The following is a 72,089-nucleotide window of genomic DNA, read 5'->3' as shown; positions in this document are numbered from 1 at the left end:
TTCCAACAGGTTTAGTCTGCTCATGTATATGAGTCCTCATAGGCCACCTGCATGCACTTTTATTCAGAGGCTTATTTATGCACTTGTTTTATATGTATGCATTGGTACATGCTAGAAAAAAATTGCACGGAAGAAAATTAAATAATAAATATAATCAGGATTTTGACAAGAAGAACACAAAATATCATAGACATTCTCATTAAGGTATTACAATTCTGAATGCAAGGTTTCTTTTTTTTCCCCTAGACAACGTACTTATGCAAGATAAGGTATCACTTCCATAACTTAACTTCACTGTGGGTCTTAAAATGTGACACTAACAGGGAGAAGTTCTGAGAGGACTGAATACTGTTATACATATTTCAAAATGGTTAATTCTGAAACCTAAAGACTACTTTTTCTCTGAAAAATCTTTGAGAATGCACTCTTGACCTCCTTGTTCCTCAGGCTGTAGACCACAGGGTTCAGCATGGGGATGACCATGGTGTAGAACACAGAGGCGATCTTGTCCTTGTCCATGGAGTGACTGGAGCTGGGCTGTAAGTACATGAAGATACTGGTCCCATAGAAAATGGAGACTGCGGTGAAGTGGGAGGCACAGGTGGACAGAGCCTTCCTATGTCCTGCACCTGAGCGCATCTTTAGGATGGTGATAAAAATGAACATGTAGGATATTAAGATAACTAGGAGAGCAAAAAAGATATTGAAGCTGGCAATGTAAATAAGAACCAGGTCATTCACATATCTGTTAGAACAAGAAAGAATCATAAGTGCTGGCATATCACAGAAAAAATGGTGGACCACATTGGACTTACAGAAAGAGAGAATGAACGTGTTCCCAGTGTAGATGGAAGCACTCAAAAATCCACAGACATAGCAGCCTAGGATCAGACTTGCACACACAAGTGTTGTCATGGTGGTGGTGTAGTGCAGGGGCTTACACACGGCTGCATAGCGGTCATAGGCCATTGAGGCCAGGAGGCAGTTTTCCACAGTAGCGAAGCCTGTTACAAAGAACATCTGAGCAGCACAAGCATTGTAGGAGAAGACCTTGTCTCCAGGAAAGAGCCCAGCCATGACCATGGGTGTGACAGCTGAAGAGTAGCACAAGTCCACCAGAGACAGGTTACCCAGGAAAAAGTACATGGGAGTGTGGAGACGGGAGTCCAAGACAATCAACAGGATCATCCCCAGGTTCCCAGCCAGAGTGATGGTGTAGATGAGGAAGAAGGTCACAAAGAGGGGAAGCTGCAGACCTGGATCAGTGGTCAGTCCCAGCAGGATGAACTGAGTCACTTCTGTCCTGTTCTCCATCAATGTTACCTAAGAATTTCTAAATGTTCTGTAATCATGAGAAGAAAGGAACAGAGCGATAAAGAAACTGAATTGAATACGAAAGTATTGAGTGCAAAATGTATTGTTCTATTGTAGCAGCAACTTGTACCCTAACATTCTCCAGAAATAGCATGGGCTTAAAAACCAAACTCAGTGTTTTTTCATCATATAGAGAAAATAATATTTTGAATCTGGGGACTCATAGGTAATTAAACTCCCTATTTGGAAATTTTATCCATTTGTTAACTGATATGTAAACAATTTAATAACTTTATAAAAAATTGATTTTTCTGGATGAATTTATGGGCCAATCCATTTCTCCTAAGCTCAATAAAAGCTGATTCTTTTGTATTTCCAACCTGACGGTTTAGGTGTGCATTTCCTGTCTCCTGCCAACAACATTATGAGTCTGTTTGGTTGTTATACTCATGCAAATTTATTAGGTAAATTATTCACATCCACACAATATTATTTATCAGTCTCTGTTCTAGACCCATGCTAGCATTAAACCCATGTTCAGAGGTTCCTAAAGCTAAAGGTTGAAAGTGAATTTCAATTAGTGTTTGGGGTTTCATATTGAACTGTGGGAGTAATTGATTAGGTGGTAATGGAATTTTGTTCTGTATATGAAGGTATATCATCAGATAATCTGACACAGGATTTAGAAAGAGATGTAAACCTTCCATTTACTAGCTAAGACTCATTGGTCCTAGACTAATTCCTCTGAACTTCAAATTTCCATTTGCAAAATGAAGACAGTAATGAGACCCACTTTGAGCACTATTGTGATAGCTAACAACGTAATACATAAAGAAAAATAAAAAGCACATCTTTTTAAAAAAATATTTATTTTTTAGTTTTAGTTGGACACGATACCTTTATTTATTTATTTTTACGTGGTGCTGAGGATCGAGCCCCGGGCCTTGCATGTACTAGGTGAGCACTCTACCATTGAGCCACAATCCCAGCCCTAAAAAGCACATCTTGATGAGCGCTAGCTATCATTTTATTATTAGGAGGGGATAATGGTTCACATTTGGTTTGGGGGGTTTTTGTGGAAAATTTTTTTGGATTTTTTTTATCAAGGTAGATGCTGACATGCACACCTTTACTTGTGGGTGACTTGGAAGTCTCAAAGCCTCTCTTACCAATTTCCCTTTTCTCTCCCACTTGGACCATGGAGATTTTTTTGTGTGTGTTCTCCAATGTTTCTAGGTCTCTCCTTAACCAAGCATAAAATTACTGCTCTTCCATCTCCATGTTGGCTGATCTTATTAACATTTTCTTCCTTGATTTGGGAAACAGAATCCGTTGTGATTAAAACTTTTTTCTGTCATTACTTATCAAACCATGATCAAATCACATGAATCAATAAAGACTCTGTGATAGACATTTTGATATTAGTACCATAGACTCATCTCATCTTTTAGAAATATTTTGAAGATATTTCTTTTCTTTCTGTTGTCAAATAACTCACATGTATGGGTATTCCACTGCTTCTGCATGACTTAATTTCTCACTGACATTTATTCCTTTAGAGCTTACCATTTTTCTAGAAGTTAAAGAAGAGTTCATCCAAAGTGGTGATTTTTAAATGACAAAATCAGCCATGGAGTATTACTGCTATCATAAGAGGTCCCATTCAAGTTCCAAGTTATGTAAAGCAGAGAAAAAAAGGAGGAAAGATAATTAACATGGATCCAGTTCCAAATATACCACGAATTCTTTCTGTACTGTGGATAGAATCACTTACCTCCTTGTTCTATGAAAAATAAACATGATAATATTATTTCTCTCACACATAATGTATAGGTCTTGTTTGTAAATGAATGATAGATTCAGGATATTTCATGAAGATTTTATCATTTAAAAATCGATCAGTATGCCATTTATATTTGGGTGTTTTCTCTGACCACGGTTCAAAGCTCACAGAAAGTCCTCAGGTCAGAAGAAGGTCTGTATGTATTAACAATGATTATCTCCCAGGTGAAAGAACAACATTCAGGGGAGCAAGGTGTACAGTGTACACCTCCTAAAACAATGTTATTTTGAGTCATTTTGAGATTTCAGAAGCTATTGCATGAAGATCTGGAGAGGATTATACAGACTTGGAGATCTCTAGAGGTTTTCCTCATGAGACTATCTTCAGATCTACATCTTATTTTCCTAAGAAAGAAGTAATTAAATTGCCCATGGAGATTAAGCTGGTATTATATTTTTTTTAAAGAGAGAATGAGAGAGAGAGAGAGAGAGAATTTTTTAATATTTATTTTTTAGTTTTCAGCAGACACAACATCTTTGTTTGTATGTGGTGCTGAGGATCGAACCCGGGCCGCATGCATGCCAGGCGAGCACGCTACCGCTTGAGCCACATCCCCAGCCCTGGTATTATATTTTTAATTTAAATTTATTTTATTTTATTATTAGTTGTTCAAAACATTACAAAGCTCTTGACATATCATATTTCATACATTTGATTCACGCGGATTATGAACTCCCATTTTTACCCCGTATACAAATTGCAGATTCACATCGGTTACACATCCACTTTTTTACATATTGCCATCCTAGTGTGTGTTGTATTCTGCTGCCTTTTCCTATCCTCTACTATCCCCCTTATTTTAACTAATAAATGGAAAGCTAAAAATCATACAAAATGATTAGTTTCCATGTCATTTCTCCATACATGTATACATGTCTAATGTTCAAATCAGGTTAAACAAGTATGCTTCCTCAAATTCCCATATTTACTCATGGTGAAACCCCTAAAAATCCTTTCTTCTGGATTTTTAGAGTATACAGTGAATAACTGTTAGCTATTGTCACCCTGCTGTGCAATGGCACACAAAACTCTTGCCCCTATTTAACAGTACATTAATACCAAATGATCAACTTTACCCATTCTTCCTCCAGCACCCCCACCCACTCTAGCCTCTGGTAACCACTATTCAGTTCTTACCTTCTAAGAGATCAACTTTTCAAGATTCCACATATGATCAAGGTCATTCAGTAATTGTGATTTTAGACTGACTTATTTCACCTCACATAATGATCTCCAGTTCAGTCAGTGTTAGGCTTTTCCCCTCCCTGGCTTCCATTACATAATGATGCAGATTCTCCAGTTCTAATGAAGGAATGCAACAGCATTACTCTCCTGCCACCCCATCATGTGAAATTATAGCAAGAAGGTGCCTTACGAGGAATAGGACATCCCAGACACCAAATCCCTGGCAGCTTGATCTAGTACTTCTGTCCTTGAGGACTGTTGAGTAATAAGTTTCTATTCCTTAAAAAAAAATACTGGACAAAGACACCACATTTGTGATACTTTTGAATATTTTTGTCAAACTAAGGAATAAAATAAAAGTACAGATTACTCCTAATATTGCTGGAGAAAATTGGGTGGGGGAACATGAACTCAGAGGGTTGAATTCTGATGTTCAACCCTAAAGAAATGACCTAAAATCTTCTTGTTTTTGTCCTGAAAGAGATCCTTTTCTTCTGTAGCTACATATTGAAACTACTAAGACAGCCCAGTCTTGTAAGTGGATGATTAAGATACAAATTGAACTCCTAGCATAGTAGTGTGTGCAGGGTACATTAGGTCATTGCTTGTGAAGGTATACGATCCTAGAAGTTGGAATGTAGACATGAGGACAGCCCCGATGAACCTGGAGACATTGATCCCTTAAACTCTGATGTCTTTTTTAATATATATTTCATTAATTATTTGTCTATTTATATATAACATTATGATTTATTTTAACATATTATAAAAGTATGAAATATACTTTGCTCTAATTCAGTTCCCAGTACTTCCCCATTCTTCCCTTCCTCTCTCCCCTGTTCCCTTACCTCCACTCTACTAAACTTTCTGCTATTTACTAATTGTTGTTGTTTTTTTTTTAAATTTGTGTCTTGTGGATATACAGGATGTTGAGATTCACTGTGTGTGTGTGTGTGTGTGTGTGTATATATACACACACATGTTTAACCCTACAGAAATGACCTAAAAAAAATACACACACACACACACACACACACACACACACACACAAGAAAGTTAGGTCCAACCCATTCCACTGTTCTTCCTTATCCTGTCCCTTGTTCCCCCGCTCAATCCTCCCCATCTAGTCTACTGATCTTTCTTCTATCTTGATGGAATGCCACCTCTCTCTCTCTTTCTCTCTCCACCTCTCCCCACCCTCATCTCTCTTTCCTGTTTTAGACTAACTTTTGGTTGTCAGAAAACATTCAACCTTTGACTTCTGGTGTCTCATTTATTTCACTTACCATGATAGACTCCAGTTCTATCAATTTACCAGCAAATGCCATATTTGCTTTCTTTCAAATGGCTGAGTAGTACTCTATTGTATAAATGTGTGTGTGTGCGTGTATATGTATATATATATATATATATATATACACATATATAATCACATTTTCTTTATCAATTTATTAAATTACGATGTCCTTTTGCAAGTAGAATTAGACTTACTACTCAGAGTAAAGCCAGCCTCAGCATGCTGTCTTAGCTGATTGATTAAGTTTACACGGCTCAATGAAAGTTCAGTGGAACTCTATATCACCCAAGGAAAGTTTAATGGCCTACCCTTATGCAGTAGCTGTGCAAGACAAGGATGGTTCTTTTCAGGACCTACCCCATTGCTCTTTGCTTCTGATTACTAACTAAACTCAAGTCCCAAAAGGCCTCTAAACAGTTTGTGATCTCTGAAGAGATGTGCTAATCTCCAAAGGAATTATTTACGTTTCTAATTTATACAGAAAGAAATCTTAAGCATATATGTGGGAATAGATATTGAGAATGTGGAATTATGGAAGGAAGAGAAAGCTGATTCAATCAAAATAAGTTTTATATTGTTATATCATGTGCACTTACAAATGTGTAACAAAGAATCCCACCTTTATGTAGAATTATAATGCACCAATAAAAATATGGAAAAAAGAAAAACACAATTAAAATATTTAATAAAAAATAAGTACAAGAGGCCCACAATCCAGAGATTTCATATTAAATATTGTGTTTGGGAAGTTAGAAATGGGTCTAACAGTTAACTTAGTTGTCTAAAACATAGAACAAAGGTGATCATTAATATTTGAAGTAGAATTACTCAAAGACTTTTATTTAATGTAGAAGAAATTATAAACCTTGAATAACTTGGATTTACTATTTTACTGCATACTCACTGTAAGATGGTGAGAAAAAAAAAACATAGCTTTTACCATGGCTATGAAAATAAAGGATTTTTTGAGAGGAGTCCAAGCATCTTTGAAAAGCTGTGTGATCACACTTCTCTAAAGACTACATCTTAAAATGAGAGCTCAGGCCACTGATTTGGGAAAATTTAAAATAATGAGAGTCACTGGATCCCAACAAGGCAGGGGTCAACCACCAGCATTCAATTGCCAGATGTAATGTGGGTGTGGTTATTTTGGGGAATAGCAGATTCAAACAGCAGTTAGAATACTGACGTACATGATTGTATCATATTGACAAGACCATTCTGGTGTTCCTAGGTGTTAAGCAGAAAGTAAGCTTAATAAATTCTTCGAGGATATGCATAGAGAAAAATTCGAAGTCAGGTGAACAAAATCTAACGGAATCACAGAACTACAGCCTCAAGCTGTCAGGCAATTCCCAGACTTGAGCATGTTTATAGACCAAGGCTTTCAGTTGTCAAGGCCAGAAATACACCTTCAATGTCCTGCCTGAAGACTACATCATCTCCTCAGAACTTTGTGGTCATCTAGTCCTCAAGAATCTTGAGTACTTTTCCCTTCCATAATATACAACACTGACCCTTTGTATTGATGACATGAAGGTGACTGGTCTAGAAGGACCAAGAAGCAACAGATTCTCTAATATCATTTCTATTCAAGTGAGCACTCAAGGGATCGGATAATGACCATCCACACTGATGGTGGTCGATCTTCTTTACTTAGTCTACTGCCTCAACTTGTATTCTCTTTCAGAAATAACCCCACAAACACAGAGAGAAAAGGCCTTACTGGCTCTCTGTGTATCCTTTAATCTATTCAAAAGAATGCATAAAATTCACCACCAATACAGTCACATTTAATAATAATAAATATCTTTAATAAGGGTTTGACAAGTAGAGTGCAGGAAATCATAAACATTCTCATTCAGATATTATGATTCTGGATATAATGTTCCTTTTTTTCCAGGCAATACACTTTTTAAGAGGTAAATTACTTGAGTAACTTAGATTTAGTGTGGGTCTTAAAATAGGACACAGCATGTAGAGAAGATCTGAGATGAATGGTTTCAAGTCTTGTGTATCCCACAAATTTTAATCAAAATCATAAAGATTATTTTGCCTCCAAAAAGGATGTGGGGGACAAGTTACACTCAGACATTGTTCACAGGACTGAAAATTAGTGTAACCACTCTATAAGTATGGAAATTCCTCAAGAAACTAAGAATGGAAACACCATATGACCCAGCTATCCCAATCCTTGGCATATATTCAAAAGATTTAAAATCAGAATATTATAGAGATGTGGCACATCAATGTTTACAGAAGCACAATTTACAATAGCATTGGAACACATCTAGGTGCTCCTGCACAGATGAATGGATAAAGAAAATGTGGTATATACATACAATGGAGAACTACTCAGCAATAAAAAAAAGAATGAAATTATGGCATTTTCCAGTAAATGAATGGAAATGAAAACCATCATGCTAAGTGAAAAAACCCAGACTCCAAAAGTCAGATAGAACTCTGTCTCTGATATGTGAAAGCTAGTCCAAAGTAAGGGGGAGGGGCCAAAAGGAAGTAGAGATTCCATTAATATAGAAGAAAGATCAGTGGGATTAAGGAAGGGGTTCAAGGAGAAGAGAAGCAGGATAGGATGAGAGAAGAACAGAGAATGAATCTAACCAAACTTTCCTATGTTCGTATATGAATATATCACAGAGAATCTCACTTTTAAGTATATCCACAGGCACTAATAAAAAAAAACACATAAGTAAATAGCAGAAAGATCAGTAAAGTAAAAGAAAGGACAGAGGGAAGAGAAGAAGAGAGAAAAGAAAGGGGAAATACTGAGAATTGAATTAAAGCAAATTATATTTCATATTTTTATAATTATGTCAAAATGAATTTTAATGCTACATGTAGCTAAAAAGAACGAAATAAAATAAATTAATTTCAAAAGATTATTTTGCCTTCAAAAAAATCTTTGAGAATGCACTCTTGACCTCCTTGTTCCTCAGACTATAGACCACAGGGTTCAGCATGGGGATGACCATGGTGTAGAACACAGAGGCGATCTTGTCCGTGTCCATGGAGTGACTGGAGCTGGGCTGTAAGTACATGAAGATGGTTGTCCCATAGAAAATGGAGACTGCTGTGAAGTGGGAGGCACAGGTGGACAGAGCCTTCCTATGTCCTGCACCTGAGTGCATCTTTAGGATGGTGATAAAAATCAATATGTAGGAGATTAAGATAACTGAGAGCGCAACAAGGATAACAAAGCTGGCAACATAAATGAGAACCAGCTCTTTCACATGTCTGTCAGAACAAGAGAGAGCCATGACTGCTGGAATATCACAGAAAAAATGGTGGACCACATTGGACTTACAGAAGGTGAGACTAAAAGTGTCTCCAGTGTAGAAGGAGGCACTCAAGAATCCACAGACATAGCAGCCTGTGACTACACATGCACACACACGTGTTGTCATGGTGGTGGTGTAGTGCAGGGGCTTACACACGGCTGCATAGCGATCATAGGCCATGGAGGATAAGAGGTAATTTTCCACAGTAGCAAAGCCCGTGAAAAAGAACAGCTGAGCAGCACAAGCATTGTAGGAGATGACCTCAATTCCTAGAAGGAGTTCAGCCATGACCCTGGGAGTGACAGCTGAAGAGTAGCAGATGTCTGCCAGAGACAGGTTGCCCAGGAAAAAGTACATGGGAGTGTGGAGACGGGAGTCCAGGAGAATCAGCAGGATCATCCCCAGGTTCCCAGTCAGAGTGATGGTGTAGATGAGGAGGAAGGTCACAAAGAGGGGAAGTTGCAGACCTGGGTCTTTGGTCAGTCCCAGCAGGATGAACTGGGTCACTTCTGTCCTGTTCTCCATCAATGTTGTCTGAGCATTACTAGATCTTCTACAGCCATGAAAAAAAATTGGAACAAAATGATAAAGAAATTGAAACTAGAAAGTATAATAAACACTTCTTTGTTCCAGTAATTTGTACTTTGAGATTTAAAGGGGGCTTCTTAAAAAACAATTTTAGTGTTCATTATAAACAGGGTAAGTTCTTGAATCTGAGAAATTTTAATTTATCATATACCTATATTAAGTTTTTATATGTTTGTTGACTGAGACTTAGACATTTTAACAACTTGATCAAAATGATATCTGGATGAGTCTATTGGCCCATTCTCCTCTCCATAACTGCCACTTCCATGTTTCTCACCTTCAAGAACTGCACCGGACACTTCAGATGGGCATTTATGGGATTCTTTCAAAAGTTTAGTTGGTTGTTACACTCATGTAAATTATCAGCACAAGAAGTTGAGTAATTTGTTAATATTCACCCAAGAATGTCTATTCCGGACCTGTGGCAACCTTTAACCATAATGAGTCTAAGTCTAATGGTTTAAAATTAATTTAAATCAAGTTGAATTTAACTCAACTTTATAATTAATTACTCCATGTCTCCTCTGGTTCAATCTCAGTGATTGGTGTTTCACAGTAAACTGAGTGACTGACTGATTAGGTGGTTATTTCATCTTGTTCACTAAATATCTGCCTCTCTCTAGAGGAAAAAATAAGCAAGCAAAAAAGCAACCACAGATTGAAATGACCCATTCAACTTCAAAAGGATCCTAAAGGAATTAACAAGCTGTGACTTACATTTTAACCTTTCCCCCACAATCTCGTGCTGTACATAAACAGCAAATCTATATGTTGACAGTGATAAGATTAAAAGCATAAACTTTAGCTTAGGGTGAAGAAGGGTTTAATTCACATCACTCAATGGCACACCTCTATGCACATGGGATTTGCAGGGAATAATTAACTGGAGGTGAGAGTCTTCTCAAACTGCAGAGGCAATTCTGAGAAAAGGTACATCATCAGATTTAGTAGATACAGAGATTAGATTTGGAGGGAGGAAATGCATTTTTGTGCTATTATTTACTTCCTAGCAGTCATTGGTCCAAACCTAACTCCCCTGAACATCATTATTTTTATCTGCAAAATGAAGATGGTAATGAGATCTACTTTCAGATATTATTGTGAGAAATGAGTAAGATAATTCACAAATAAATGAATAGCTATAATGTTATTATTGTAATGGGATAACCATCTTTATGTTGGTTTGATCAAGGTGAATGTTGAAACGCAGGCCTTCAGACGTCGGTGAGTAGGAAGTCCCTCAGCTTCTCCGTCCAGTTTGGCTTTTCTCCTTCGCTGGGTCTACTGATTCTCTGTGCTGTTTCTCAGCCTATCCTTACTCCAAGCCTAAGATTACTGCTTTGAAATTCCACCCAAGCCATTTCTTTCCAACATTGCTTCCTTGAAATCCGTATTTTAGTTTGGATAAAAGAATTTATTTTTCTTAAACTCATTATTTTTCCCATTACTGTGATGCCATAACCAAATCCCAGAGACAAGTGCTCAGAGTTCCCAAGTCATAGTCTGTCTTTAACTCAGATATGTTCTCAAGGGCACTCCCATGTTGTAAAGTATTTTACTCAAATTTATGTTTGTGTAGTAACAATATTTAAAATGCTTTTATTGGAACTGTAGTTCTGGAAGGAGAGCCATCCAACACTCACACTACTTCCTACCATCTTCCTCTTAAGTCTCCCTCAACGTCACTTTACAAGTCAGCCACTGACCACGACGTTGCCACCTTTAACACACATGACACCATTTATCACATGTTCTGTTTTACAACCAGTGAAAAGGATTTTGTATACCTATGTGCTTAAAAGTAGACATCCTCATCCTCAGGGAATGGAGGATTTGAGAAATTCTGTGTTACTCTAAAATTGCACAGCTAGTAACAGAAAGACTCCACATTCAAGATTTAAGGAAACCTCCAACCTAATTAAATTTTTTATCCATGTCACTGTCAGCATGTGTACATGTGACAGCAATACTAAGCATGCGATTATGGAGGAAAGATTTAAATGCAGCTCAGAGTTTAGTAGTTCATTTAAGACCCCTTTGTGTCTTAAAGCATGATAATTTCACTGTTCCAGGATTTTTATTTCTTGTTCATGTACCTCCAGTGAGAAACAAAAATGTAGTTAACAAGATGAAATTGTTACCTAATCACGTCTTAAATTTTTTTCGTATTTTTGGAGATAGAGCTATGATTTGTTATGAGAATATCTAAATGCTCTCTCTTGGAAGTTTTCTCATTTATAACTCCCAACTCACCTCCATTTCTTTGAAATATGTTAAAACCATCTATTTCTCTTTTTAAATAACTCATAGTAGGTATAGTCACCTTGCTTTTTTTTATGATTACACTTCTCACTAAAATGTTTATGGAATATAGAATCTTACCATTTTGTTGGGGAAGAAAGAACAGACAATCCAGAATAGTGTGTTTGAAATCATGAAGTCAGCCAGGAAATATTGCATAAGACTATTGGAGTCTCTCAGGTAGAGATAACAACGTTCCAATTTCTCTAACCCAGGGGAAAAAAATGGAGGAAAGAACATTAACACAGATCAATTCCAATCTACCATGAATTCTTTGTTTCTTTAGAAGAGTCGATTACCTCTTCCTTATTTACATAATAAGCATGATAATATTACATCTTTCACAGAATTGTGCCTGTAAATAATGAATAAAAGAGGTCCTCAGAATCTCATGTAGTGGATATCAATAAAAAGTCTGTCAATGTGATTATTATCTTTGAGGGTTTGCCTGACCATGCTTAAAGGTTCATGCAAATGTTCAGGTCAAAAAAAGGCCTCTATGTACTAATAATGGTTGTCATTTATATAGATAAATAAGGTCCGATTAAGCACTGAATGGAGTGTATGTCTTCCAAAATAGGTCATTTGGAGTCATACTGGGATTTCAGAGGCTAACACATGAAGATCTGGAGAGAGTTATATAGAGTTGAGACCTCTGGAGACTGTCCCCATGAGACTATCCACAGCTCCTGATCCAACTTTCCTATGGAAGAAGCAATTAAACTGTCTATAGGGATCAAGCTAGTTAGCCTTAAGTTGTACAGATTTGGGGTATTATTTTCATTTATTATCAATGCATAACTCACATATGGTAATACCCTCATTTTTTAGTGTATAATTACAATAGTTTTGTCAAGTGCATGGTCATCTAACAACCACAGTCACCTACAACAATTTATGTTTAATAACTTATCCAGCCTTCTGCCTCTGACTACAAATGAATCATTTTATTCAAATAGTTTTCCATCATTAGAATGTCATAAAAAGAATATAAAAGAGTACTATGATTAACCATCACGACATGTTGGAGAACATAGATACAATACAAATTCTTATAAATACACACATTGTCAAAACCAACTCCAGATTCATAGAAAATCTGAATATATCTGTAACATGTGAAGAGATTGAACTAATACTAAATAACTTCCCCAAAGAGGAAAGCGAAGGAACAGATAGCTTCACTTGTGAATTCTCCCAAACCTACAACAGCCATGTAAGATTGACAGAGAAGAAACCAGACAAAGGTCAGTATTAGTTTCCTATGGCTGCTGTAACAAATTACTGCAAATACTGAGGCTTACCACAACAAGGTTTTATTCAATCTCAGATCTAGAAATTGAAATTCCATAACCACTTGTGGAGAGCTGAAACCACAACCCCTTCCTGGGCTCCAGGGCACTTTCAGTTTCTTATCTCTTCCTTCTTCTGGTGGCTGCTGGCATGCCATTGCTGCTTGTTTCTGAGGTCACAGTGTCAGCTCCTCTTTTTCTGTGTTTAAATCTTCTGACTCTATAAGAATACATGGATAACCTTTAGGGTACACATTGCTAATCCTGATAATTTCTCATTCTTTTTTTAAATTTTAAAATCCTTATTTAATCGCATCTGCATAGTCTTCTGAGCCACATAGAGTAATACTTAAAGGTTTCCAAATTCAGACTTGTATCTTTTAATGAGCCTTTATTGAGCTTGTCACAGGGTTATGTGGCAACAGTCTACACTGTCTTAGAAGTTTTTCGTTAAATCTAAAATTAAATAACAATTTAAAATAACATTTAGAAATGGTTCCAACGGGAGAAATATCTCTATGTAGATGAGAATGTTTGTGTTATACTACACTGTTCCAAAATTGTAATATAACACAAGACTATCTTAGCATATTCAAGAACAATATTACAAATCTTAAGATGTTGAGGACTTCTATTTTATAGTTGCAATAAAGTAGACATGGAATCACATTGCTCTGCTTAGTTTTCCATAATATTAAATGTTTTAATTAGTTTTTTAAATTATTTTTTAATTAATTTTTAAAATAGTTTTCCATAATATTAAATTTTGACTCTGTGGGTCAAAACTTAAAGAAAAAAAAAGATAGTACAGTGTAGAAGAATATTGAATACATGTTATCTCTATTACTGACATATATTCTTATATTTATATTCTACATGGATGGTTAGAATCATTTTAGTTAATTATATAATTCAAATATAAGAAGACATTTTTAAAAATATAATCAGATTTGAAAACTTTTAAATAATCTATTTAGTGCATTTTGTGGCTTGTTAAATAATATTTCATTGATAAGTTCCTTGTCATTTAATGAGATATCAGTTTTAAGTAAAAATTATGAGATAGTTTCAGATGATCTACTTGATAATGGGATCCAGAACATCACTATGAACAGAATCAAGGAGTACAAGAACTGAATTTGGATACAGTCAAAAAATATGTCACCAGAGAGTAGAAAGTCACCTGAGACTATTGAAATGCTCTCAAATTATATACTGAGAGGTTTATATTATGGATGGTGCACTATGATTATCACTGGTTCCAAAATTCAACATATTAATACAAATGGAATCAAAGCTTGCTTGTTTTATTCACTCAAATTTAACAAATGCTTCTTGATAATCTACAATACAATCAACACACAGGCTGCTGAGAATCATGTTCTGAAGCTCACTGCTCCCATGGAATTTAAATTCTAGTTGGAAGGTTGGCAATAAAAAAAGTGAAAATAAATGTAAAATGAAAATAAAAATCAAACTGGTAAGAACCATGAAGGATAAAGCAGAGGGAGAGAGAACAGCTTATTTGCTGAGTGGAGGGTGATGATGTTAGCACAGGTGATCGGGGTCAGCTCCATGACAGGGCAACGTTTCAGCAAGGATGAGAATGGGGAGAGAAGAGCAAGTTCAGAGGCTCCGAGCAGGAGCCCGCATGGAGCTGAGGACAAAGAGCAAAGAGCTCAGTGCAAACAAAGTGGGGCCAAAAACAGGAGTGACAAGAGAAAATGTGACTCTGGAAAGTTAAGAAAACAAGATCGGCACTGGCCATTTCAAGTACTTACAGAGAAAAACCACTGTGGCTTTATTGGTTTCTTAGTGTGAAATTCAGTCGTGATACACAAGATAATTTAAAAATACAGTATTATTTTTTCTCAATTTTTCTTGTATGCTAAAGAGTTCATTATAATATGAACATGTTTGTTCTATACGATGACATGGTCAAACCAGAACTATTAATTCATTTAAGATGTTATATGTTTCTCTAGATAAAATATTGCAACAAAAAGAAAATGCTTCCACTCTAAGGTATGCAATGTTCTCATAGAATATTCAACTAAAGAAATTATTATTCAACTAAAGAAATAAATATTAGACATATGTTTATATTATAAAAGCTGAATTAAACATTTTGATGATGATGATGATGATGATTATATCGTTGCTGCATTCCATTTAATTCTGACAAATTCACTATACCTGTGTGTGTGTCTCAAGAGGCACATGCATGCACTCCTATACATGCGCCCATTTGTGCCACTGTTTTACATGCATCTTTGCATGGGTATGTGGTATAAAATAATACACCTAGAATGAGTATATATGAAAACTGTTAATAAAGTTTTTAGCAGGGCCAGAGACATCTTTACCATTCTTCTATAGTTAATAGATCTCTGAACACAGTGTTCTCTTTTTTCTAGACAACAGACAGCAGATATAAGGGTATCACTACAGGAAGTTAACTTCAATGTGGACCTTAAAATGTGATTCAGTGCACGGAAAAGATCTGAGGGGGGTAAACCCAGGTATTGTGCATTCTACTGTTAAAATCACCACCCTAAAGACAATTTTGCTTCCCAAAGAAACTTTTTGAATGCACCCTTCACTTCTTGTTCCACAGGCTATAAACCACAGTGTTCAGAATAGAGATGACCATAGCATAGTACCCAGATGCTATTTTGTCTGAGTTCACAGAATGACTGGAGCTGGGCTGAAGGTACTCGGGGATGAAGACTGAAGTGAGGTGAGATGTACAAGTGCACAAAGACTTCTTCTATTCTGAAGTTGAGTGCCTTGTAAGGATGATGATAAAAATGAATATATGGTGTACCAAGATAAACAGGTGAATAAAAAACAGATTGAAGGCCGTGACACAAACAAAAACCAGCTCACTAACATGTCTACCAGAACGAAAGAGAACCATGACCGCTGGAATATCACAGAAGTGATACAGCACATGGACATTCTGAATGAGAGGCTGAATGTGTCCCCATTGTGGATGGAAGCCACAGAGAAGCCACCACCTATGGCAGACAAGCACACAGACCTTTTGTCATGATTGCGGTGTAATGTAGGGGTTTGCCCACGCAGGTCATTGAAGCCAAAAGGTAAATTTTCACAGTGGCAAAGGCTATACAAAAAGAAGATCTGAGCATCATAAGCATTGTAAAAAAAAATGACCTTTTCTTCTGCAAGGAGCCCTCCATCACTGTGGGAGTGACAGCTGATTTTAAAAAGGCCACCAGAGACATGCTACTGAGCAAAAACTACAGGGAAGGAGAAGATGAGAGTCCAAAAGACTAATGCATTACTTTCCAAATTCCCAGACAATGAAGTAGATCAGGGTGAATGTTTTAAAGAAGGAACATGCGGTCATTCATTAGTCTCAGCAGAATGAGTTGTGTTACTTCTGTCCTGGTCTATATCAATATTATTTGAGAATTATGACAAGCCCTGTAATCATGATGATTGTTAAACAACAACAACAACAAAAGATTGAAGTAAAAATAGATGTAAAATATAGTATGCATTATTTCACTACAGCAATAATTTGTTCTACAAGGTTCGCTAGATAAGGATGGACGGAAAGCAAATTTTAGTATGTGATGCATATTTAGAATTATGAATTATTGAATCTGAGAAATCTGCAAAAATATTCTTCTAATTTTTCAACTTTATAAATTTTAAAGCTGAAATTTAGAAAATTAAATGGTCCAAAATGATATGTCTGCTATACCTTCTAATCCCCTTTCTCTGAGTCTAGTATAAAGTCTTAACCTTCAATTTTGTTCACCTGCCAGGAAATTGTCAGGACAGTTTACATACATATTCATTAACTCTTCACAATAATATTACAAAGTTAATTACTTCTTTCGTTCATTCGAGACACAAGCTGTTGAATAATTTATTCATGTGTACACAAGTAGTAATTGCAAGCCAAGCTTTAGGCCCAAGCCATAATTTAAACCCAGGCAGAGTGAGTTTTAAATACGATGAATGGTCTTAATTCAATTTAAATAAAATTAAATTTAACTCAATATGTGATTAATAATTTTCTCCACTGATCCAAACTTAGTGTTTAGGATTCCCCAGTGAAGTATCGGAAAAGATATATGAATAGTGAATGCAGTAGGAAGGAACCTCAGGGGCATGTTCCTCCAGCAGAAGCCATCTGAAGAGAAGGGTAAGCAACTGTACTACCAAACCTGGCTTTTTTTTTTTCGGGGCTAGGGTTGTAGTTCAGTGGTAGAGCATTTGCCTAGCATGTGTGAGGCCCTGGGTTCAATCCTCAGCACCGCATAAAAAATAAATAAAATAATAAACCTGGCTTTTTGGAAGAGGTGCATATCAATCCCACCCACACTTACCATGAAGGAATTCATTCTATATGAAATACCCCGAACCTGGTTGTTTTATCTGCAAAATGAAGAGAGCAATTGCAAGCAAAAATAACTGTCACGGTTTCAGTACCATTATGAGAACACAAATAAACAGGGATGGAAGCAAGCTTTCCTTTACTCTGCAGTGCAGTCTATCGATCAGGCACTGGAGGGGCTCATTTTGGGGGTGAAAGATGGCTGCCAGTTACACAGGGGCTCTGGGTTTTACAATGAGAGTGAATTATTCATTGAAGACTAAAGCAGCTGTGTCGATTTGGGCAATCACGAAAAAAGTTGTAAAAAGTCTGAAACTTATTGTTACTGGGAAGGGAGGAAAGCTCAGAACTCTGTGTTCACTGCTTATCTTCCTCCTCTGGGACTCATTGTTACCCAGAGCCTCACTATTTGCTCTTCTCCTTCCAGGACTCTTCTGCAATGGGAAAGGGTAAAAGTCTAGGGCCCAGCATTTCAGTGTCTGCCTCCTCCCTACATGACACATTGTGGTTGGGAAGGGATGAATATTTGCTTTGGGCAGAAATGCTGGAGGTGAACCCTGGAGGGGATAAAAATTGGCTTTTTCCCTCGGGACCCATTGTTGGTGGGGGGAGGATTTACTGGCAGAGGATTAATGATTGCCTTCCTCTTCCTCCAGGTCAGACAGTTTTAGAGGGTGTCATTTCCCTATCCTGGGGGTTGTCATTTCCCTTATCCATCAGTAATGAACCCTACCTTAAAATATTATTGTGAGAGTGAAATAAGTTAATGCATAAAAACAGTGAATAAAACACGGGTTTCATCATGCTTATGTTGGGGAAAATTTCAAAAGCAGTGTTTGGCCTGATGAATGCTAAATATTAACTTGTTATTAGTATGGATAATGACCTTTTTTTTTTTTTTTTTTTTTTTGGTTTGAGGAAAATGGACAGTGACAAGGAGGGTCGACTTAGGCTGTCTGTGGTTTCCAGCCTTTGTCTACCTTTGCTCAGCCGCTGCAAAGGGCCCATCCAGCCATCCCACGTGAGCCATTCCTTTTTGTAATATATTTCTTGAAATCCACATCTTAGTTTGGATGAAAGAGTCCCATGTTTTACACCCAATTTTTCTCTCATTCTCATAAATCAATCAGAAATTGAAAGTTGCAAGTCCTGAGATTTTGTGGGCAAACTCTGTGCTGTATTTTATTTGAAGATTTTTGTATAGGAACAGTATTTTAAATCTTTCCATTTGAGTTTGAAGACTTTTTAAATATTTTTTAGTTGCTGATAGATCTTTATTTTTTTAATATATGGTGCTGAGAATTGAACCCAGTGTCTCACACATACCAGGCACGTGCACTACCACTGAGCCCCAGCCCCAGCCCTGAGTTTGAAGACTTTTTGAAGGGCTCTGTCTTCTGCTAACTACTATTCACTACCAATCCTCCTCCCAAACATAGGCAACTTCTCTTTCCAATCCAACTCCATGAAAATGTATTTGTAAGTATTAATACACATAACGTCTTTTTCCTGCACTATCCAACCAGTGATAGCAGCTTCATGTATAAATGTTATGGGTGTATGTGTACTTGTGTGTAAGAATAAGGTAGGTTGTATTATAATTCATATTTTACCATTGATTCATGAGGATTTGAAAAGTTATACAAATTGCTGAATATGAGGAGCAGTCAAAATCCAAGGACTAAAGTCAGTTTCTGTCTAATCAAAAGTCTGGGATTTTAGTTTCATTACTATCCGCTTCTGAAGATGCACTAGTAATAATAAGCTTGAAAACAAGCAGGGGAGGTTAAAAGGGCAGATGGACTTTGTTCATTCATTTAAGAGCCTATTGTAGTTTCAAGATCGATTATTTCATTCCTTTGTTTTCTAACCTCTGGTGACAGGAGAGTACACAGAAAAGGAGAAATGATTGTCTGCTCATCCTCATGTCATCCGCCTTTGTGGTCATTGGCTTTCTTTCTCTTTGAAATGCAGCAGAACTGTGAAACTCTCTCCTGATGAAAGTTTTGACATTTATACCCCTGAACCAATTCAGTATGTTTTTAAAAGACTCACAATATTTATTTCTATTTTCAAATAATTCCTAGTGAGTTCAGCTATTCCCAAAGCTTTTGCATAAGTTATAATTTTCACTGTATACAGGGCAGTAATCAAAAGACTCTAAGGCATCTAAGGCAGGAACAAATGTAACTAAGAACATTAACATGAGTCCAGTCCTGAATCAACCATTTCTTTGTGTGTCCTTAAAGAAATCACCATCTGTTCCTTAATTGTAAAAGAAACACAATAAAATTACTATATATATATATATATATATATATATATATATATATATATTAAGAAATTTTTAAAAAGGGACCCCAGTGGAGACCAGACAGGCCCAGAACAGCCCCAGCCATCCCTGCAGAGCCCAGCAGGCCTGAGACAGTCTTGCTGCTTGCTGACCTCCACAGAAACCAGGCAGGTCTGGGACAGCCCCAGTCACCTGGGAAAAGATCAGGCCCAGGCCCAGGCCCAGGCATAGGACTGTCCACCTCACTGAAGACCACACCCATACACCACAGTGGTGCATCTCCAAACAGGTTGCCCAAAGTCATCATTTGGTTTGCCCATTCAGCACCATCCCTAAAAGTGGTTGCTGCCATCTTGGGACACTTCCAACACCATCTCAGGTTACCTCAACGGTTGCCACCACCATCTTTAGTTGTAGCAACTACTATCTTGAGATACTGGCCAGCAGCTGGAAGCCCAACACCAAGGTATTTACAGTTTTGACGATACACTGCCACCAACTATGGACATGGCTGCTTCCAACTGGGATAACATCCAGGACCCAAAGACCATCACCACGTCTTGTGTGTACCAGAGGTATCCCTGCTAAGTGTGCTAATAGCCACTGTCTTGTTGCAGGAGCAGGAGAGCCTTGCACTGGGTAGCCTCTGTCTCTCTTTTCTCTTGTTATCAGCCAACTTCTTTTGACTGATATTTCACTCTTCCTATGATCTGATACCTCTATATTCTCACCTCCTACCTCATGAGCATCACATCCTAAAACCTCTCCTCACACCATTTCTTGTTTTTTCCACCATTAGAATCTGTTGGCCCTTTTACAAACCTACTGTTTATATTGCAGATAATGATTGAACACATCATTCCTGTTTATTGTAATAAAACTGTAATAGTCTAAATAGGAATCATTTGATTTAAGGCTATATGTCATTTGCAATGAGTGCTGTTCATATTGATCTCCCCCTTAAAGGTGAGACATCAGTAACATGCAGGGACATTGTAAGATTATACAGTAGAAACTTTAATACCTCAGATATGTACTGCTAGGAGGGAAGACAATTGGAAAGCATGAAAAGACAAGGAAAGAAAGTGCCCCAAATAAACCAAGATGATACAATAATAGAATTCATTGACAGCACAGTAGATAAAATGTCAGAGAAGGAATTCAAATGTATATAATTAAGATGGTCTGCAAATCAAACAATGACATAAGAGAGCAAATACAGGCAATAATTGATCACTCCAACAAAGAGATAAGAGAGCAAATACAGGTAGCAAAAGATTACTTCAAGAACAAGATAGAGATTCTGAAAAAACAGACAGAAATCCTTGAAATGAAGGAAACAATAAATTAAATAAAAAACTCAAAAGAAAGCATCACCAACAGACTAGAAATTGCAAGACAGAACCTCAGACAATGAAGACAAAATATGCACTCTTGAAAATAAAGTTGAATACACAGTGAAGATGGTAAGAAACCATGAATAGAACATCCGAGAATTTTAGGATAACATCAAAAGACCAAATCTAAGATTTATCAGAATAGAGGAAATCACAGAGATACAAACCAAAGGAATACACAAACTATTCAATGAAATAATATCATAAAATATCCCAAACATGAAGAATGAATTGGAAAATCAAATACAAGAGGCTTATAGGCCCAATTGTACAAAAGTACAACAGATTTACATCGAAGCACATTATAATGAAAATGCCTACCATACAGAATAAGAATAGAATTTTAAAAGATGTAAGAGAAAAGTTTCAGTTTACATATAAGGAGAAATCAATTTGGGTCTCAGAAGAGTTCTCAACCCAGACTGTCAACGTAGAAGATCCTGGAACAACATATACCAAGCTCTGAAAGAAAATTGATGACAACCAAGAATCTTATATCTAGCAAAATCAAACTTCAGATTTGATGACAAAATAAAAACCTTTCATGATTAAAAAACAAAAAGTTAAAAGAATTTATAGTGAGAAAGCCTATACTACATAACATTCTTGGCAAAATATTTCATGAGGAGAAAATGAAAAAAATAATAAAAATCATGAAAGGGAGGAACTACACTAAAGGAAAAAACAATCAAAGGAGAAACAAAGTCAAGTAAAAAAAAACCAAAATGACTTGGAATACTAACCATATTTCAATAATAACCCTGAATGTTAATGGCCTAAACTCATCAATTAAAAGACATAGACTAGAAAATTGGATTTTTTTAAAAAAGATGCAACACTATGCTGCCTTCAAGAGACTCATCTTATTGAAAAGACATCCACAGACTGAAAGTGAAAGGATGGAGAAAAAACATACCACCCAACTGGACTGCATAAACAAGCAGGGGTTTTTATCCTCATATTAGACAGAGTGGACTGTCAGAAGGGATAAAGAAGGACATTTTATATGGCTTAAGGGAATCCTTCCAAACTCCTTCCATGAGGCTACTATCATTCTGATAACAAAACCAGACAAGGACACATCAAGGAAAGAAGACTTCAGACCGGTATCCCGGATGAATATAGATGCAAGAATTTTCAATAAAATTCTGGCAAATCACATACAAAGTATATTAAAAGGATAGTGCACCAATTGGGGTTCATCCCAGGGATGCAAGATTGGTTCAACATACAGAATTCAATAAATGTAATCCATCTCATCAATAGACTTAAAGATAAAAATCATATGATCCTCTCAATAGATGTAGAAAAAAGCATTTTATAAAATACAGCACCCTTTCATGTTTAGAACACTAGAAAAACTAGGAATCATGGGAACATACCTCAACATTATAAAAGCTATCTATGCTAAGCCCAAGGCCAACTTTTTTCAAAAGTCCTTATACATTGGGACCAAGGAAGTTTGGGTTGTTGAAGACATTATAGTCACTGCATAGAAGCTAAGTACTTTACACAGAGACGATAGGAAACACGGCTTAAAGACACGGCAAGACCCCACCCATTGCAGGCTCAAGAATATGAAAGTGAAAATTCCTTTGAGAAAAAAATTTGGGGGTGGGAGTGGGGCTGCTTTCACAAGGGCCCTATGAAGTTGCTTCATTGTACTCAGCCACCCAGGTATTCAGAGGCCACTACAGCCATGGTCCCAGGAGGCCCAGCTACTGCTCAAGATGACAGCAGACCATGGCATCCTCCGTGTGGTGCTGGTTCTGCAGGAATTGAGGATGCGGGATTCTTGGAGGCTTCCACTGAGATTTCGAAGGGAGGCCTTGGAGGCCAGGAAGAGTGTACCAGGGTCAGAATTCCTGCAGGCAGCCCCTGAGCGGGCAGTGCATGAGGATGTGAGAAGGAAGCTGAAGGCTGAAGCTGCAGTGGAGACTCATCTCTCTCCTGAGATTAGGAGACGTCAGTAACATGGGACATCTGCTGAGGAAAGTTAGAGGAATGGAGCAGAGACTGGCCGAGAGAGAGACCATGTGAACTGCAAGACTGAAAGGCCATGAGGCAGGGGTACACCAGCACTTTGGAAAGAACATCAAAATGCCATGTGCCCCAGATGCTGGGTGTGGAGCTATAGGACTTGCCCAGCTGGATTTTGGTCTTGCTTTGGTCCAATCCGTATCCATTCCCTCTATGCCACTACTTCCCCCTTTTGGAATGGAAATGTTTACTCTGTGTCATTATATATTAGATATATTTGATCCTCACAAGGGAAAGTATACAGAAACTTGTCTTGAGTCTCAGACAAGATTTTGGACTTGGAATTTGGAGCAATACCGGAACTATCAAGACAATGGGGACTCTTGGAAATGGACGAACTGTATTTTGCATTGTGAAATGGGTATGAGGTTTGGGAACCGAGGGATAGAATGTAATGGTTAAGATATGAAGTGTCCCCCCAAAAGTTCATGTAAGAAACAATGCAAGAATATTCAGAGGTGAAATCCCCAGATTATGAGGGCTCTAACTACTGATATGGATTAACTTGGTGGTAACTGTAGGCAGGTAGGGTGTGGCTGAAGGAAGTCGGCCACTGAAGATGTGCCTTTGCTGTTTATAATTTGTCCCTGTTAAGAGGAGCTCTCTTTCTCTGCTTCCTGACCCCACCAGGAGTTGAGAAGCTTTACTCCATTGGGCCCTTCCTCCATAACATTCAGCCTCATCTTGAGCCCAGAGAAATAGGGTCAACCATGTATGAACTGAGATCTCTGAAACTGTGAGCCCCAAATAAACTCTTCCTCCTTGGGAAAAAATGTTTAAAAGGTGTCCACATCAATAGATGCTTCTATATCTCTCAGTAAAGTGCGAAAATACAGTCATTTAGAAGGTCAACTCTTTTTGCTTCTATTCAAAATTAAGATTTTGAACAGTCGCCAACTTAAGAAATAATGAAAATCAGACATAAATTTATATTCTGTTTCAGAATGGAAGAAAACATTTTTAAACTGTGAATCTGAAATGGAATTAATAACTGTGTTAGCCAGATTTCTGTAGTTGTGACAAAATACCTGTGAAGATCAGCTTCTAAGGAAGAAAGACTCTGTTAGCTCATGGTTTCAGAGGATTCAGTCCATAGTCACTTGGCCCTGTTGTCAGTGAGCCTGTCATAAGGAAAAACTTCGTGGTGGAGAATGTATGTCAGATAAAGTCTGTTCATCTCATGGTGACCAGGAAGCAGAGAGAGAGAAAGATCAGGGAAGAGAGAGAAAGACAGAGAGAGAAGGGGTGGGTGGTGCAGGGTACCAATATCCCTTTGAAGAGCATCCTCCAATGATGTAACTTCCTGCTATAAGGCCTTGTGTCCTAAAGGTTCAATCATCTCCCAACAGTACTGTTGGCTGGGGACAAAGTCTTCAACATATGATCCTTTGGGGGACTTTAAATATCCAAACCATAATGATAACCAAAATATGTAAGGAACTCCTACTACTCCTTAGCATAAAAACAAATAACCAAATTTAAAAATGGACAAAATATTTGAATGGACATTTCTCTAAAGAAGACTGACAGATGGATGGTTGGTTTAAGAAGAGAAGCTCAGCATCAGCAATCATCAGGAAACTTCAAGCCAAACCACAATAAATCAATCAATAAAGCAGCAATTAAACTAAACAGACATTTCTCAAAAGAAGAAATGCAAATGGCCATTAAATACTGAAAAATGTTCAACATCCTTAGCAATTAAGGAAATATAAATCAAAAGTACATGGAGATTCCATCTCACTCTAGTCAGAATGGTAACTATTAGTAATACAAATACTAATAAATATTGGCAAACATGTTGAGGGGCGGGCTATCATCCTGCTTCATTGGTGGGACTGCTAATTTATACAATCCCACTTTGGGAAGCTGTATAGAGATTCCTGGAAAGACTAGGAATGGAGCCAACATTTGACTCAGCTATCCCACTCCTTGTCATTTATCTAAAAGAATTAAAATCAGCATACTACAGTGATACATGGATATCAATGTTTACAGCAGCACAATTCACAATAACTAAGTTATGGAACCAGTCTAGGCATTTCTCAATAGACAAATGGAAAAAGAAAATGTGATATATAGACAAAATGAAGTTTACTCAGTCATAAATAAGAATAAATTTTTTTATTTTTTGGTAAATTAATGGAAATGGAGAACATCTATGTTAAATGTCAAAAGATGCAAAATGTCAAGGATTGAAGGTTTTCTTTTATATGTGGAATCTTGAGAAAGACAAAGATTTAAAAGGAATTAAAAATGGAGATCTCATGAAAAAGGAACACAGTGAAGTAGAGGACAGGGATCAAGAAAGAGAGGGAGGGTGGGAAAGGGAGGAACTACAGAATGAAATTGACCAAATTATGCTCTGTGCATGTATGCATATACAACAAGGAATTCCACTATTACGTATAACCATAATGCACCAGTTAAAAAATAAATTAATATAAGGAAGAAAGAGTAGAGGAAAGGAATCTGGGGGAAAGAGAAGGAGAGAAAAGGGGATAGTACTGGGCATTGAAATGGAACAAATTATTTTATAGGCATTTATGAGTAGAACAAAGTGAACCACAAAATTGTGTACAGTTATAATATTCCAACAGAAACAAATTTTAAAAAACAATGAAGTAATAAAATTAAATTTAAAAATTATAAACAGGATTACCATAAGATCCAACAATCCCTCTCTTTGGTATATATCCAAAAGACTTGAAATTAGGGTCTTGTTCATTGTAGCATCATTCATAAGAGTCAGGGATAGAAACATGTAAATTTCATCATGGGATTAATGACTTTAAAAATCCATGAGGATACATGATACATATATATGAAATTCAGCCTTAAGAAGGAAATCCTGCTATATGTGACAACATAAATGTCACAGTAGGACAAATTCTATGTGATTCTATTATATAAGGTATTCATAAAAAAAGAGAATAGGATGGTAGCTGTTGAGGTATGGAATGGAATGGGGGTTATGGAAGTGGGAGTTATGGGTGTGTAAATTAATGGAAATGGAGAACATCTATGTTAAATGTGAAAAGATGCAAAATGTACACAATTTTGTGGTTCACTTTGTTCTACTCCAAAATGACTGTAAAGTTGCTATTATTCAACATAAATAAATTCTAGAGATTGCTACATAGCAGAGTACCCTTAGTTAAAAATATTCTACTATAAAAATAAAAATTTAAAGAGAGTAGATCTCATACTGTGTTCTTATCAAAACCAAAAGTAAAAGCACACTAATGTGTATAATTATAATGTATCCATAAAATTTTTTTAAAAAGAAAAAGTGTATCTGATGATTATGAGAGATGATCATTTTATATGAGTAGTTAATTGGGCTTTCTGAGTATATTAATAACCAATATGAGACATAAGAAGAACACAATAAGAAAAGAGGTCAGGATGAACAGCTTCCTGCAGTGTGAATGAATGGACTTTCTATTTAACAAATAAACTAAAATAATATGCTGCTATACCATATGGAGCAAAAAGTTTGGTAGGAGCCAGGTACAATACACATGCCCATGATCCTAGCAGCTCAGAAAGCTGAGGCCAGAGGTTTGTAAGTTCAAGGTCAGCCTCAGCAACTTAGGGAGGCCCTAAGCAACTCAGCGAGACCTGTCTCTAAATAAAATATTTTAAAGGCTGAGGATGTGGCTCAGAGGCCAAACACTCCTCTGCTCAATCCCCAGTATGAAAAAAAAAAAAAAAGTTTGGTAGGAAATGATGAGAGTGGTGGCAGCAGAGTTTATACACCTCTCAAAGGCTCTATCAATAGATTCATTCTCAGTGCAATCAGAATCTGGATTAGGAGAATGAAACCAAGAGTTTAGATTTTCACACATTACTTTTAAGATGTCAACTAAAAGTTCAATAAAAACATAAAAGCATCCCAGGTTGGAGCATTGAAGAGGATCTACACTGTATAAGTATAGGATGAGTTGACTATGAAAATCAATAGAACTTCCAATGAGGTTGAAGAACATGCAGTGAAGCAGTATGTGTTTATAGAAGCTCTATTCAGAATTGTCAAAATTTGGAAGCAACCAAAATATCTTTCAGTAGGTGAATATGTAATGTTTGGTCCAACCAGATGATACAATATTATACAATGCTATTATTAAAAGATCTATTAAGCCATGAAAAGATATGGAGGAAACAAATGTATATTATTACTAAGTAAAAGAAGTCAATGTGAAAGGCTACGCCTCACATTTGGAGGTTGGCAACAAATCTGTGAATGCCACCCCAAACGCAAGAGCTCTGGTTTTCTCTATTCCATTTACTGTTGTAAGCTGTAAAGGGTGTTTCTACTCTCATTAAAAGAAAAAAAAGGAGGAGAGGGGAAGCTATGTATGTGTCCAACTATATGACATTTGGGGAAAAGGCAAAACTAGACCCCAAATCATCTGTTGTTGCCAGAGGTGAGGGGAGAGGATGAAATAAATAGCACAGAAGATATTTGGGGCAGTGACAATACTCTGAATGATATCACAACAATGGACATGTCATTATACATATGTTCAAACCCAGAGAATATCAACACCAACATGGAATCCCAATGTCAGCTATGGGCTTTAGGTGACAATGTGCCTCATCACTTGTAACAAAGGTGTATACAACTTTGGTGGGGAAGAGTAATAACAGAGGAGGCTACATGGGAAATATCTGTACTTTCCCCTCTCTTTTTTATTCTTCTAATAATAAAATTTATTCCGAAAAAAATAAGTTCATACTGTAACATCCAATCAATTATTAATTTTTATTAAAAACTAGCCCTACTCCACTTACCTCTGACAAATTTTTCACTCCAATATGTATATACCCACACAAAATATATCTATATATAATATATATATAGATATATATATATATATCTATATATATTATATATATATATACGTTAGTTTCCCTGTTCAACATGTATACTTGTACAGGAATATAGTAGGAAAAATCAATGGAACAAGTCAACAAATCAAATGTCATTACTAATTATTTGATAAAATTTGATAAATTATTTGATAAGCAAGTTCCAATATCATTACTAAGGTTTGACCATTCTCCTTGACCTTCCCCATTCATACTTTACAATGTTTTCTTTTTTGTACTGGACAACAGACTTCTAAAGAGGCAAGCATATTACCGCAGGAATTTCTAAGCATTATGGAGCTTAAATGTAACTCATTGAGAGAGGAAGGTCTGAGAGCAAAGAAATGAAATTACTGTGCACACACAATGTTAAAATCTCAATCTTGCATAGAAGTTTTCACCTTCTCAACCACCTTTCTGAATGCGCTCTTGACCTCCTTGTTCCTCATACTGTACACCATAGGGTTCAGCATAGGGATGACCATAGTATAAAACACAGACGCCATTTTGTCTGTGTCCATGGAGTGACTGGAGCTGGGTTGTAAGTACATGAAGATGACTGTCCCATAAAATATGGTGACTGCAGTGAAATGGGAGGCACAGGTGGACAAGGCCTTTTGGTGGCCCTGAGCTGAGTGCATCTTCAAGATAGTGATAAATATGAACATATAGGAGATCAAGATAATCAGAAGAGCAAAAAAGACATTAAAACTGGACATAAAAACCAGAAGAACTTCACTAAGGTATGCAGCAGAGCAAGACAGAGCCATGACTGCTGGAACATCACAGAAAAAGTGATGGACCACGTTGGATTTACCAAAAGAGAGACTGAATATGTCACAAATGTGAAATATGGCATTCAGGAAGCCACAGACATAGGATCCTATGGCCAGACGAGCACATACACTTGGTGTCAAGGTCGTGGTGTAATGTAGGGGCTTACACACGGCTACATAGCGGTCATAGGCCATGGAGGCCAAGAGGTAATTTTCCACAGTGGCAAAAGCTATAAAAAAGAACATCTGAGTTGCACACGCATTGAAGGAGACAGTCTTGTATTCTGTAAGGAACTTGGCCATGACTGTGGGAGTGACCACTGAGGAATAGCCAAAGTCCACCAGAGACAGGTTACTGAGGAAAAAATACATGGGGATGTGGAGACGAGAGTCCAGCAGGATCAACATGATCATCCCCAGGTTCCCGATGACATTGATGAGGTAAATGAGAGTGAACATGATAAAGAGGGGAACCTGCAGTTCTGGGGCATCGGTTAGTCCTAGGAGGATGAACTGTGTCACTTCTGTACAGTTGTCCATCAAATATTTGGGAATCCTGAGAAATAAATGAATAGAGGAATACACAAAAAGAGACAAATTGCAAATTAAAACAACAATGAGATATCGTGTCACCCCAATCAGAATGGCTGTTACCAAAAAAATTAACACATGCTGGCAAGGATGTGGAGCAAAGAGAACTCTTAAATATTGTTGGTAAGAATGTCCATTCATATAGCCATTATGGAGTACCGTATGGAGGTTCCTCAAAAAGTTAAAAATAGATCTCCATGTGATCCAGCAATCTCACTTCTGAGCATATACCCAAATGGGATCAGCCTATCAAAGAAACACCTGAACTGCCACGTATACTACATCACTATTCACACTATTTAGATATGAAGTCAACCTATGTGACTACCAGCAGATAAACAGTATAAAAAGTTATATATATAAAACTACATATATATATATATATATATATATATATATATATATAAAATAAATTCATGTCATTTGCAACAAAATGGGTGGAACTGGAGGACATTATGCTAAGTGAAACAAGCCAGACACAGAAAGTCAGGTACTTCATGACCACTCATATGTGGGAGCTAAAAAGCATCTATCTAAATCTAGAACCATGATTACTGCAGCCTGGGAAGAGAGGAGGAGTAGGAGACAGAGACACAGAGGATATTTAATTCAAAAAGTGTAGTCAAATGAAAGTAATAAGCTCTAGGGAATATATTTCATAATAACCTGCTATATAACTATGAAGAACTGAAAGGAAGGGGCTTGAAGTCTTCAAAGAAGTGCTAAGGAGATGAAAATACTCATTACCCTGATTTGATCAGTATATGCTTTATACATGTGTTGAAGTATCACACTATTCCCCACAAATATGTACAATTACTACACGTTAATCAAAATATTTGAATTAAAAATGGACCACCTTAAACTTCAGTAAGTAACTTAAAAATTCATAGTCTGCCTTGCATATTTAACGGGTGATTTTTTAACAAATGTTTACTCTAGATGGGTCACATTTGTGATGTAGTAGAGTTAGAATTTTAAAAATAAGTAAATAAAAAGCTGAAAAAGAGGTTTGGGGAAATTGAGATGTATAAATACCACGATCATTATTTAATTACAGCATAAATTTACACTTCAAATTTACATAGATCTCAAAGCATAGGATTAAACATTACTGCAGTAATTATCTATATAATCTATTAAATCCAAAGGATCTTTATGAATCATCTCCCAACTTTTAATTTTACTTTTATCAACTGATATGTAGAATATTCGATAAATTGTCCAAGATGAATCATTGGATTGAATATATCTTCAAATTCAGTTTTCTGTACTCTAGTAAAACCTTGTGTTCTGTGTTGCTCATGTACTGGATACTGTTGTGCAGATAATTTACTTGTATATTTATTGATTCCTCTCAACAATAATATGAGATTGATTAGTCATCATGTTTATTTAAATTATGAGACAAAAATTAAGTAACACATTCGTATTTATATACTATTAATTAGAAAACTAAGCTTTGGGCCCAGGAGAGTGGTTCTTAAGTTCAGTGGTCTTCACTGAATCCAAATCAAATTGAATTTGAAGCAATTTGCTATTACTCGTCATTTCATAGTCTCAAACCCAGTGTTTGTTTTCAACTGTGATAACTGAGATACGGCCACCGCAGATGTCTTAGGATAACTGGGGCAGTGGGAGCATGCACAATGGGCAGCGGCAGTTCTGAAGGCAAGAGGCAGCAACTGTTTACTGACCACCCGCCATTACTATACAGCCAGCCCTGATCTGATCCCAACTTCCCTGAACCTCATTTGTTCCACCTGAAAAATGAAAATATCAATGAGAACGACCCTCAAGGTTTTGTGTTGAGATTAAATAATTCTTTTATTGGGGGAGGATATCAGGGATTGAACTCAGAGGTACTCAACCACTGAGCCACATCCCCAGCCTATTTTGTATTTTATTTACAGACAGGGTTTCACTGAGTTGCTTAGCCCCTCATCATTGCCGAGTCTGGCTTTGAACTTCTGCCTCAGCCTCCACAGCCACTGGAGTGGTACAGGCATGCACCATTGCGCCGGCCAGAATAGTCCTTTTCTAAACTATGAATATAATTCTGTGTGTTTGGTACAGCCTGATGAGAGCTAACTATATTATTAGGGTGGAATCAGGGTCTGTATGCTGGTTTGATAGGCAAGGACAGCAGCATGCAGGTTACTTGGAAGTCTTGTAGCCTCCCCTTCAATTGTCCTCTTCCCTCTCAGCAGGGCCACTTAATTTGCTATTACTATTCTTGCTCTGCCATTTCTCCATGCATGTGACTGGATGCTCTGTTGAGTCCACAAGTCTATTTTTCTTCCCAGAAATCCATATTTTAGCTTAGTTTGAAATAGTCTTGTTAAACCATTTTCCTCTTACAATTACCATCCATTAGTTAAATACATGTACTTATGATTTAAAATGCATAGTTTGTGGTTCACCCTTAGCTTACAGATCTGATTTGCTGGGAAGCACCATTTGTAAAATTATTTGATTAAGTTCTTGTGTGGGAACAGTGTGTCAACTTAGAAAAGGTATCTATCCTCTGCTGACTACTATTCCTGAGTGTCTTTCCACACCACACTTTATAATCTCCGTCCCTGAAAGCATTATTTTCCAATCTTAACACACATAACCACTGTGTTCTAGAACTAATGTTAAGAGCTTTTCACATGTGTGAATGTGTGTGTGAATGTATGTGATAAGTATTATTATTAACTATTGGAATTCAAGATTTAAAAGGTCAGTGTTATGGTACACAATTGCACAGCTAGTATGAAAAATGTTCCAGACTGAAGACTGAGAGACAGTTTCAACCTGATCAAAATCTAGGCTCCTAGGCACTGCAATATCAGCATGTTTAGATGTACTAGTAATAAAAAGGATGAATTATGGGGGGAGGAGTTAAATTACAGTTCAGATAGTGCTAATCCAATTACTTCCCTCTGAGGCTTAAAGAACAGTCAGTGTACATTTGTTATTTATGTCCATTTATCTTTGATGGAAGGCTAATGGATACCAAATAAAATAAAACTAAATTTAATCAGAGCATCATTTATCTAATGTTTTGGTTCAACTTCTTGAGGAAAGCAGTGTGATATTTCATAAATATCACTCCCCTCTCTACTAATGGAGATTTGGACATGTACAGCTGTCCCTCTGCTTTTGTATGAATTAAGCTTTCCACTAAACATACCGACTCAGCTATTTATGTGCCAATTATACTTCAATGAAGTGGTTTTTTAGAACTTTTCACCAAACATGTATATGGAATATAGAAGCTTACCTCACTGCTGGAAAATAAATAATAGTCAATCCTAAGTAGAGAGTTTGAGATCAGAAATTCCTCCACGGAATAATGCACACATATTGTTAGAGAAGTTTCTCCCACAGATGGATGTCTTTAAGATAAAGAAAGATGCAGGGGGAAACACCAACATAGGTCCAGGGTCCTGCATTCGAGTCTTGATCTATCATTCATTCTCACTGTGCCCAGAGAGGTGTATCGCTCCTTCTTTGGAAAATAAACATAAGATTACCACTCGTACATAGAATAAAGTCTAGAAAAAGAAAATGGGGGAAGGTTTGTAAAACAACTTGCTAAGGCGTTATCATTTTAAATTAACTCAATATAATTTTTATCTTGAAGCCATGCTTGCAGACCCAGCAAAGCCTTAGTCTAGAGAAGGCCTACAGGTTCTGACAACTCTTAGCATTCAGATAAATAAAGAGGCCCAGCACATAACTCTTCTCCCTTCACATGATGTCATATGGGGTCCTGTTGGGATCTCACAGGTTGATGCAAGGGAGTCAGGAGGGAATTATAGAAACATGAAGCTCTCAGGAGACATCCTACAGGAAGGCACCTACTGCTCCCCTCCCCATTTTCCCATGAAGCAATTAGACAAAGCTGGGTAGGTCAAGTATGCACACATGTTTTTTGTATTGCTTGTTGTTACTTTCATATTTTATGATTATTGCATGATTTACAAACAATAAGACCCCCAGTGTAATAATAATTAACTATTAGAATATCATAAATATGTGATTATATGTTAATGTGATATTAGAAATAATAATTAGAATAAAAATTCTAAGAGTTTGATCAAATGTGTATAATGAGATCACCACTACCACAACCAAGATATTATAGGACACTTTCCTCATCTAAGCAAAACCCCAAGAGTCTTTTTAATGAACCTCTTCCACATTCTTCTCCTGGAAACCACTCAACTTTTTCTTTTTCTTTCTTTTTCTTTTTTTTTTTTTTTTTGTCCATATAATTTGACCTTTGGAAGAAACCTAGCCTACGTGTTCTTGCTTTTTTCACTTAGAATGCATTTAAGATCATCAATATTATTACCTTTGTCAATAGTGGAATCTCTTACTGCAGGATAGCATTTCATTTTAAGGATGTTACAGAGTGTTTATCCATTCTTCATTTGAGGTACATTATGTCAGTTCCACTGTTTGGAGATTATAAATAAAGTTTCTGCAGCTTTATGCATGTCTAAAGTTTTGAAATTGACACATAATTGTATATATGTGTGGGTTCAATGTGATAATTTGATAACTGTATACAATATGTAATGAGCAAATCAAGGTAGTTAGCTTTTCCATTTTTTAAAAATACTTTTCATTTCTCTGTGTTTTGGGAAACCTTAGAACCTCCCGTCCAATGAGCATAGGTATTATTTTACTGGGGTAAATCGATGTGAGAACAATTGCATTTAGTTGTAGAGCAAATGCAAATTTAATTGAAAAGAAACTGCCCAAATCATTTTTCTAAAGATGCTGTATCACTTTGTTTTCACTTGCAGAGCATTGCCAATTCCTTCACATCTCCATCAGCATTTGGTATTTTAAGATTATTTTAGATTTAATTTAGTTTTTATTTTTACTTCTTTTGCAGAAATGTATCAAGAAATATCCTCAGCAAAAATTATTTTCAGAATCCTTGTTTGTCTTATTACTAGATTTGGGGCCTGGGATTTTCTTTTTCCAATACCAGGAATAGATCCTTTCTGTTCTCCACATAATCAACTCTAAATCATACTTACAAAGAGACCCATCACACCTTGCTCAGCTGGGCAAGTTTACTGGTTGCAAATTTGGTTTTATGCACACAGATGGCTTGTCCTCATATTCAGCTATGTGACGTAACCCCTTCAAACATAATATTCTCATTTGCAAAAAGAAGATAATAATATAATGTAACCTTCACACAATCAAGGAGACTATAAGACGATATATATACAAAATAGAGCAGTTTGGGGCACATAGAAAGTATTTCATTAAGATTAAGTTTTATTATTTTATTACTTAGTTATATAAAGTTACCATAGTATGAGTCACAAAATATTGCTCAAACATCCCATTTGCTTCTCTTTGTGCACCTATTCCACTACCGCTCAAAAGAGACATGTGCTAGTTATAGGCAATGGATTGTGGAAGAACTGGCATGTGCCATTTCTGGGAGGGTTGAAGCATAGGCACAATATTCCTATTGCCTCTGCCATAGAGAAGGAGGCTGAATGTTCCAGCAGATACTGATGGGCATGTGGTGAAGATTTTATTTGCTACCATCTTTCAGAGACCATGAGTAAATAGTCCTCCCCTTCCCAAGACAATCTGTGTGATAGACATAGATTCATATGTGTGAATTAAAATACAACACACCAGGTAACTTAAACAACAGAAACTTATTTTTGCATAGTTCTGAAGATTTGTAATTCCGAGATTAAGGAACAAGCCAAATCTGTTCCTGATGAAGTTTCTTCCTGGCCCGTTGATGACACTTTCTTGTACCCTCCCATGGTGGAGCTCTGGCGTCTGGTCCTCTTCTTGTAAGACACCAGCACCACTGGATTAGAGCCCTATTATTCCCTCATTAACCTAAGTTATTTCTTTTTTACCCTGTCTTGAAATACAGATGTTCTTAAACACCTGTGAGCATACTAACACATGCACAATGGAAGTTTCAACATGAGAGAAGAAAGAAAAAGAATATTTTAAAAAATGGAGCCAAATCTTTCCCATTTTTGAAAATTTATATATATATATATATATATATATACATATATATATATATATATATATATATATATATATATAGAGAGAGAGAGAGAGAGAGAGAGAGAAATTAAAAAACAACTTCTACACAACCAATAGTTCAAAGAAGAATTATTTTTAATGAAATAGAAAATAATTCAAGACAAAGGAAATGCAAACATAACATATCAAAATCCATGGCAGTCAGCAAAAGCAGTGTTCATAGGAAAATTGGGGGCTATAATTTTTTATATAAAAATGAATAAAGAAATCAATAAAATAGCTTTACACTTCAGAAACTAGAAAAAAAAAGAAATGCAAAGTAAATCCACAGCTAAAAGAAAGGAAATCATAAAAGTTTAGAGTGAAGGTAAGTGAAATGGACAATAGACTAACAATAAAGAAATCAGGGGCTGGGGCTGTCGCTCAGTGGTAGAGAGCTTGCCCAGCATGTGTGAGGCACTGGGTTCAAACCTCAGCACCGCATACAACCAAAAAATAATTAATTAATTAAAAGTCCAATAACAGCTAAAAAAAAAAAATTAAAGAAATCAGTAACCAAAAGCTGATTCCTTGAAAAGATGAACAAAAATGATTCCACAGATCAATCATGGTAGAAAAAGGAGAATACACAAAGTCAAAAAAAATAAGAAGAAGAAATAAAAATGAGGATATCACTACCAACCTTATAGAAAAAATTTTAAAAGATTTTAATAAAATATAAACTAACTGTATAGCAGCAAATTGGGTAAACCCAGATTAAAAAAACAGAAATTCTTAGAAATACACAAACTACAAATAATAAATCAAGAACAGTACTAAGTCTGAATGGCCATTTAATAAGAGAAGAAATTGAATCAATAATAAATAATCTCTCAATAAGTGAAAGCACAGGATAAGAAGGCTCAATGGGTGAATTCTAAAAACATTTAAATGAGAATTAACACCAATTTTTCTTAAATTCTTCCCCAAAAAGAATAGAAGGCACTTAAGAAACATGTCCTGAATCATTCTATGAGATCCGCAGTACCAGATGCTGGGATGAGAAAAAAACAATACAAAGAGTCATCAGGAAAATGCAAGTTAAAACTACAACAGTTAGGACCTGGCACCTTTTAGAATGCTGTCCTTCAAGAAGACAACAAGTGTTGGAGAGGACACAGAGAAAAGGGAACTCCTGGACACCACTGATGAGAGGTAACTCTGTACAGTGATTACAGAAAATAGTATAAGGATCCTCAAAAAGTTAAAAACATGACTACCATATTATGCAGCAATAGCATTATGGGGTACATATCCAAAGGAAATGAAATCAGTCCATTGAAGTGAAATCCACATGTTCACGTTTATTGCTGGACTATTCACAATCACTAAGATATGAAATCAATCTAGATCTCCATCAATGGGTGAATGGACTAAAAATGTGTTTCACATAAACAATGGAATATTATTCAGCTGTAAAGAATATAATCCTGTCATTTACTGCAAAATAAATGGAATTGGAAGATTTTATCTCAAGTGAATTAAGCCAGATATAGAAAGACAAGTACCACATGTTTTTTCTTACATTTAAAATTTTTTTAAAAAATCAGAAGTTGACCTGATGCTAGATAGTGAAAATAGTGATGACTGGAGGAAACGAGGTGGGGAGGGAATGGATGAAGGGAGGCCGCATTTGGTCACTGCGTGCCACATGCATGTATTGAAATGTCACAAAGAATCCCATTGATGTAGACAATTAATGCATGGTAATAAAAAATTTTAAATGCTCTCAATAAGTTTTATGAAAAGCAGAACCCAAAGTATCTCATGTTCTCCCTGACCCATTTTTATTCAGGCATAAAATGTCTGGATATGTTTTCTTTTTTACTAAATGATAAATTTTTCAAGTGATAAGTATATGGTTTTAGGAATTAAACCCAAGTTGGAACTTAAAATATGAATGAAGATGATCCAAGAGACGTGAGATTAGTTATATGCATCCTACAACATTAAAATCCCATTCCTAAAGATGATGTGGCCTTCTGGAAAATCTTCCGGAACGCACTTTTCACCTCCTTGTTCCTCAGGCTGTAGACCATAGGGTTCAGCATAGGGATGATGATCACATAGAAAACAGACGCCATTTTGTCTGTGTCCATGGAATGACTGGAGGTGGGTTGGAAATACATGAAGATGACCGTCCCGTAAAATATGGAGACTGCAGTGAGGTGAGACGCACAGGTAGACAGACCTTTCGCCGAGTGCATCTTCCAGACGGTAATAAATATAAGCAGGTAGGAAATCAGTATAACCAGAAGGGCACAGATGACATTGACACTTGAAGCCACAATCAGAACCATCTCATTAATGTGTTTATTGGAACAAGAGAGAATCATGATTGCTGGGAGATCACAGAAGAAATGGTGGACCACATGGGACTGACAGTAGGAGAGCCCAAATGTGTTCAGAGTGTGGACGGAGGCGTTCAGGAAACCACAGAGGTAGGAGCCCAGGACCAGACGCACACACACACTTTTGGTCATGATGGTGGTGTAGTGTAAGGGTTTGCACACTGCTACATAGCGGTCGTAAGCCATCAAGGCCAAGATGATATTTTCCAGAGAAGCAAAGGCTGTGAAGAAGAACATCTGCATGGCACATGCGTTGTAAGAGATGGCCTTGACTTCCTCAAGGAACCCAGCCATCACTTTGGGTGTGACAGAGGAAGAATAACCAAAGTCCACCAAAGAAAAGTTGCTGAGGAAAAAGTACATGGGGGTGTGGAGGCGAGTGTCCAAGAGAATCAACAGGACCATCCCCAGGTTTCCCAAAACAGTGACGAGGTAGACGAGGCTGAACAAGACAAAGAGGGGGACCTGTAGTTCTGGAGCATTGGTTAGACCCTCCAGGATGAATGCCTTCACTTCTGTGCGGTTAAGCATGGCGAGTCAAAATTCTCTGTAGTAAGGAAGAAAGGGAAGAGGAATAGCACTAAAACACATAAATTCTGTTATTTCATCCTTTTCTTTCTTCTTCGTGGTTTGCTGATCTAAAGCAAAGACTGGGAGCAAAAAAAAACTAAGGGACAGATAATCTCTATAGTTATAGATTGTTGAAGCTAAAGTATCCTTGCAGATCACATGATCCGAATCACACCAGTGTGAATGAACAAACTGAGGTCCAGGAAGATGATATATTTGCCTAAAGTCACATAGTTGTAAAAAATACATCTCCCAAATCATATCACCTGAGTCTATTAAGAGTTTCCATCTTTATAGTGCACACTTACATTTCACATGGCTTAAATGTGGTTAACCTTCTCAACAAACCTACAAAAGGCTTATGTCCATTTACATGCATATCTCCCGGCAAAGCCAAGCCTTCCATTTGCTCAGACTGATTTCCAAAAACTCTATGCTTAAAAGAAGTTTAATGGGATTTAATTCAGCTCTATTCATATTTATTCATGCATCCATTAGACCAAAGAGTAAGGTAATTGAGAGGTGCATATAAAATAGAGGTTACAGCAGCTTTGTGAGAGACAAGTGCCATCATCAAGCAATTTTGAAGAGATCTGGTGTCCTGGTAGGGTTTAGCCTCTGCAAAGAGATGCACGTGAAATTAAATAGTAGCTTCACCCTACTCCCTACCTGGGAGACATGGTTCCTGACTTCTTTAGTACTGGTTTTCTCTATGTTTTAAAACATTTATTTTTTAATTGTAGGTGGACACAATACCTTTATTTTTTTTAAGGTGGTGCTGAGGATCAAACCCAGTGCCTCACACACACTAGGCAAGTGCTCTACCTCTGAGCCACAACCCAACCCCACTATTTTCTCTATTTATAAGACAAAAACAATAAAAAACGAGACCTATCAAAGGGATTGCTGTAACAGTTAAATTAGATAATACATTTTCACAAAAGAGCACATCATAAGTGTCCAGCACAGTCCTGATGAGTATTTCCTGTGAAGTGAGGCTTGGGCTGGGAGGATGGTCTCCATCTTAGCCTGGGAAAGCTGAGTGCTTACTCTGGAGCTTCCAGCTTGTGGTTGAGTCTGGAAGGCTCACTCTTGAATTTGCTTTTCCTCATGTGCTGAGTGCACTGTCCTTTCTGTGCCCTCCAGTGGTTCTTCCTCTCTAACAACCCTTTGTGGGAGGATACCAGGACATTCAGCCTATCTTCTGCTTAAATTTACTTCCAATTCACAGATAAAGGTGTTTCTTTATCTAAAACCCATTCTCACCCATATGATTCTCATCCATCAGTTGAATCATGGAGATGAGCATGGAAAATTCACAGGATCATGGGTTCCATGTTTTTAGATCTTAAATTTGATTTTGGAGACTATAGTATGACCTCTGTTCTCTGGTAACAACTTCTCTCTTCAGCCTTCTGGCTATTTTGCAAAATTTATTTGGCTTCGCTGTCCACCACAGGCATTTGTGTTTACAGATTTCTAACATACATGATAACATAACCATCGCATATGCGATGGTCTATGAACACTAACAAGAGAACTGTAGATTCAAATATAGATTTCACTTAATCGTCACAACAACAAAGGTAACGCTCCTATCGATATGTACCGATAAGAAAGCTCAGGGTCTTAAAAGTTAACTTATTTACTAAAACCGTTTGTTGAATGTGAAATAGATTCAGAGTTCCCCTGCAGGGATGAATGATTCCACAAGATGTACTCTGAACAGCTTCTCGACCAACTTTTCTAGATGGAATGATAAAAAAAAAAAAAAACAGGTAAGATTATGCAGTAAGACCCTTGAAATGGAGTACGACTCTAAATAATTTCACAAGGTCCTTTCTGGAGTGGAAAGAAGTTTCAGTTCAAGCTGTTCTTCTTTGCTTCCTCCACAATGACAAAGGACGAGAGTACACAGGATGAAATCACCGCCTACTCAGTCACAGCATCATCTGCCTTACGATCTCTCCCATCTTCAGGGATGTCGCCTCCTGGTTCATAAGCATCCCTGAACTTCCTTCCTACTTGGAGAAATATTTTGCTATTGGGACTGTAGCCTGTTTCCAAAAAAAAAAAAAAAACACAGAAAAAAAATGCTCATGACATCCTTTTCTAAGCTCATGTAATTCATAATATCGAGTTCTTCATTGCTTTTACATATATTACAATTCTCACCAAAAAAATAAAAGTATGGAAAATAAAAGCTTACTTTGCTCCTTAAATAAAAGTGCTGGAACTCCTACACTTTCTGGAATCTGAACCTCTGCCAGGGAAGAGTGTATACAATTCCTTTAGAAAAAGCTCTTTCTTTCAGGGGACTGGTCAAAAAAGCACTCTTGCCATTGTCACTTACTTTATTCCAACCTCAGTTTCTTTATTTGTGACGTCATCAGCGTAGCCGGGCAGGTGGCAGAAATGTGTCTGTAAATAGCAAATAAAAGAAAACGGATAAAACAACTCCGTGGCGGGTTACAATTTTAACCACATGCAATATAATTTTTACCTTGGGATGTTTTCCCTGTAATGATTGTAGACTCACAGAAAATCCTGCTCGGAGAAGGCCACCCTGTTGTACTAACGATAATTCCCATTCAGAAGAGGGAATAAGTGACCACAATGGCTCTGCTCCTAGCTCTACTAAAAAGATGTCAAAAGGAAGGATGGTGTTGGGAGTTTAGAGGCCAATGTATGGGACCCAGGAGACATATGAAGATCTCCTGGGAACAGGTCCCTTGTGAAAGCAGCCCCAGACATTACTCCACTTATTTAAAGAAGCCCAATTAAACTGCCTGTGGCACCCAGCTTGACCTATTGAGTAAGCACACAAATGTATCTGTGGGTTTGTTTTGGTTTAATTGGGGCATAATTTAATTGTGTACAGTAAAAATTCTGTATTTGAGGGTACAGTTCTGAGTTTGGACAAATGTGTGTATATGATCATGTCCCCACTGCTACATTCAAAATAAAGAACAGTCCCATCAGTCTAAAAAAATTCTTTATTCTTTCATACTCCAACCATCCTGTCACCATTAGCTCCTAGAATCTACTGGTTTTGTCCATATAGATCTTTCCTTTGCAAGAGAGAGAGAGAGAAAAATCAGATAAATAGAATATCCAATGGAATACAACCTCTTGAGTCTAGCTTCTTTCCTCTAGTAAAATGTATAAGTGAGTATCTATTTGTTTCATATATAGGTGGTTTGTTCCTTTTCCTCGTCGAGTAGAATTATATAGATCTAGGCAGATTTTTATTGCTAGCTTTTATTAATTATGATTAACACTACACAGAAAAATTAATACAATCAATCAACAAATATATGAAGAAATATTCAACATCTCTGGCAATTAGAGAAATGCAAATCAAAAATACTCTAAGATTTCATCTCACACCATCAGAATGGCAGCTACCAAGAATACAAACAACAGTAAGTGTTGTTGAGGATGTGGGGAAAAAGGCACACTCATATATTGCTGGTGGAACTGCAAATTGGTGCAACCACTATAGGAAGCCATAAGGAGATTCTTCAGAAAACTTTGAATAGAACTACCATTTGACCCAGCTATCCCACTTCTTGTTTATACCCAAAGGACTTACAATCAGCATACTACAGTGATGTAGCCACATCAATGTTTATAGTGGCTCAATTCACAATAGCTAAATTATGAAACCAACCTAGATGTCTTTCAACACATAAATGAATAAAGAAAATGTGGTATATACACACAATGGAATAATAGTCAGCCTTAAAGAAGGGTGAAATGATAGCATTTGCAAATAAATGGACAGAGCTGGAAAATAGCATTCTTAGTAAAATAATCAATCCTCCAAAACCAAATGCCAAATGTTTTCTCTGATGTGTGGATTCTGATCCATAATGGGAAGGGGGGCTAGGGAAGAATGGAGGAACTTTGGATTGAGCAGAGGGGAGTGGGGGAAGGGAAGGGGTTGGGGTTGAGAAGGAGGGTGTAATGAGACAAACATTATTACCCTATGTACTGTCTGATTGCAGGACTGGTGTGACTATATAGAGTGTACAGCCAGAGGAATAAGAAGTTGTGGTGCATTTGTGTATACAATGTGCCAAAATGCATTCTGCTGTCATGTATCAATAATTAGAACAAATGAAAAAAAGAAGACAAAAAAAATTAAATCTGCTATGAATATACAGGTTTGCATATGAACACTGGTTTACACTTTACTAAAGTAAGTACACTAAGTGGGATTGTGGGCTGACATGGTAAGTTTATGTTTAACATTACAAGATATTGCAAATACTATTTTTAAAGAAGTACCATTTTACATTCCACTGATAACGCATGATAATTTTAATTCTTTTATAACTTTACTAACCTTTAGCCCTACCAGCTAGAGTAGAGAAAGTATATTCCTGACAGAATTAAGATTCTGGGTGAAATATCTTCAGGCTTCAAGGAATTTGTGCTGCTTAAGGAACTTCCATTGATATTAGTGGAACATTAGGAAAGGTTAAATCACAGATGCTTAAGCCATGGTACTCTGGGCAAAGCGGAAGAGGACAAAATTTTAAAGTATATCTGTGGAGTGATATAGGCAAGTTGGTATTGTAAAGCTCTGAAATATCCAAGAAATTGCATCAGCGTATCACAGGGACATCTGTATCCCATGTTTATTCACAATAGGTAAGTTATGGGATTAACCTTGATTGATGCTCATCAATGGATGAATGAATTTTAAAGAACTATATATGCACATGGAATACTATTCATCCATAAAAAGAATGACACTGTATTGTTTTGTGCAAAATAGATGAAACTGGAGCTCATCATGATAAATGAAATAAGTCTGAAATGGAAAGACAAATTCTTCATGTTTTATATGGATTCTATATGGATGTTTAAAAAGTCAACCAGAGCAGGGCACAATGGCTCATGCCTATAATCCTAACAGCTCAGGAGACTGAGACAGGAGAATCAACAAGTTCAATATCAGTCTCAGCAAGGGCGAGGCACTAAGTAACTCAGTGAGACCCTGTCTCTAATAAAATACAAAATAAATGCCCCTCAGTTCAATCCCTGGTACCCACCCCAAAGAAAACAGTCAACCAGAATATATAATAGTGATTACCAGAGGTTGAGACAGGAGTAGGAAGGATAGAATAATGAACTAGGGTACTTGGCAGTAGAAAAAGCTAAGTAATGAAGTGTTTGGGATACTTCATGTCTTCTCTCAACTGCTCATGGAAAAATATATAAAGAGATAAATATTTAAAGATGGAATTTATCACGAAAAGGGAATTAGAATGTAGAGATTTTGGAAAGTCTCTGACTATTCATGTAAAGAATTTTAAAAGCATGCTTAGGAAGAAATCAAGAGTGTAGCCAGAGATGATTTGAGAGGGAGATTAGTATTGCCAGGAGGAAGTCAGATGCCATTCAGCAAGGTAATGGGACCTTGATCCTGAAAACATTTTTAAACTCATGAAGGCTACCACACCCATCACAGACCTACAGTGCCAAGACCTTTGGGGCACAACTGTTTTGAGGCAGGTCAACCATGCTCACATAACCCTGCTGCCCAGGAAGACCTGAAAAGTCTCTGCCGCCACATTCCGTAGATGCACTCTTTGGCTGCCCCAGCTGTGGCACAGGCAGGACCAGACGCAATTCAGGACCCTGCTTCTAGGAGTAAAAGCAGTGACGGTCATCGGCATCCATGTGGTGCAAATTCTGCAAGAACACAGAGTGCATGAGCTGTGAAGGCACCGCTACCTCCACTTTGATTTCAAAGACCATCACTTGCCCCAGAGGCAGGGCAGCTGCAGAGGCCCTGTCAGGGCTACCATGACTCAGCAGAACCATGGTGGCAGGTCTACCGCCAATGTCCCAGACCCATGCGGCCAGGAGTGCAAATGTAGCCTGGGAGAGTCACGGGCCTCGAACCTCACTCCTGGAGAGCTGCTGTGTGGGCTAGACCCAGCAAAGTAATAAGGCCTTGGCGGCTCCCATGGGACTCCAGGGAATGGGAGGAATGGGCTCTTCAACCCCATCCTAGTGTGTCCAGATGGTGGGACATAGGACACAGGATCATTGGATTCTTGAGATTTAATGTTTGTGTTGTTGAATTCTGTTCTGACTTGGAATCTGCTCTTCCTGTTGTCATGACTCTTTTGGAGTGGGAATGTCTATCCTTCAGCTGTCCCATCACTGTAATTTCAAAGAACATAACTTGTTTAACTTCACAGGACCACAGAGTGAAGGGGGAATTTGCCCCATAAGAAATTGTGCCTTGAGTCTTACCCATATCTGATATGGATGACACTCTGGACTTTAGATTTTCAAGTTGCTGCTAAAATGAGTAAGACTACTTAGGGATAGTGAAATGGAATGAACATATTTTATATGTGAAAAGGACATGAATGTGGGGGTGGTTTTGAATGAGTACTGTGATGTTAATATGTCCCCTCCAAAACTCAGATGTCGCCAATGTGGTAGTATCAAGAGTAGAACCTTGAAGATGCAATTATATCAGGACTGTTCCTCTATCGTGGATGAAATTAAGACTCTTATAAAGAAGGTCCACACAGCATTTGTCAACTTTGCCCTTCACCTTCCATAATGTGAATACAGTATTCCTCCTCTCCAGAAGACATAACAAACAGCCAAACTCACTGGTGTCTTGAACTTGGACTTCAAAGCCTCTGCATTTGTGAGAAAATAAAATTTTGTTCTTCAGGAATTACTTCATCTCAGACATACTGTTATAATTCACAAATGGATTAAGAAAGTGCTCAATGAAGCAGTCATTTTAACTGCACTGTTTTTAATATTCCAATTATTTAGAACAGAGGTTCTTAAACAGAAGTGAATTTGTCCTTCTCAGCACCATTTAGCAATATCTGCATCTGCAGAAATTTTTTTGTTACACATAAAAAAGGCTGGACTGCTGGCATCCAGTAGGCACTAAGAACACTTCACAAAAGATGTATACAATCAATCAACAAATATATGAAAGAACGTTCCACATCTCTAGCAATTAGAGAAAAACAAATCAAAACTACTCTAAGATCTCATCTCACTATAGTCAGAATGGCAATGAAAAAGAATTCAAGCAATAATAAGTGTTGGTGAGGATGTGGGGAAAAAAGTGCACTCATACATTGCTGGTAGGACTAAAAATTGGTGCAACCACTCTGGAAAGCAGTATGGAGATTCCTCAGAAAACCTGGATTGGAACCACCATTTGACCCAGCTATCCACTCCTTGGTTTATATCCAAAAGACTTACAATCAGCATACAGCCACATCAATATTTATAGCAGCTCAATTCACAATAGCTAAATTATGAAACCAAACTAGATGCCCTTCAAAAGATGAATGGATAAGGAAAATGTGATCTATACACAATGGAATATTACTCAGCCTTAAAGAAGAATGAAATTATGACTTCTGCCAGTAAATGGATGGAGCTGGAGAATATCATGCTAAGCAAAATAAGCCAATCCCAAAAAAACAAAGGCCAAACATTTTCTCTGATATATGGATGCTGATCCATAATGGGGGAGAGGGAGTGTGCTAGAGAAGAATGAAGTAACTTAAAATTAAACAAAGGGGAATGAAGGGAAGATTGGAGGTAGGAAAGATGGTAGAATGAGATGTATGATTGTGTGTACAGCCAGTTCAATGAGAAGTTGGCTCCATTTGTGTACAATGTGTCAAAGTGTATTCTGCTGTCATGTATAACAAAAAGAACAATTTTTTTTAAAAAAAGAGCACACTACATGATTCATAATAAATGGGTATATCCTAGGAACATGCAATCTTTGAAGCCTGAATCATGAAGAAATATAAAATCTGAACTAACCCATAAGGATAAAAGAGATTGAATCAATAGATTTTTAGAAAATCTATCCAAAATCTAAGGATCAATTCTTTCACTGTTTAATTCTTCTGAACTTTTAAAGGAGAAATAATCTCAATACTTCTTAAACTTCTTCAAAAACATTGAAGAAGAGATCATGCTTCCAAACTTTTTTTTATGAAGCCATCATTACCTTGTTATCAAAACCAGAAAAGGATACTACAGGAAAAAAAAACATCACAAGCTAGTATACCTGATGAAGACAGGCACACAAATCTTCCACAGAATGCTAACAAACTGAGTTCAAAAGCACATGGTAAGGATCATGCACCATAACTTAGTGGGATTTTTCCTTTGGGATGCAAGGATAGCTCAACATTCATAATGGAATGAAAAATATATTGTCATTTCCATAGATTCAGGGGGAAAAAGCATTTAACTTAATTCAATAATTTTATGAACAAAACTCTCAACAAATTAGGCTTAAAAACACAACAAAAGCCATTTGTCACAACTCACAGCAAACATCCTACTCAATGATGAAAGTTAAAAGTTTTTACTCTTAGTTCAAAATTGAGATGAGGATGTCTATGCTTTTCATTTCTTTTCAATATGGTACTGGAAACAATATGGTACTCAGAGCAATTTGGCAGCAGAAAGATATAAAAGGCATCCGAGTGAGAAATAAGGAAATGGCATTTATGCACATAACATAATCATTTTAAAGAACCAATTAAACATGTTAGGACTAATAAATAAATTAAATTAAGGATACAAAATCAATGTACAAAAAGCAATAATAGCTCTCTACATTAGAAACAAACCACATAAAGAATAAATCCAGAAAGTAATCCCTTCTACAATAGCTACAAAAATATTTAGGAATAAATTGAACGCAGGAGGTGAAAGATCTATACACTGAAAACTATAAAACCATAAAATATTGATGACAAAATTGAGGAGGACACAAGTCAATTGGAATTTTTGAATACTGAATATTTAAACATGAATTAGAGAAGTTCGTATTGTTGAAACACCCCATGCTACCCAAAGGAATCTACTGATTGAATGCAATTCCTATCACAATTCTAATGACATTTTTACAAACACAGAAAAAAACAAATCTACAATTTGATTGAAACCTCAAAATACCATGAATAGCCAAAGCAATCTTGGATAAAAGAATAAAGCAAAAACTGTTTACAAAAGTAAAATCCAACAGCAATGGATTTAAGGGGACACCTGAAAAATGAAGCTAAACTGGTAACATCAAGGGCCACAAAAAGCACTTTCCAGGCAGGAGAATAGCAAGAGAAGAAGTCTTCTGGGTAAAGGAAATTGAGGGGCTCACTGAACTGATGAAGGCCATGGGTACGGGAGCACAAAAGCAAGGGGTGGGGCTGGGGTATGGCTCCGTGGTAGAGTGCTTGTCCACCATTCTTGAGACCCAGGTCCAATCCTTAATACTGAAAAAGAAAACCACAAAAGAGGCAAAAAGACGAGTTTGTTGGAGGTGATGGTAGAGATGCAGGTGACGGGACAGTGATGGGACTCGGTTCATAGCACTGAAAATGAAGAACGAGGACACACTAATGACAGTTGAAGACATGCAGGCACAATCTAAAGAATATGCTTGTTAGCACAAAAGGACCAGGCCGGATGCAGACTTCACGGATCAGCACAGCTTTTGTTCAGGAACCGAGTGACGCCTCTGATAGACCTACTTTCCTGGTGGAAAATGAGCCACTGGAGAAAGGGGGAGTTCAGGCTTGTATAGGTCACACTGAGAGGTGTCTCCATGAATGAGCATGTCCGTTTGGGCTCTCTTTACTGAGCCAGATGGAGGGTGTAGGGTCAGTGGGTGTGGGGTCAGTGGTCAGTATCTGGGATTAATCCTTACTAGGCCAGATGGATGATGTGAGAGGGGGCAGTGGTCAGCAGAGGGGAAAGAATTTGTTTAGGGTGGGATCAATGCTTTGGCCTCTTCACAGAAGCTGCCATTTCAGACTTGATGGATATCTCCTTCCCAGAGCCTGTCTTGTCACTGGGAAAGAATGTATTGGGAAAGGATCCAGGTATTGCTTTCTCCCTCTTTCCTTCTCCCTGGGCCACATATTTTGGGGTTTGTCATTTTCCATATCTAACAATGCTGATGGGCAGAATGCAGTAAGTATGGAAAAGGAAGCACTCAAGAATAATTCAGTATCATTGGGTTGGTGTTGCTGCCATTCACTGAGTCATTTTTACAGTAATGACTCAGGAGAAATAGGCTAAGAGGACAAACAATGAGAGTTCTTTTGAACTGGTGTACTTGAGATGCCTTTGAAATAACAAAGTGGTGATATCAAAGGAGACATCACTAAGAGTCTGGTCCATGCTGGGTATGGTGGAATGCCCGTGTAGTGCCAGCTACTCAGGAGATTAGTCAGGAGGATTACTTGGGCCCAGGAGTTTAAGGTCAGCCTAGGCAACATAGCAAAACTGTCTCTAAATAAATACCTAAATAGAATCTTGTCCTCAGCAGAGAAATCTGGCCAATCTATTTAATTCATTAGATGTATGCATTCATTAAGTGTCTTCTATAGGCCAGCCCCTCATCTAGAATTTGTGAATTGAAAATAGTTGAAGATCTGTACTATCTTTAAGCTTATGTTACAGAGACAAATAGACACATGCAAACACAGACGGTCCCTGGTTTAACAATGATTCAATTTTCGATTTTTGTGATATCTGATGGGTTTACTAGGGTATTAAATAAATTTTCAACGTAGGCTATTTTTGACTCAGGTTTATCAGAATGTAACCCTATTTTAAGTCATAGATTGTGTGTGTGTGTGTGTGTGTGTGTATGTATGTGTGTGTGTGTGCATGCACACATGCTATATATGCTCAAGGTGGGTATGGTGGTAAATGTAAAGAAGAGAAAATTTAATATTCTATCTTAAAAGACTATAAAAGGATAACTACAGATGCCACTGAACTCTACACATACTATGTTTTTCCTACACATGCATATTTTCATAAAGTTTAATTTAGAAATTGGGCACAGTGAGAGATTAACAATAGTAAGTAATAAAAAATGATTGATTATAACAATACACTGTAATAAATTTCTCAACATCACTACTCTTGTATTTCAGGTCATTATTAGATTAACAAAGGGTTACATGAACAAGCACATCATACTATAACAGTTGATCTGAAAACCACAAAGACCAGTGAGTGACTAGTGAACATGTAGTGTATACAGAATGATTAAGCTGGACAAACAGATGATCCATGTCTTTAGGGAGACAGAACAGGACAACATGCAATTTTGTCATGCTATTCAGGATGGCATACAATAAAAACTATGGATTGCTTTGACTTCTATAATTTTCCATTCAATATTTTCAAACTAGGATTGACTGCAGGCTTCTTACTATAGAAAACAAAACCATGGATAAGTGGGGACCAGTGTAATTGGAAGCATTTTAGGGTCCACAATGAATGAATGGAGAATGGACAGGCTTATTGCCTCCATTTGACTCAATGATGTATCAACAAAGATGGAATTGTAAGAGTCAGTCCAGCTACTTGGGTTCTACTCATAAATTTCCACTGGAGAGTTGTATGACCATAAGCAAATTCCTCAACATCGATGGGTAAGTGAATACAATATCATTTGGAATGTATATTGGGGCACATGAGATGCCAGAGTAGACATTTTTATAGAAAAAAATAATGGATGGACACCCATGGGAAATTGGGAGATGTACTTGGTATGTCTATTAGAGCTCAGAGAGCCCCAGGTAATCAGCCAGTGGCCAGTGGGCACATATTTTTCTCATTTATAGGAGTGAAATGTCAAATTAGATGATCCTGAATGATCCTTCCAGATTTAAATTTGCTTTACTTGTAGTTCCTAGCTCCTTCAAAACTTCTGAGTCTGGTGGTTGGTAACACCTGACTGTGAAGGCAACACCCTAAATTTTTGTAGTTTTCCTTTCAGTATGACTCTACCAAAATAGTGATGCTTGAAGTGTTCTTCTTTAATGGAAGTTTAAGACCACCTCATCTTACTGAGAAAGCTCTTAAGGTCTCAGCCCTTGAGCCACCTCTCTGCCTGTGTCCCCTCATGGATAGCACTCATTCTTGTGGCAGTAAATACCACCTATGTGCTAATAACTCCCAAATTTATTTCTTCATTGCAGTATGAAACTTCCCCTGTAGTATCCAACAGACACTTCAAGATAAGAAAGCACCCAAAGGAGACTCACGTCCACCTCCCACAGCAAACCTTCTACTATCACAATCTCACATCTCACATAGTGGTCATGTGGCTTTCTAATTGTTGAGGCAACTGAGCTACTATTTTTCCACACTTGTAGCTAATACATCAGCAAATTATATAATCTCTGCTTTTCAAACACACAAACAACCAGGTTATTTATGCATGATTACACATGACTCACAAGACATAGAAATTAAGTGTTTGAGCCAATATGAAATATAATTTCAGAGATTTGTTTAAATTCTGTGACAAAGAGGAGGGTGAGGGATTACTTAGGAGAGCATCTTAGATGGAAGGGTCAAGAAGAAGTTATTTGGAGAAGCAATGCAAGGTCTAGGAAAAAAAGTTCCAGGAGGGGGAAAACACACACTAGTTCAGATTCAGAACAAATCATTCGGAAGATGACTAGTTGTGTCCAAAAACTCATCCTCTTTTTCTTCCAGAGTATTGGCATTTCAGCAAGGCAGTCAGCCTTGCAACTGGTCGCATCCAAATAAATGAATTCTTGACGATAGAATGTGCTCAGAAGTCATGAAAGCTACTACATCACTTGAAAGAGAAAACATTGCTTTTCTCTCATATTTTCTCCTTCTGCTTTCCTCCAGTTAGAGAGTTTGTGATGAAGAAAGATTTCAATACTCTATTCAATTCTCCATCCAAACATGTCGAAGAGGTCATAGCCATCTGGAGAGTTCATTTTACCCTGCTACATCAGCTACTGCCACTTGAGAAATAATTTGTGATTTATGTCACTGTATTTTTGTTACCACAGTGTACCTAATTTCTGACTGTGCTGGATTAACTCTGTAGCCACAAAGTCTTTGAATCTCCTTTCCTGAAGTGGTGATGTCTCTTTCTTCCTACTCAAATCTGGGTCAAACTTTTGACTCACATCGACCACTATAGTGTGCTAAAGAAATGTATGAGTTTTTGAATTTGGGCTTCAACAAGTCTTTGAGTTTTACCTTCATACTATTTAAATATTGGCCTGAAAATGTCATATAAAAAAAGTATATCCAGCCTCCGAAAGATAAAAGATTGTGTAGACATGAACTAAGGTGACCTAGCAAGTAGCCAGCATCAGTACCCAGAAATGTGTAAAAGACCCTCCTGCACCTTCCAACTCAGCTGGCCTTCTAGAACATACACAACCTCATGAGCAAGCCTGCGAAAAGAAACTGCCCTGTTCATGGAATCATGAAAAATAATAAGCCATTGTTTTAAGCCACTAAATTTCGGAGCACTTTGTTACACAGCAGTTGATAACTGATGAGCTATACAGATTGTATGATCTCCCTAGTTAAAATCATGTGCGGAAAAGAGTCATCATCTTCTCCATGGCTTTCTTGAAAGCCCTATGAACCTCTTTATTCCTTAAACTATAGACGATTGGGTTCAACATGGGAACTATCATTGTATAGAAGACAGAGGCCATTTGGTCATTGTCCATGGCATGGCTAGAACTGGGCTGTAAGTACATGAAGATGATGGTTCCGTAGAAGATGGTCACGGCGGTGAGGTGAGATGCACAGGTGGAGAAGGCTTTCTTCTGCCCTTCTGCTGAGCGCATCCTCAGGATAGCAATGAATATGAACAGATAGGAGGTCAGGATAACCACCAGGGCAAAAAAGACATTGAAAGCTGTTAAGATGTACAGCACAGTCTCATTTATGTAGGTATCAGAGCAGGAGAGGGCAAGGATTGGGAGGATATCACAGAAAAAGTGATGGACCACATTGGAACGGCAGAAGGAGAGGGAGAAGGTGAACCCGGTGTAGGAGGCAGATTCGACCAAGCCCCAGAGGTAGCAGGCCACAGCCATGTGGACACACACACTGGTAGTCATGGTGGTGGTGTAATGCAAGGGTGTGCAGACCGCTGCATGACGGTCATAGGCCATCACAGCCAGCAGAAGGCAGTCCACGCTGGCAAAAGCCACAAAGAAGAACATTTGAGCAGCACATCCGCTGTAGGAGATCACTTTATCCCCTGTGAGAAGCCCAGCCATCACCTTGGGAGTCACCGCCGAGGAGTAAACGCAGTCCACCAGGGAGAGGTGACTGAGGAAAAAGTACATGGGGGTGTGGAGACGGGAGTCCAGCAGGATCAACGTGATCATCCCCAGGTTCCCGGTGAGAGTGATGAGGTAGATGAGAGTGAACATTATGAAGAGGGGAACTTGCAGCTCTGGGGTGTGGGTCAATCCCAAGAGTCTGAACTCATTCACCTTAGTACTGTTCTCCAGGTATGACATCTTGAAATTGTGCTTCACTGGTTAAAAAAACAAAAAAAAAAGGCAAAATGGATAAATTACTTATGCACAGGAAGTGATTCACAGCATGTACTCTAATGTCACCCCAATGACATGAGCGTGCCAGGATCCCAATAACCTGAAACTGGCCTCTTCTGACCTCTGTCTGACAGTCTGTAGAAGCTTGTACTATGTCTGCTAGTTCCAGACCCAACTCAGACAAAATGTCTGTCTTCAAATACTTATTATTTTCATTTGGGTTAAAAGCTTGTCCGTCCTCTGTAAATCACTCTTTACCACTGTCAATCCAGATTCAGATAACATTTATATTAACTGAACACTACGTGCCAGGTAGTCTGAAAAGAGTAAGTATTATCTCGTTTAGTCCTTCTGGACCTCCTGTCAGATGGTTGTCTGATAACAGTGATACATTGTTGCCTTCTTGGTTGTGAAGTACAGTGAAGAATGAGGCTATCATTCATCCAGCTATGATTGATGTGAAGTCTAAGAAAAGTTAGTTCCCTTTCACCTCCTCAGAGCACTGTTCTCCTTGAATCCTGCTTGGGGGAAGAAGCACAGAATCCAGGAAGATGCTCATCCTTATTTATACCCTTGGACAAGAACATAACCATGTCTGGGTTTATTCATCTCCCAAATTATTTTATTTATTTTAAAGTGTATTCATCTGAAAAAATAAAATAAAATAATCATTGTGTTCCCTATTTTTACTGTGTCCCAAGATTGTTATAGCAGTTTTAAAAGGTGTTTTGAAACAATACAAGTATTTAGAGGAGTAGGATATTGCAGTGGTAAAGAAAATAAATCATCTCTGGTCATGACCTGTCTACATTGAAATCCTGACATTTCCAAGTACTGGTTGGGTAACCTTGGACAGGTCACGATGTTTCTGTGCCACAGTTTAAAACAGGGAGAATTTATTCCCAAGTGGTTTTTTGAGATTATTGTGAATGAAATTGTTCTTTTAATTTCTTTCTGAGCAGGTTCCTTATTAGAGAAAGGAAACCTATTGCTTTTATATATCAATCTTACATACTGCTAATTTGCTGAATTTGTTGATCAGCTCTAGAAGTTTTCTGGTGGAGATTTTTGAGCCATTAAAGTATAAGATCATGTCATCAAAAAACAGATAAGTTTAATTCTTCTTTTCCTATTTATAACTTTAATTTCCTTCTCTTCTTTAATTTTTGGCTCTCATCTTAATTATTATTTCCTGTTCTGGAATTAGTTTGCTCTTGCTTTTCTAGGTCTAGAGTTAGAACATTAGATTATTGATTGGGGATCTTTTATTTTTTATGTAAGCACTCAATTCTATAAATTTTGCTCTTAGAACTGCCTTCATAAAATCTCAGCGATTTTGATATGTATCTTTGTTTTGTTTCTAAAAATGTTTCATTTCTCCCTTGTTTTCTTCTATCACCCATTCATTATTCAAAAGCATATTATTCAATGTTCATTTGTTAAATGGTTTTTGTTTTTTATCTTGTTATTGGTTTTCCAATTTCATACCATTGTATTATGGTAAGATGCAAGGAATTATTTCAGTTTTTGTATTTGTTAAGACTTACTTTATGTCCTAAAGCATGGTCTATACGGAAAATGTTCTATGGGGAGCTGATAAGAAAATGAATTTGATTGTTGATGAATGAAATATTCTGTAGATGACTGTGAGGTCCACTTTATTATTAATATATTTTAGGAGATAAATCTAACCAAGGATGTGAAAAACCTCTACAATGAAAATTATAGAACTCTGGAGAAGGAAACTGAAGAAGACCTCAGAAAATAGAAATAACTCTCATGTTCTTGGATAGGTAGAATTAATATTGTCAAAATGGTAACATTACCAAAATTGATGCACAGATTCTATGTGATCCCCATAAAAATACCAGTGACATTCTTTAAAGAACTAGAAAAACCGTATTAAAATTTTTAGGGAAAATTATACTACAAAGCTATAGTAACAAAAGCAGCATGGTATTGGCATCCAAACAGACATGAAGACCCATGAAATAGAATAGAAGACATAGAGATAAATCCACATAAAAATAGTTACCTGATTCTTGACAAAAGTACCAAAAACATACATTGAGAAATTGTATGCCTTTTCAACAAATGGTGCAGGGAAAACTGGATATCCTTATATGGAAGCATGAAGCTAGATCCTCATCTCTTGCCCTGCACCAAAATCCATTCAGGGTGGACCAAGGACCTAGAAACTTTGCAACTCCTACAATATAAAAAAAAAAAAACTCAACAGTCCAACATTTCGGTGCAGAAACCAACTTCCTGAATAAGACTCCTAACACTCAAAAAATAAAATCAAGAATCAGTGAGTGGGGTGGCTCCAAATTAAAAACCTTCTCAGTGGCAAAGGAAACAAGGGCATGGAAAGAGAGCCCACAGGATAGGAAGAAATCTTTGCCAGAAACTCCTCTGAAAGGGGGTTAATATCTAGAATATACAAAGAGCTCAAAGAACTTAACACTGAAAAACAAATAACCCTATCAATAAATAGGTAAAAGAATGGAACAGTCATTTCCCAAAAGAAGAAAAACAAATGGCCAAAAAGTAAATTAAAAAGCATTCAACATCCCTGACAATCCAGGAAATGCAAATTAAAACTAGAATGATATTTCATCTCACTCCAGTTAAAATGGCAGTCATCAAGAATACAAATAATAATAAACTCTAGTGAGGATTGGGGAACAAGTATACTCATACATCGTTGGTGGGACTTCAGATTAGTATAACCACTCTGGAAATCACTATTTTATATATATATACACCTATATATATAATATTCCTCAAAAAACTAGGAATAGAATCACCATTTGATCCAGCTATCCCACTTCTTGGTATTTATCCAAAAGAAGTAAAAATCAGCATACTATATAGTAATACAGAAACATCAATATTTATTGCAGCACAAAATTCACAGTAGCCAAGTGATGGAATCATACCAGGTACATTTCAGCAGATGAGTGGATAAAGAAACAAAGGAGTTTTACTCAGCCTTATAGAATGAAATTACAGTGCTGGTAAATGCATGGAAGTGGAGAACATCATGCCAACTGAAATAAGCCAGACTCAGAAAATCAAAGGTTGAAGGTTTTCCTCTTAGGCAGAAGCTACAGAAAAATAAACAGGAAAAACGGGGAGGAAATCACATGAAAATGGAAGGGGATTGAGGGGCAAAGAGGAGGGATAGGGAAAAGGGAGGAACCATCAAATGAAATTGACCAAAGTTTGCTGTGTATACATGTAAATATCCCACAGAGAATTTCACCTTTATGTACATCTATAAAATACAAATTTTCTTTAAAAGGCAACAAATAGAAGACCAGTAGAGGAAGGGGAAGAGGGGGGAAAGAAGGGGAGGGAAAGAGGAAATTCTAGGGACTTAAGTGGAGCAAATTATATTCTGTGCATGTAAGGGAGTATGTGAAAATGAACCCCGCTGTTACGTATAACTATAATGCACTAATTGAAACTTTTAAAAGGGGACTCTCATGGGGAAAAGGGGGAGAACGGTGGAATAGAGGAAAAGGATCAAGGGAGACAGAGGAGGGATGGGAAAGGGGAGGAACTGCTGAATGAAATTGGCCAAATTGTGCTATGCACATGTATAGTAACTACATCACAATGAATTCTACCTTTATGTATAGTTATAACACACCAAGTATAAAATAAACTAACAGAAGGGAGACCAATAGAGTCAAGGAAGGAGATCAGGGAAAGAAGGAGGGGACCGGAGGGGGTAGTACCAGTGATTAAAATGGAGAAAATTATGTTAAATACCTTTATGAATATGTCTAAATGAACCTCAGAATTATATAAAACTAAAATACAGTAATAAAAACATAAATTTTTTAAAAACACCTATGATAATAGTACCTCAAAAGTCTATTTAGAGAATGTGAAGAGTCAACATGTTTAAATCCCTTACAACACTAGTCACACAATAAGTTAGAGGTATTGTTATTGTTAAATAAATGTTACTATTATCAGTGATATTAGCAAGACATCTAATCACTGAAGGGAAAAACAAATGACAATAACAAAAAAGAAACCCAACAGAATGATTGGAACCACATCTCTAAAGAGGCTCATCTGGATAGCTTCAGAAATTAATTTCAAATTTGTTTAAGCAAACATGCCACTTTTGCAAATAATAGCAACAGAAAATTTGGGAATGAGCTTTAGGAATAATAACAGCTACAAGTTTTGAGATGCCATCTTTGCATGGTTTCTGCAGGGGGATCTATTGGAGGTTGTGCCAATTATTTCATTCAATTATACAACCTCATTATGAAATCATGCCCTCAATTTTCAAAATCTATGTTAAATATTGGTCAAACTTAATAAAATCTTCAACAATCATTTGATAATTCTGATCTTTAACTCTCTTTCCCTCACACACCACATGTAATTCATGAGCACAGTCTTTTAAAAACTCACCTTCAATATATGCCCTAAATCCATTCACTGGTCACCACTTCCAGGGTAATCAGTCCAGGCCATACTGCCATTTAGGTCACACCTAGAGAGAGACCCAATTGAGTCACTAGGAAAGCTGAAAGTGAAACCTGAGTTGAGAAGCAGATATAGAAGCTGAGAGAAGGTAGAGGGGAAGGAGTCAATACTGAAGAATATTGAAGTGGTGTCCTTCCAAATAGGTAGTAAATACAGCAAGAAACCATGTCTTTTTCACTCTAACAATAATATCAACAACATGGCCCTGCCTGCCAGACACTGTCCTAAGTCATGTAGATTCAAATCCCTATCAATCTAGATTCGAATCTTAATGCCTGAATTATTTATGCTGTTTTAAATTTTATTTCTGCATGACCTAATGTTCCTTTTATACAGTTGAGCATATAAGAGACAATAATTAAGGAGACTGATGACTAAATAATTCCATAACTATAAGTCAATTTGAGGTAGCAAAAAAAACTTGACAAAACCCAAGGGCTATACATTTAGGTTCAGAGTTTAGCCTTTTCACTTAATAATTAGAACATGAGTTCTCAGTTCTCTGAAGATCATTTTCCTCCCTCTGCAAAATGAAGATGTAGCTACTTTACCAGTTGGGGGAAAAAAACTTGTTATACTTATATATTTGCATATATATTGCCTACCAAATTGAAACTTAGAGAAGCCTTAGCAGATTTACCTTTGGATACATTGCCTACCACAATGTACACATATCCAACTATCAGTAAACGGTTGTTGGATGAATGAACCAGAGAATAAATGGTTCTTATTGCTCTACAAAAGCAACTCTGTAAAAAGCAATCCTCATTATGAAATTAGCACCTTCAATGATAATTTCTCTAAGACTCTAGATGAAAAAATACAAGGGGAACAGAATTAATATGCATTTCATTGAAATTTTTATAAGAATATATTCTTCATTAACATACTTTTATTCAATATATTCCACATATGTTCAATAAATTAATGTCAACAGCTTTCTTAAAATTCTTCTGAGACTACAAGCAATGAAAATATTGAAACCAGAAGAGAAATATGTTTAAATTTATTGGAAAATAGCCACGAAGAATATTCCTCAAACACATTTTTATTACAAAGTAGATTATTAATATAAGTTGTTATATTTATCAAAAATATTGGTAAGTACACCTTACACTAACTTGTTTGGGGTAAATTTTTGAGAATTAAAACTTACAGATTGTTCAAACACAGTGTTTCACAAACAGCAGGTCAGGATCCATCAGTGAATGGTGAAATCATACAGTGGGAAAATCCATCATGTTTTTCAAAAAATAAAATTGAGTTACATACCACTGCTGTGATTAGTAATAATTTCTGACATATGTAGCAGATAGTACTCACAGTCTTTCTTCTGTTAGCTTGTGTTAACTAATTTAAGATAAAAAAGAAAACAGTAAAGATGAGTTTCAAGTCAAAGGGAAGCTGGGCTCCATAAAAGTTTTGTTTTTGGTGTGTGTGTGTTTGTGTGTGTGTGTGTGTGTGTGTGTGTGTGTGTGTGTGTGTGTGTATACATGTGTACACATGTGAGTGGTGGGTTGCAATGTAAATCATATCTCTTTTTGTGAAAGCCTTAATCAAAAAAGTCTTAAACTTTTGATGAAGAGCCTATAAATATCCTGTACAAAGTTAAGCATGAGCCTAGGTTTAGTAGCACAGGGTTATGTATTTCACAATATGCTCAATAAATAGGGCACTGTTCATTCATTGATTCTTTGCATTCATTCATTCATCCATTTGTTCGTTTGTTGTATCAATAAACATTTACTGAGTGCCCACCACTTGCTAAGTACTTTCCTATGTAAAGGGATTTTTAAATAATGAGAATAATATCATCTTCTACTGTTGGAATAAATCACCATTTTTTTACTGATGGAGATTGTTGTGATACACTCTAACTAAACAACATGAAAGTATGAAATATTAATACTTAGGATACTAAACTCTGAATACTCCATTGGAAAATGGCTGCTCTGTACCTTTACACAGCCCATTTTCTGTTACCATAATCTGAACAGATCACCACAAAAGACTGAGCTAGAAACTTACCTTTCTCTTCAAGGAAGATGTCCCAACTTCACCTGCGGTCTTCAAATTGCAGGTACCACCAAAGAAACAAAGCTCCTGTTGAGAAAGTTATTTATTAACATCTAGTTGCAAAGACTGCAGTGCTCTAGAGGCAGAGAGATATAAGAAGTAGGTGCAGATATAAAATATTCTTCAACTGGTCACACAGGACTGCTGTAAGGACAAATGGCAGTCTCCACATTCACTCTGTAAAGTGATGAGCAACTCTAAGAAGAGATTATCATGCTGAACACAAACATTTTTAACTGGGGATATTTTTTTTTGAGCTGGACACTGTGCAGGCTCATAGGGATACATCTGTGTGAAGGAAAGTCACCTAGTGACTTTAATATTAAGACTTTTATATTAAGATCAATAAATGAACTCCAAAAGACCTTTGGCACATGGACAGGTCCCTCTTCAATTATGTTAAATAGAGTCATGTTAGGATATTAGAGACCAACTCCTGGTATTCAGTGGGATTTATACATCTTAAAGTCAAATGGGGAGCAGGTTCCCCTGGGAGCGATCATTTTCCCACTCCAGTCACCAAGAGAAGCAGCAATTAAACTGTGTGGGTAATCATGGTTCCATGAGTTGACATAGCTCCTAGTACATTTATATTACTTGGAGTTATGTGTTCTTTTTTAAGTATTTTTTAGTTGTAGGTGGACACAATATCTTTACTTATTATTTATTCTTTATGTGGTGCTAAGGATTGAACCCAGGGCCCCACACATGCTAGGCAAGTGCTCTACCACTGAGCCACAACCCCAGCCCCAAGTTACATGCTCTTGATAAAGTTATATAGATAGTGTTGTCCCTCAGCAGCATGACTCCCTGAATCTGTATCTAGAAGACAGTTCCTTTGTTTATAAAATGGACTCATCAGAGAGCTAAGATTACATCCACAAATCTGAAAAGAGAAAAGTGAATATGGAATAGCAGAACCCAACCATTATCTTAACTGGAACATAACACATGGGATGCCACATAACTGCTAGGAAGATGAATCAGAAATGTGATGAATTATAGCTCAGTATGAGCTATTTCTTTCTAACAGTTACAAGTCCCAATAGTGTTCTTGCTACTTATCAACAGCTAAGATGACTGCTCCAGACTATCCCTACCTTCTTTTTATTCAGCAGATATAAATGTTCTAAGGTAAACCCAAATAATTGTCTCATAATGCTAGTATACAAATATATATGTATATACATATATAAAGTCTCATTTAATCTAATCTTCCCAACTATACCATATTATATTATTACAGTATGATGTAGACAATACTATTATGCCAGCTGTATCACAAATGTTTTCCAAAGGTTTCACAGGTACAGACTTGAGAAAATTAGCACTTGAACTCAGATGTACCTCTCTGCACTATCCACCACACAACCACCACATTCTAGATTCTGGACTCTGCACTATCTACCACACCATGACCTAGAGAAAAGTTTCAATAAGAACGGGAGGTATTCCTACTAAGACAAGAGACCCCATATTTATCACGTGGGATAAGGAATGAGAATTAAATAGATCGAATACCCTGGTGTAGGTGAATGTCACTCAATTACACCTCAACAGAGTAGAAGTCAATTTTTCTAGAGCACTGGTTAATTGTAAGAAATACTCATACCATTATAGCCTTTTAAACTCATAAACTGTAAGAAATTCATTTTGGATTTGATGCATACACAGGTTCCCATATTAGTAGGAACAAATGGTCTTTAAATGAAGTCAAGAGTGAATCCCAGGGTCCACTGCTTCTGGTCCTGTGATCTCGACCAGGACCCTGATGAAGCTTTGGTATTGGTGATGATTGGTCTGATTTTCTTTGCCTACAGGTTTTGCTCTAGGGTGACACTGAAATAAAAACTGCAAAAGAAGATCTTATTACCTATGCTGCATGACTTATTTTAGATTCTGCCATGCCGCAGTCTGGCTGGGCAAAATAACAGAGAGGTGACAAGCAACTTGAAGGTTGAAGCGGGAACACCTTTATTGCGAGTGAAGTTCCATTGTGATATATTTAACAACCCCTCTTTAATGAACCATGGGCTACATTTTTGTATCGTCTTAACGTATGCCCTAACTGTTCTTGATGTTACTGAGATGCCTCCTTCCTTTAGCAATTTACTTAATGCCCTTTCGGTTTAGTTCTTACTAATTTTTAATCCCATATTTCCGTGGTGAAGATACGGCTCACTAAGATAATGCAAAACAAAACCGAGACAAAACGGAAAAAAAATGGAACAAAAATTCATTATATCACTGCCACTTCCTTGAAACTCAGGGCCTTTATTATATACTTTTCATTTTCCTTGAAACAAGCATTCCCAGGCTGGTTCTTCATCACTTTTGGGCCTAGGTGAAATGTTAGCTTTCCTGAGAAAACATTCTAGTTAACTACTATAAAGTGACATTCCTTTCTCTCTCATTTTTCCATATATAATTATTTGCTTATTTTTTATATAATGCCTATATTTTTCTCTCCCTGTAATTATGTGCTTCTCAGCATGCTTTCTTGTTTAGTGTCTATTTTCTTTAAGCAACAGGAGTACAAGAACAATGCTTATTTTTTTTTTTGGGATGTAAGGAAGTATTTTTACTCAGTGATGAAACTATAAATATGTAACATCTTCCCAGTATTATTTTTTTTCTGATCTCTTTGCAGAAATCCTTGTTTTGAGAAAATTTATGGCTGCCCTCTGCTCATTTGTACAGTCTTTGAATCCTGTAACTTTTAAGTTTATATCTTCCTCAACTTCAGAACAAAAAGAAATGGGTCAGTAGAGTTTGAATTAAAAAAAAAAATAATCTGGCAATGACCCTGCCCATTGACTGCAGATTCTGCAACATATACAGCAGTGTAGTTACCTTTACATTGATATTTTGTGTGGGTTTATATTCCCAAGGCTCAGCACTTTAGGTGAAACCCATTTGAGCTCAATAAACAGTTGAATGAATTGGTATTTTTTTCAGGAAAAGAGTTGTACTTTTCTTTGTCACTTGATAACATATATTCCAACAGGATCTCGATAGTGTTTGGCCACCCAACCTCTGATTGTATGATATGGAATATAAGAAATATTCAAAGCATTCCAATCTAAACTGTGAATAAGCCCAGGGAGAAACGGTTGTGAATGAAGAGAAGCACCAATTTATGGGGCACGCCTGTGTTTCTATCTTCCAATGTTTAAATCCAATTATAATCCTACAGATAATGCCTTAGATTGATTTGTAAATCATCAAAAATAATTACTTAGGAAAAATAATCCCAGGATCTCCCTCAACAAGCAAAGTTGAATCCCAGAAAGCCCTTAATTGCCTATCCCCTGGTCCTGTGAGATGAGAGCTTGTTTTGGTCCTTTTGGGGTGTTTGTCCCAGGAGAGCGCCATGACTGGTTAACTCCCTCCTGGCTACCACTTTTTAACATTTCAAACCTCGCATGCCTCATTTGGGAGGGAGTCGTCCAAGAACAAGAACCATTCATTATTCACCTAGTTGTTAGTCGTTGTCTAGAACCAACAATGACCACCACCCACCCCCAGACAACTCATTACTCAGAGCCTTTCGCAGTGTCCAGGGGAGGAAGGGTAGTGTTAACTGTGATCATGGTAATCACCCCTCACCAGGTAGGAGACATTGCAGAGACTCTTTCCTCAGCACTGCAGCAGCCCTTCAGGGGACATGTGGTCAGAGCAAGCTCTTTTCCATGACTTCTTTTTTATAGATGAAGCTATTAAGGTACAAAGGGACTAGGTGACTTATCTAAGAAGAGAGAGCAGCTGATTCAGAACTAGAACTTATACTAGCTAATTCCAAGCCAACCGCCTTGTTTTTCCTTTCATTTCTCCCACCCCTGGAGAATGTTAAACCTTTGTGCTGAACACTAAAGAAGAATCTTCCTCCAGATAAGGTGTTTTCCTTCTTGGAAGCACTGAATTCGTGACATGAGACCTGACCTGAATAGGAGTGCTGGATTTAAAGGTTGTGTTGCTCATGGAAGGAAGGTAAGCTTCAAGGTCAGATCTGCTGTCTGCACAGAGCTGCAGGGGCAGAAGTAACCAGGCAAGGGTAGGAAGGCACCCGTTTCTCCCTGGGCTTATTCAGAGTTTAGGTTGGAATGCTTCAAATAGTTCTTACATTCCATATCACACAATCAGAGGTTGGGCAGCCAAACACTGTCGAGATCCCGTTGGAAAATATGTATCAAGTGACAAAGAAAAGTACAAATGGGTCTTGAATTCCTGCTTTGAGTGTATGAACTTGTACAATTTTAAACCAATTATTTAAACTGTTTCAAACCCAGTTTTCTTTTTCAGGGAATGTGATAATACTAGTTATCTTAATATTCCCGGCTTGCTGAGAGAATCAAATGGGGTATCAATGTAAAATGCTATTGTAATCTGGAAGATCATACTAATATTTTTTAAGAGAAGGAATGGATATTAATAAATGAGGAAATAAATCAAGTTTGGGCACCAGTTACAAAATGGAAATGAAATCGAGAGCTGTAAAATTACACAAGACATGCTAATTATGATACAATCTAAACACATATTTTAGTTCCACCACTAAAGACCTATCTGATGGTGGAAGTTTATCTGATGCTGATTAATTATCACATGATGTGCTACCGAGTAAATAGATCAACCCTTACCACAGAGATGGAGAATGAGAGCAACACGTGATATTGACTCTGCACATGTTGCAGTCTGTGGAGCACTTCGAGGTCAGAAAAAGCATCATGTGCATCACCTCAGACCCGGAAAAAAAAAGCAAAACATCTAGTTCACCATGGAGACTCAGTGAGAGTAAAGAGAGTGAAGAACGGATTGCAGCCAGCTCTTGATGCTGCTTATTGGCTGCTTCTAAAAAAGCCATGTCATCCTTTAACTATTCAAAGATTTGGGGAGCTATGGAGGGTTGAGTATAAGCATTTGTAGATACAGTTGTTGGCATTCAACTGAGATCCTGAAAGACAAGTTCTTTAAACAAAATTACCCAAACCGGTGAATGTATTTTATATCACTAAGTTCATCTTTTCAATTATTCCCATTAACATCCATGATAGATTTAATCACTTAATCAGTTAATCAGTCAACTGAAAAAGATGTATCTTATGCCAAATTTATATTAAAAGTTTAAAAAAATTAAGAATATTCCTTCATTATGAAGAGTTAAGGATTTAGATCAGAGTAACTTGGCTTCAAATCTCACCTCCGCTATTTCCTTCAGCTCTTAGCATGTAACTAAATGTCAGTCAATTTCAGCTTCAGCATCCATGGAATGGAAATAATATTGCACATGATGTGTGAAGGTTATCTGAGGTATAGTGTTACAGCCTCTACTTGGTGATAAAAACATAGCAAATGCTCAGTATGTCTTATCTACAAGCGCTTAATTCACAGTTAATCCCAACTTCTATGTCTGGAGCTATGTGTAAGGCTCAAGATCAAGAATATCTGCATGTGAATGTTAAAAACTGCTTAAAGGGACAAAGTTAATAACTCTTTATTTTATAAATGTCATTATTCTTGGACATAAATTACATATCCTATGTCCCATACTATACCATGAGATTATTCTAGGTGAAAAATGTTTCACTTAACTATCTTTCAGGCTCATAAAATGCTCTACTAAAAAAAAAAAGTAAGTCAGAATGAAATCACATTAATTTTACAAAGTGCCAAAGTAATATTACTAAATGCCAAAATTCATATGTTGAACAGCTAACCCCCAAGCTAATGATATTTCAATGTGGGATCCTTAGATTAAGTACTGAGAGAAGAACTCTTATGATTGGATCGGAGAGCTTTTGTGATTGAGATTGACGATCCCTCATTAAGAGACCTCCGAGAGCTAGCTATCCACCTCCTCCATATGAGGACGAAGAGAAAAGTCACCATAGTGGTGGGGAATTTGCCTAGCATGTATTAGTCCCTGGTACGATGTCCAGAACCACAAACAAAGAAAAACAAAATAAAGAAGCAGGAAAACAAATAGAAGCTCTCTACTTTATCGTATTTTGTTAAATCAGCCTGAATAGACTGAGAAAATAGTTATTATACTTTAGTGAAACAAATAATTTGTATTTATTTTGGAAATTTTGCATAAAGAGTTGGACCATTTCCAGTAATCTGATGATCTTAGAAAAGCCTTTTCTTTCTGGCACCTTACTTAGTGCAGTCATCCATGAAGCTAAGAAACGACAATATATCATCCGCAAAATCCTTTCATGAAGGACACTGTGAGATCAGCTGTTAATGGACAGCTGCCTTCTGTTGGCATGGCATGCTTCAGACCAGGAATCCTGGGAACCAGTTGTTGAAATTCTGAAATCAGGCACAGAGGGGACCTGCTGAGGGAGCTCAGCACAGTCCTGCTTTCCTTCGTCATTCTGACTCTCCTCTCTCACTGCTACAGGGCAGCCTCATGAGGCCCAATGGAGAACAGTACAGAGGTGACTGAGTTCATCCTGGTGGGCCTAACAGATGACCCAGAACTGCAGATCCCACTCTTCATCCTCTTCCTCCTTATCTACCTCAGCACCCTGGTTGGGAACCTGGGAATGACTGCGCTGATCCTGCTGGACTCCCATCTCCACACTCCCATGTACTTTTTCCTCAGTCACCTGTCCCTGGTGGACTTTGGGTATTCTTCAGCTGTCACTCCCAAGGTCATGGTGGGTCTCCTCACAAGAGACAAAACCATGTCCTACAATGCTTGTCTCACCCAGTTCTTCTTCTTTGTTGGCTTTATCACTACAGAAAGCTTCCTGTTGGCCGCCATGGCTTATGACCGCTATGCAGCCGTGTGTAGACCCCTGCACTACACCACCACCATGACCACAGCTGCCTGGACTCGTCTGACGGTGGGCTCCTACATCTGTGGTTTTGTGAATGCCTGCATCCACACTGGGAACATTTTCAGACTCTCTTTCTGCAGGGCCAATGTGGTTGAGCACTTTTTCTGTGACGGCCCTCCTCTCCTGGCTCTCTCATGCTCGGACACCTATGTCTGTCAGATGGTCATTTTCTTTGTGGTGGGTTTCAATGACCTCTTTTCCATCCTGGTCATCTCAGTCTCCTACCTGTTTATATTTGTCACCATCCTGAGGATGCGCTCATCTGAAGGACGCCAGAAGGCCTTTTCCACGTGTGGTTCCCACCTCACTGCAGTCACCATCTTCTTCGGGTCAGGCATCTTCATGTACTTACAGCCCAGCTCCAGTCACTCCATGGGCACTGACAAAATGGCGTCTGTGTTCTACTCCATGGTCATCCCCATGCTCAACCCACTGGTCTACAGCCTGAGGAACAAGGAGGTCAAGGGTGCCTTCAAGAAGGCTGTGGGCAAGGCAAAATCTTCTATGGGACTCATAATTTAGTTGTGTAGCATCTGTAATGACACTAAATCATTGACCTCAAATGTATGGAAAAAATATTTGCTTATCTAGCCCACCTATTTCTAATTTATTTTTTAAAAATATGAGGCCCCAAATAATAGGTTAGAAAGAATCATACAGCAACATAAAATTATTATTTAAAATCTTTTCAGTAAACTTGCTTATCCAAACTTCCACATGTGCGTGGACACTCGTGAGTACATATAAGCACTGGGAACGCATATTTTCATATTTTCATGTAGCGCACACCTACAGATGGAGAAATTTGTTCAAAACATACACAGATAGTTAATTTGACATCAATGATAGTTAATTTGACATCATTCGGGGCTATACACTTCCCTCTTATTGTACTGCATAGGTTTAGGGAGGTGGTGTTTCCATTTTCCTTTCTATCAAGAAATTTTTAAGATTCTTCTTGATCCACTGGCTGTTCAGGAGTATGTGTATAGTTCCCAAAGTTTCTTGTTAATATCTGGGTTTATTGCATTGTGGATGATTCTGCTTTTTTAAAAACTTGTTGAGACTTGTTGTGTGAGCTACTGTATGCTGTATTCTAGAGGAGTCTCCATGCACTGTTGAGAAGAATGCATATTGTGCAGTTTGGGATGGAGTATTCAGTGGATGTCTCCTCAGTCCAGTTGGTCTAGAGTGCAGTTTAATTCTGCTCTTTGATTTTATGTCTGGATAATCTGTCCATTGCTGAAAGTAGAGTGTTAAAGTCTCCTAATATTATTTTATTGTGTTCTAGATCTTCCTTTAGGTCTACAAAATTTTGTTTTATATATTCAGGTGCTCTGGTATTTGATGAGTATATATTTATAATTACTTTTTCCCCTTGTTAAATTAACACATTTATTATCACATAATGATCTTCCTTCTCTCTTTTTACTGCTTTTGATTTTAAGTCTGTTTTATCTGAAATAAGTATGACTACTCCTGCTTTCTTTTGGATTCCATTTGTATGGAGTGTCTTTTTCTGTCAGTTCACTTTCAGTCTATGCTTATCCTTAGAGATGGAATGAGTTTTTCATAAACAGCATATGGTTAAGTTTTTATTTTTACCCATTAAGCCACTGTATATATTTTATTTGGAGAATTTGATTCATTTACATTTAAGGTGATTATCAAAAATTAATATGTTCATATTTAACATCTTGTTACTTGTTACTTGTTTTATATTTTTATTGTGATTCCTCTCTTTTACTTTTCTTCTCCCTCGTAGATTCACTACTAATTCTTTTTATTTTTATCTAATTAGTTATTGATGATTTTTATTGTGTTTTGATTTGGTTTCATATGCTTTTCAGCTCAAGGATTTGTTTGATTTTTTTCTAATTACTTCAATCTCTCAGTGAAATTACAAAGTATACAGTCATTTCTCAGTCTTCTTATAGCTTGCTGAGTTTTCTTAAAATAACTATTTTGAATTTTCACATGTTGGTTATTACAGGATAAATTTCTATCAACTTAATATCAACTTATATTTATTAGATGAATTCATGATTCCCTGAAAGTTCTTAATTTTTATTGATGTGCAACATCTATTTCAGACCGTGCAACCTGTTCCAGACTTTGTAATCTGGCTTTGTTACTATGCTTCCAGAAATCCTGAACAGTTTATTTTCTGAGCCTATAGTCACTTCTACTACTTCAGCACTAGATGGTGCCCTAAGTAAAATTTTACCATGAGTCTGTAGTTGGTGTATTGTTACTGTTTCAGCAACAGAAGGTATACCAAATCCAAGTTCAAAGGTATAGCAAATCCACAGTTCATATGTTGTTCAGAATGAATTCTAAGAATACCTAAAAAGGGAATTTATCTCTGTCCTTCACCTTGGGCCAAAGTAAGTCCATACATCCTGGCCACAGTCACCATCCTGAGTTCTGCTGAGGTGAGATTCTGCCTGACCCTGGGCATTGCCATGCAGGAAGAAGTCCCAGTCTCCTATATAATGATTTAACATGTAAATAATTCTTCTTCATCAAAGTAATTACTCTCTTCATATTGCACTGCCTGAGGATGGAAAGAATGGGGTGGACAATCAGTCCCATGGCCACCACCAGTGTTGAGGCAGTTAACTTTTCATTGCTGTGACAACTATATAAGAAGAAAGAAAAAACAACAACTCTGAGGATGAAAGATTTATTTTGGCTCATGGTCTCAGAAGTTATGATCAATGTTTGGCAATACCCATTGCTTCGGGCCTGAGGTGAGGCAAGACATCCCCGGAAGGGCATGACAGAAGAAAGCTCAGCTCATGACAACAGGAAGCAGAGTGAGAAATAGGAAGACAAAGATATAGTCTTCAAGGGTTTGCCCCAGGTGACCTACTTCCTCTAAACATGCTCCATCTGTTGTGGGTTTCCACCACTTCCCTACAGATCATTCAAATAATTAATTCATCAAATGAATCAATCCACTGATGAAATTAGAACCCTCATGATCCTATCATTGGCTAAAAGTTCCACTTCTGAATGTTGCTGCATTGAAGACCAAGCTTTCAAAACATGAAATGTTGGAGAATATTTCCTATCAAAACAACATCATTCTGCCCATGGCCACCAAAAACTCATGCCCATCTCACAATGCAAAATGCATTCAGTCTCTCTCCAAGAGTCCCATAGTCTTAGCAGCTCTAGCATTTCTCAAAAGTCCAAGCCCAAAGTCTCCACTAAAACTCAAGGCAAAGTCTTAGCTATAAACCCTATAAAAATCAAAAAGTGAGTTACATACTTCCAACATACAATAGCACAGAGTAAACATTCCCATTTCAAAATGGAGGAACAGGGGCATAGAAAAAAAAAGGGTGGGTCCAAAGTAAGACAAAAAATTTAGCAAACAAAACATTAAGTCCTATAGTTCCATGTCAGGTATAAGGGATATTTGGTGGCAGGATGTGGACACAAAAGGGCTGGAGCACCCTACCTCCATAACCTTTCCAGTAACAGCCCACATAGCTTCTCTATCGGGCTGGCTCTGCTCACTGCCTAAATCCTTCTTTGGCAGACATTCCACATTCCTGGCATCTCTAAATTCCTAGTGTCTCCATTGCACCTTCTGCTTCACTCATTGCCTCATACATCACCCTTTCAGAGGTTACCCTCAAGAAATCTGACCCTGGGGCACGTTGCCTGGTCTTCCAGGTCTTCCTTTGAAATCTCACTGGAAGCCTTCATGACCCAGTGCCTCTTACATTCTTCATGCCTACAAAATAAGAACCACATGAATGAAGCCAAGGTCTACCACCAGTAGGAGCAGTAGTTGATTCTCTTGGACCATAGCTTCAGTGACATCTGAGTGCCTAGATGACTGAGCATGGTACACTAAATCCTGAGTAAACAACTTCCTAGGTACCCCTATGGGAGGAGAGTACCCTGGGGTCTCTTCTCAAAGCAAAGTCTTTCAAACAAGTTTTTCACTTTTATACCTATGATCCAAGTGGGGTCTGGATGAGTCCTGAGATGCCCTGAAGTCATTATCTTTCCTATATTGTTTCTGTGCAAAATACTTAGTTTCTCTAATGGCTCTGGTTTCTTCTGCAACAACATCTGATTTTCTGGCCAAACTGAAAGTTTTTCAATCTTTCTACTCTGCTTTTTGATCCTGATTATCAGTAAACCTGTATAAAGACTACCATACGACTCCTAAATGCTGTGCTTCCTTGAAATTTCCTCTGCCAGATTAATTAGTTCATCACCTTTAATTTGACCAAAAACAAACTGTCAGAATATTGAGAAAATGTCAACAAATTCTTTGCCAAAATATGATATGTGTGGTCTCAAGTCCATTTCCCAGGAGAATACCCACTCCTATCTGAAACTGCATAAGCACAGACTTTACTGTCCACATTCCTATCAGTATTTTAATCATCTAAACTCACACCAGAATTGTCCATGAAACTTCACTTGCAACATTCTAAGAATTCTTCATCCTCCATCTCCAAAACTTTTCAAATTTCTCCTGTAAATTAGTTCCAAACACTTCTCAGTTTAATCACAGCAATGACCACATTTCTCAGTACCAGTTTTGGGTTAGTCGGTCTATTGTCACTGTGATAAATACTTGAAAAAAAAAACAACTTTATGGAAGAAAGACCAAGTTCAGCTCATGGCTTTATAAGTTTTGGACCATGGTTGGCTACTTCCATTACTTTGAACCTCAGGTGAGGCAGAATATTATGGCAGAAGGAAATGGCTGAGGAAAGGTGCTCAGTTGGTCAGGATGGGAAAGGACAGGGACAGAATATGCCAAAAGTCAGGCTGCAAGTGACCTGCTTTCTACAATCACCACCATTTCACCATTTGTTAAGTAATTAATTCATTAAATGGATTAATCCATTGATGAGTTCAGAACCCTCATGGTCCAAAAGCCCCACCTTTGAATTTTGCTGCATTTGGGATCAAGTTTTCAACATGAGAGCCTTTGGGGGACATCCCAGATCCAAACCATAACAACTGCAATTCTAGGTCACACATGAAGCTCAAGGTACACCGAGACCAATGCAGCACAAGGGCTGGATTAAGCCCATCTTTCTATGGCCTGCATGCTGCTGTCATCTAGTCACGACCCACAACTGCCACAACCAGCTATCAGTCAATCTAACCAGGAACATGGTCTCCATCTGCACCAGGGTGGGACCAGAGGCTCCAATCGTTGTCATTGACCTGGATACAGGGACCACCAGGATTCACCTAGCATCATGTTCTCACACTGATCTGGCACTGTAGGGTCTTTTGCCTGTGCCTCTGTCCCACCCCAAGCAGATACTATGATGAGATTAGAGGGTGCATGAAGGCAATCCTTTAATAGTCTAGCTCATGTAGGTCCAGAGGCTTGATCCACTGGCACTGGCCTGAAGGCAGGGGCCATGGGGCTCTGCCTGGTACTGTGTTTCACTGTGTAGGTCCTGATATTAGTTTCAAACTTAAGGCCTGGATTTAACTCCCTCCCCCTCCTCCAAGCAGGTAATAGCTCTTCTAGTCTGCTTTGCTTGGAGTTGAAAAAGGGTGAATACAAGGGACTCTTTTCTTCCTGACGTCCTTCAATGTGTCTTTTCTTGGTATTATTTTTCTAAAACCAGGTTTTGTGGTCTCTCATTTGATTTCCTTAGCACTTGAGAAGGTAATGTCATGGTGAATAGCTGTTAAAATTTATGTTTCTGTGGTGAGAAGAATGTTGTAGGACCTTAGTTGACCACCATCTTACCCTATGTGGCTTAATTTGCCCTATTCTCCAGCTCTGCAGGATT

At 37.4% G+C, this 72,089-nt stretch overlaps 6 protein-coding genes across 6 annotated transcripts; 1 reads left to right on the top strand and 5 right to left on the bottom strand.

Moving 5' to 3' along the window:
* Window positions 1–384: 384 nt before the first annotated feature.
* LOC113195105 (olfactory receptor 5B3-like) lies at window positions 385–1,317 on the bottom strand. Its single transcript, XM_026406521.2, has one exon. It carries the CDS (start codon window positions 1,312–1,314, stop codon window positions 385–387), a length of 930 nt encoding a protein of 309 aa, XP_026262306.2. The 5' UTR covers window positions 1,315–1,317.
* A 7,222-nt stretch (window positions 1,318–8,539) lies between these two features.
* On the bottom strand, window positions 8,540–9,463 carry LOC113195132 (olfactory receptor 5B3-like). The gene has a single exon (XM_026406546.2). The coding sequence runs from the start codon at window positions 9,461–9,463 to the stop codon at window positions 8,540–8,542; it is 924 nt and encodes a 307-aa protein (XP_026262331.2).
* Window positions 9,464–28,473: 19,010 nt separating this feature from the next.
* Window positions 28,474–29,412, bottom strand: LOC113195104 (olfactory receptor 5B2-like). Its single transcript, XM_026406520.2, has one exon. It carries the CDS (start codon window positions 29,410–29,412, stop codon window positions 28,474–28,476), a length of 939 nt encoding a protein of 312 aa, XP_026262305.2.
* An 8,075-nt stretch (window positions 29,413–37,487) lies between these two features.
* LOC113195103 (olfactory receptor 5B3-like) lies at window positions 37,488–38,420 on the bottom strand. Its single transcript, XM_026406519.2, has one exon. It carries the CDS (start codon window positions 38,418–38,420, stop codon window positions 37,488–37,490), a length of 933 nt encoding a protein of 310 aa, XP_026262304.2.
* A 13,454-nt stretch (window positions 38,421–51,874) lies between these two features.
* On the bottom strand, window positions 51,875–52,822 carry LOC113195157 (olfactory receptor 5B2-like). Its single transcript, XM_026406578.2, has one exon. The coding sequence runs from the start codon at window positions 52,820–52,822 to the stop codon at window positions 51,875–51,877; it is 948 nt and encodes a 315-aa protein (XP_026262363.2).
* A 13,052-nt stretch (window positions 52,823–65,874) lies between these two features.
* Window positions 65,875–66,819, top strand: LOC113195102 (olfactory receptor 5B12-like). The gene has a single exon (XM_026406518.2). It carries the CDS (start codon window positions 65,875–65,877, stop codon window positions 66,817–66,819), a length of 945 nt encoding a protein of 314 aa, XP_026262303.2.
* Window positions 66,820–72,089: the final 5,270 nt, after the last annotated feature.

The sequence above is a fragment of the Urocitellus parryii genome, chromosome 4 (assembly GCF_045843805.1).
Source record: "Urocitellus parryii isolate mUroPar1 chromosome 4, mUroPar1.hap1, whole genome shotgun sequence".
Lineage (NCBI taxonomy): Eukaryota > Metazoa > Chordata > Mammalia > Rodentia > Sciuridae > Urocitellus > Urocitellus parryii.
The sequence above is the reverse complement of the archived record's forward strand: the minus strand, read 5'-3'. Positions and strand labels throughout refer to the sequence as shown.

Bases quoted from the DNA above. Each gene is read 5' to 3' on its own strand.
- LOC113195132 (XM_026406546.2), bottom strand. From the start codon at position 9,463: ATGGAGAACAGGACAGAAGTGACCCAGTTCATCCTGCTGGGACTGACC.
- LOC113195157 (XM_026406578.2), bottom strand. From the start codon at position 52,822: ATGTCATACCTGGAGAACAGTACTAAGGTGAATGAGTTCAGACTCTTG.
- LOC113195103 (XM_026406519.2), bottom strand. From the start codon at position 38,420: ATGCTTAACCGCACAGAAGTGAAGGCATTCATCCTGGAGGGTCTAACC.
- LOC113195105 (XM_026406521.2), bottom strand. From the start codon at position 1,314: ATGGAGAACAGGACAGAAGTGACTCAGTTCATCCTGCTGGGACTGACC.
- LOC113195104 (XM_026406520.2), bottom strand. From the start codon at position 29,412: ATGGACAACTGTACAGAAGTGACACAGTTCATCCTCCTAGGACTAACC.
- LOC113195102 (XM_026406518.2), top strand. From the start codon at position 65,875: ATGGAGAACAGTACAGAGGTGACTGAGTTCATCCTGGTGGGCCTAACA.